The sequence below is a fragment of the Mytilus galloprovincialis genome, chromosome 12 (assembly GCF_965363235.1).
Source record: "Mytilus galloprovincialis chromosome 12, xbMytGall1.hap1.1, whole genome shotgun sequence".
In the NCBI taxonomy this organism is placed as follows: domain Eukaryota; kingdom Metazoa; phylum Mollusca; class Bivalvia; order Mytilida; family Mytilidae; genus Mytilus; species Mytilus galloprovincialis.
The window spans coordinates 34557906-34615813 of record NC_134849.1 but is presented as its reverse complement, the minus strand read 5'-3'; the positions used below and the strand labels follow the sequence as shown (position 1 = coordinate 34615813).

Genomic DNA, 57908 nt, shown 5'->3' with positions numbered 1-57908 from the left:
TTTCAATAGCAATGGCGGTTAAAAGTCCACCGGAAGCCAATGTGACGACATGATTCAGGAATCGGAAGAATTTACAAGCACCGACTGATAAAAAGGTATAGCTTTTCCGGATGTCAACAATCTCAAAAGGCATACAAAACAAACATGCTGTAAGACCAATAGAGGCGAACCACAGGATGAAAAATCGGACGGCTAATTTCGACATAATTGGCGAGAAAAGATAAACTAAGATCGTATGGATATTGCCTAAACTTCCAATTATTGAAAGAAGAATAAGAAAGACTGTGGCGGAGATATCTTTCTTCAGAAATTGCTGATAATCTATGTCATCCAAACTGATTTGAGTATTATTCGTTGAGTTTGATTCCATGCTGAAAATTACAAATTAAGAAGAATATTATAATAATTTAAAAAATTATTACAAATTTTGTTGTGTTCGTTTCGAAGTTTTTTCACAATACACACCACACTTATACAATTCTTATTTTCATATACAGAATGAGATGAGAATTTTGGGATTTAAAATTGGTATGTGACCACAATTTCGATTAAATGTACATATTTATGGATATGTCTTTATATGTAGCAACAACAAACTATTTCATTCCAAAAAATATTGACGCGAACCTTCTTGATCTTAAATCTTCAAATGGTTTCGAGGCTAAGATGGTCTTTATTATTAAGTATTTCTTTTGATGTATATGATTTCGCTTAAGGATGTACTTAGGTGGTCTAAGGTAAAATTAAATAAATCAAGAATTCAAAATTGACACTTTAAGCTGGAAGAGTATTGGAAAAGGATCAAACTAAGCTAAAAATATTGATAGGTCATAGAGCTCCTTTTCAAGATATTTGAATTATAAAATATGGCGGTAAAAGGCTGGTATTATTTGGGTCTAAAATCAAAAGAAAAAAATCAAGAATCTGCTTAAATTTTGTTAAATGACCTTTTATGAATAATAAAGTCTTATGTTAAAAAATAAATAGGTGTTATGGGGCAAAATATTTTACATTGTATCGTATGAAAAACACCGAGGAGTCTGAACATTTGACACTTATTCCAAAACCTCACCTAAGTACATCCTTAATCTGTATTATACTATTTTCGTTAGTTTTGTTTTTTTGTGAGGGCCTGAATGAAGATATAAATGCTAATGAGTAACCTTCTTTAAAAAAAGTCATCAGTTTTGGCATGTTTAGATTTGTAGTTTAGTAGTGCTTTGCATGTTTTTCAATATGCAAGTACATGTGCTGTATCTATGCATGTGAAAATATAATTGCTGCTCATATATCTTGTCTGCATGTTCTGTGTTTAAATATTATGTAAATGTTATTAATTATATACAAAAACAAAAGCTCTCAAGAACTTATATTTGTTTTGTTATATGTGAACTGAATCAAAATTAAACTTTCTTAATTGTATTCATATTATTATTTCTCTATTTATTCGAAAAATTGAAAAAAAAGACTTCACATATGATATAGCTAATGAACAGAAAATTGTTGTTGATTTCTTAGACTGGAAAAGTTGACCTGAAAAGGTTTTGACTGTTCCTCTTGTGACTTCATCAGGTTTATATCATTGGCGTTCGAATCTTTGTTTATATTTCTCGAGAAAACGTTGTAAATATTTTCCGGTATCATTTTCCCAGACCCATGGATGTCAGTAAACTGTTGTTTGTATTCACATGTCGACACCGTTGCTAGGGGTTTATCAGTCACCGAGAATAGTTCTGTTGATACCAAGTAGTATCAGTAATCAGATTCTTCGAACTGTTTTTTTTTCAAATTATACATTCTGTTTCAATATTTCTAGTTTATGAACTAATAAATAATTGTTTTAACAAAGGTTACAACTGTCTTAGGTTAACATTCAGCATGACTATTGAAAATCTGTCTTAGTTAGATATCGGTGAGAACATTTATAAAAAATTACCCCGATTGACAGGTACGAATATATTTACATCCATTCATGTATTTTGATGCAATTCTAATCAAAAGAAATAAAATCTCGATATAATCTTCAATAAAGGTACCAACAGGAAATATTCTAAACGAATAACATGAACATAGCTAAAACAAATGTTCAACCAAATATCGAATATCCTATTTTTTACGGGAACGACACGATGAGTCTGATTTTTAATGTTGTAACTCATATTTTGGAACATAGTCCACAGCCAGACGATATTACTCATAAAAGCGCACATTATTCTGAAACCAAAACAGATAGAATTACAATTACTGTTACTTTAAACAGCTGTGCGCTGCGTAATTATCTATAAAATCTATACATCAGTTCTAAGATTTTTATCTCTGCCGCGGATCAAATCTTAGGCCTCGTGCACTCAGAGGTGATCATGACCACGCTACCAAAAACCATTAATGTGATGAATGTGGAACCACGATATATTTGAAATGAAATTAAAAGCATCATTCCAGCAGCGCTTGCATACGTAGTATATAGGTTACAATCAACCATTAAATATTATGGGCGCAGCCATTTTATGAAGATACCATGGTATTCAGAATTAAGAGTATGGCTAATCCTGATTGGTCGATATGTGCACCCGTATTTCTTATTATTAGAGACTTCGTGCACTCTGCATTATACCAAAGGCAAAATAATATATTTTCCTTAGCCCTAACGGAACTGAGATGTCTTTTCTACGCTAGGATGAGACACGTGTTTTTAAGTGCAAAATTGATAGGCAAAGGAGATAAGTACCAATTACTTTGGACCAAAAAATACTTTCCGAATATTTTTTTTCTTTAATTCTAGCAAGGTTTCGTTAAAAAAAATCAACTTTCTAAAGTCTGTGTCTCGAAAAAGGCTATCATTGTCGCCTATGGGGAAATCAATTGTTTATTGAAATCTATATCTCGCATTTGATACGATATTCCAGGGCTTGTATATTTAAGAAATAACGCTCAGGATAAAATTCGAATATCACGGCTCAGGCCATGTGTAAATTTCCAACAAATCTATGGCTTCCATGAATTATTTCGATTCTAATAGGACAAATACGATCATTAAAAAACTGAAGCGATGATGGGTATACCGTCTGTGTGTCTGTTCGATAAATGTAAAACAAATTTAATAAACCTGCATAAATGATTTCTTAACTAACCGCTAGAAAAAAATGTGATTCCTTTTGTTACTTCTCAGTAAACCCAACATTTGCAATTTCAAATTTACATTTTTTATCGTAAGCTACCGTCAAATTCACTGTTGACATGTTGTTACCAAGGAGCCGCCATGTTGACTTGCTGAAATCAGTAAATGTGCGAATAATGCAATACAACAGAAAACAACCAACACCTACCTCAATAATTTATTTTAACGCAATTGTATCCGAGTTTAGAAGTTAAACGCAATAGAAAAACCTTCAGCTTTGACGTTTTCATACGTATGACGTCATGTTTTGAAATGACGTTAATGCGCCAAAATCATTACTGGAATTTCGCGGAATTTTAATTTATTTTGTTTTTGTCCATTTTTTCCGTTCTCTAATGTGTAAATTCTTTTTGTTATGCGTCAGAATCAGAATAAATGTTCTGTAGGGTTTTATTCAATTGTAATTGTTAACACAGCGAAATCCACAACCGTTTACCATTTGTGTACATCTTGGAGTCTGCGCTAAGTATAGATATATCGAGAATTTTATCACGGTGTTGTTTACAAAGCGAAAGAAGCACGTCATATTAGAAACTATCATCATTTCCTTGATAGAGGGTTGTTGATCACAAAGAAGCTATTAAACCTCATGTTCTAAGTGGTGAAGTTAAAATCGTCCCTTCGTAAATTTTACGGACGCTTCACGAGTTGGTTAACTGGTCACAGATGACAACGGATATGTTCCAATTGTCGTAACTACAATCCCGTCCCCTTTTCTTCGAATATGACCTATCGAATTAGACTTATCATCAGTTTTATACTAACATGAACAACACGACGGGTGCCACATTTGGAGTAGGATCTAATTATCCTTCCGGAGCACACGAGATCATCCCCAAATTTTGATTGATTTCGAGTTGCTCAGTCTTTGGTTTTTTATGTTGTGTTTTGTGTACTGTTGTTTGTCTTTTTGTATTTTCTTTTTTAATCATAGCAGTTTATTTTCGACTTATGAGTTTGAATGGCCTTTTGCATGTTTTTGTAACATTTGCCTCTATTTTAAAATCCAGTCTTAATACCACAAATTTGTGAGTGTTAATATGATTTCCCTGTTCCTGTACTTCGTTAAAACAAAATTGTTTTGACCACTTAATGATCGCTAATTTAAAGTAAAACAAATTGTTTCCCCATTTTCAAATGTATTTCAAGCGCTAGACAATTAAAATAGTTCCAGATCAGATTTAACTACAGGAAAACGTCAATTAAAGATTTGCAAATGAAATAATTCTAATAACTTCCTTATTTTAAGGGTCTTTTTTGTCTGTATTATATCGGATAGAAATTTATTTTATGTTTTTATTCCATGTAATGATACCCAACTTAAAATGGTAGCAATCAACACATGTCTACACATTATGTACAAAATATCCATCCGAAGTCCCATCATATTGGCGTCCATTGGTGTTTAGTCTTGAGATATCAAAATCTAAAAACAAAAATATGCAGTATTAAATTACGCGAAAATTAGCCACGGTGATCGAATATTCATCTGTCACATAATACTAAGTAATGGAAACTTGAAACTCATGGAAAAGGTATGTAGATTTCAAATGTGGTCATGTTTAAGCATTTACGAAAAAAATCAGCCTTTAACGCTTCATTTAAATTCAGTATACACCAGTTGATTGCTACAGAAGTAGACACCTTAGCTTGCCAGGACGACCGATATATATAGAATAATGAAATTGAGAGTGGAAACGGGGAATGTGTCAAAGAGACACCAACCCGACCAAAGAGCAAAAAACAGCCGATGGCCACAAAAATGGGTCTTCAATACAGCGAGAAAATCTCGCACCCGGAGACGGGCTTCAGCTGGCCCCTTAAAAATGTATGCTAGTTCAGCAAACATGGACGTCACACTAAACTCCGAAACATATAAATGAACCAAAATTTAAAAAAAAAAACATACAAGACTAACAAAGGCCAGAGATTTCTTACTTGGGACATGCGCAAAAAAGCGACGGGGTTAAACATGTGTTGTGAGATCTCAACCCTCCCCCTATACCTCTAGCCAATGTGGAATAAAAACTTGATCAGAGAGAATATCAAGCGCGGCCGCTAGGGCGAGCTGATATTCGAGCTGATGAAGTCAGTATAAAAAAATGCTATTATTCTTTTTATCGGCAATTTGTCTCAACTTTTATGTTGTTTTTTTGGCTTGAGAATATGAAGTAAAATGAAATTGTAAGCGAAACAACATTAACGCGTACAAAACATTTGGATAGTTGTTCGGTTGTATGAATGAAGTCGCGTGCATTTCATTAATAAATTGACACGGATGGACTTGAGCAGATGACGTTGCTGCACTGATACATGACATCATTGATCATATTTTCGAGTATCAAGTCCTGTCCATGATCATAAAATTTTTAGGCAGTAAGAGCAAAGAAAAAATGTTCAAATTGCCGATAAATGTGGATATTACATCTCTCTATTGACATTCATCTCTTTTTTTTGTAGGACTATTTGCTAAAAAAAAAAGTTCAATCTCAAATTCTGATGATCGCGGTAATTTCAAATAAAACCCGGATGATTGTATGTTGTGTAACAGTACAGTCTTTTAATCAGACATTTAAGTCATTAACAAATTAACCATGAAGAAACAAGTGAGAGTTATTGTAAATATATCGTTTGACGCTAGAAATTTTTCCTTTTTCATGTCATCGATTAAAATAATGATTATATCTGATGTAAATCGGATAACCATCGACACTTTATTTTGAATTTCGATAGTACATTCAAGTGTAAAAGAATTGCATCAGATAAGTCCACTACAACATCACATATGGCAATGTTTCTGCAAAGTTAAACATTAGGAGAAGCGATATGATTGCCAATGAGACAATAATCCACCACTGATCTAATAAATTGGATGTAAACAACAATGGGTCCCTGTACTATCTTCAACAATGAGAAAATTCGTGTTGCGCAGTTATCTATGAATACAAAAGACAACGACATAATAAAACGTAAAAAAATAAAAGTAAACAAACTTCCTGATTCAGGATTAAATAGTTAACGAAAACTGAGCTGACAGACAACAACTAATGACTGATGAATGAAGAAACTTTGACTATTCCGATCGATACGTAGATACAAACACATCTATCAAGAAGAGACTTTGACTATTCCGATCGATACGTACATACAAACACATCTATCAAGAGGACAGAAGACACAAAGTACCATTCGAAGAGTATTTGTAGTAACTAAAAGCAAGTTAAAAGTAATTACAACTTATAAATATATATACACGACGTATGAAGAAACTTTGACTATTCCGATCGATACGTAGATACAAACACATCTATCAAGAGGACAGAAGACACAAAGTATGAAGAAACTTTGACTATTCCGATCGATACGTAGATACAAACACATCTATCAAGAGGACAGAAGACACAAAGTATGAAGAAACTTTGACTATTCCGATCGATACGTAGATACAAACACATCTATCAAGAGGACAGAAGACACAAAGTATGAAGAAACTTTGACTATTCCGATCGATACGTAGAAACAAACACATCTATCAAGAGGACAGAAGACACAAAGTACCATTCGAACAGTATTTGTAGTTACTAAAAGCAAGTTAAAAGTAATTACAACTAATACAAACATCATGTTTTCCAGACAAATATCAGTCAGTACACATCTAAAGGATTTATTATGAAGTCTTCATGAAACGACTTTTAAAAAGATGACCTTGATACATCGTAGGATTCAATATTTGGACCATTTTTGTGAAAACATACAACATAATTCCTATGTATGAGACAGCGGTTGCCATCATAAGACTTGTGGTTAGCCGAATCGCATGTCTAAGATTATGCAAAGAACGCGTACACTTTTTGTTTGCCCAGTCACAGGTTCCAGTGTGCAGTTTATTTAATTTTACCGCTTCATTTTGAATTGTTGATGTTATTTGAGTGGTCCCCGATGATTATATATCTAAAGTTGAATTAATAGACGAAACTAGTTTCTTTCATATTGATTTTCTCCATTCTTTTCGACTACAAATTGCACGTAGTATTCTACCATATGAAACTATGCACACACGACAACGAAAAAAAAACTTGTATTAATGTTATACTGTATTAAACTCCTATATGACGCATGTTTTGATACTCTGAAAAAGTCTGAATTTTTTGCCGATTAGACCAAATGGTTGTTTTCATTTTCATTCAGTCCATAATATATTAATATCAGGTTTGGTTTAGGTATAAAACATAATAGGTATACTTTGTCTTAGATTTAGAAAAATCAGTTTTAAAATTGAACTGATATTTTATGAAGGATAATGCCCAAGTTGATGGCATCGAGAACTTTTTTGACATAGGAAATTTTACGAAAAGATCAATTTTACAATGCAAATTGATTTTAAAAGTCTATGACTGGTACTATCCGAGATGCGAGACTGTGTTGTTTAATAGTCAATCTTAAATTTTGTGTTATTCTTAACCATATGTCTTGAATGGTAATACAAATTGGCATATCTGCGCGTTTCGTCTACATAAGACTCATCAGTGACGCTCAGATCAAAATGTAAAAAATCACACAAGTACAAAGTTGAAGAGCATTGAGGACCCAAAATTCCAAAAAGTAGTGCCAAATACGGCTAAGGTAATCTACGCCTTAGATAAGAAAATCCTGAGTAGTTCGAAAAAATCATACTTTTGCAATTGGTAAATTTATAAAATAACCATATAACTGATATTCATGTAAACACCGAAGTGCTGACTACTGGGCTGGTGATACCCTCGGGGACCGTTTGACAGAAAAAGACGGATATGTTCTAATTGCCGAAACTATAATCCCGTCCCCTTTTCATTGAATTTGAACTAACATGAGTAACACGACGGGTGTCATATGTGGAGCCGGTTCTGATCACCATGCCGGAGCACCTGAAATCACCCCAATTTTTTGTGGGTTTTATGTAGCTCATTATTTGGTTTCAATGTTGTGTTTTGTGGACTAATGTTTGTCTGTTTGTCTTTTTTTTTTTTAGCCATGGCGTTGACAGTTTACCTTCGACTTATGAGTTTGAATGTTCCTTTCTGCATAAGAAAATGCATGAACCAGGGCAGGAATATGACAGTTTTTATCCATTTGTATGATGTGTTTCAGCTTTTGATTTTGACATTTGATTAGCGACTTTCCGTTTAGAAATTTCCTCGGAGTTCGGTAAATATGTGATTTTACTTTTTTTGGTATCCTTCACCTCTTTTTAAAAAACCACCCAAAATACTTCAATTTGTTAGTGTTTAACTGGTTTCCTTGTTCCTGTACTTTGTTACAAAATTGTTTTGACCAATAAATATCCGCTGATTGAAGGCGTTGCCAACACATTGTTACCCTATTTTCAAATGTATTTTAAGGCTATATAATCAAATCGGAATAGAACAGATCTAAATCAACATTTGCTAGAGCCTAGAAGTAAACTTCAATCACAGATGTGTAAAAAAAAAATAATAACTTCCTTGTTGAATTCTTTTTTTCTTTATCCGAATTATATCTGACAGAATTTTATTTTATGATTTTAACCCATGTAATGGTACCTCAACTTAAAATGGTAACAATCAAAATTATGCACAAAATATCCATCTGAAATCTCTATATATTTCCGTCCATTTGTTTTCAGTTTTTGCCAATTAATAAGTGGAACTATAGTAATTTGACATGATTTATATCTGAAAATTAAAATTAAATCATTATATACAATGTAATAAGTGAATCAGTTGACGTTCTTGTACGTCCTCTATCACAACTTTCTTGTTACTGTTCTATCCTTAATCCGATGAAGTGTTCCCTTTTTTCAGTTGCCGTGCCTTTGTTTTGCTTGTAATGTTTTTCATTCGATTTCCAGATGTATCATAACTCTCTCAAGTAAGTTATAAGTGTAGCAAACTTGCAAATCCATATTTGAATTAAATTGATTTATTTTTACAAATTTTGAAGGGTTTGATAATTCAATCTAACAAAAATAGTTGCCTTATGTCTTTATGTTTAACAATAACGAATTTTTAAATATTGTAATCCGGTGGTCAGCGAGCAGTGTGTTTGTAATCAATACTACATAGTTTTAATTGTTATTAACATGAAGTACAGAAACATTGTATTTAAATCTCTTAAATCCTTAATTTCTAAAACTATTTCGGCCACATTTGTGGAAATGACAATATTTCACAATTCACTGATTTATGTCAACTGAACCTTATCATTACTATGTAATCTGCTTAGAAAAGGCAGTTCTCAAATACAATGCATTTTATTTTGTACGCCAAACACGCATTTCGTCTACTTAGACTCAACAGTGACGCTCGAATCAAAACAGTTAAATGCAAAATAATTAGAAAAGCATTAACTACTTTTGATACCAAGAATATGTTGGCACTTAGTACACCAGGGGAAGTTAGAGAAATTAAAGATAATTTGATTTATTTTCTTAAATAATTGTACCTCACCTATGTAAACAAGTAACACTCACATTTACAAAAACCAATAATTATTTTAAGGAAGAACTACCTATGCAGGAAATTTAGACGGCCTTCATATAACCTTACCTCCTGATAAACCCTGCTAGTAATGAAAAATACTTTTTTTAAATGCCCTATGCAGAGAATCGAACAAATCAAATTAAAATGTTGTTTTTTGTAAATTTCCTGTTTTGTTTAAAATAAGAGAATATTTTTCGTATTTCGTTTTTCTTTTGAAGAGTTAAGAAAAAAAACTCCTATGTCCTTTGTTTGTATGTGTTCAAGCAAAAAGAACCGGAAAAAACATCAAATGAAAACAAATATATACTGACTTTGGACTGACATTTATTAACTCAATTTGTAGATATGTAGATTGTTACCATTCTCATTACATGGATCTAAATTGAAAAAAAAACAATTTGATCTAAATAATAAAACAAAGCCGATATCTTAATAATGAACTCTCTAGCAAATATGTGCCGGCATTTTCCCTCAGATATTTCGAAATGTCGTTTCCGATTTTTAAGCCCTGTACTTCAAATACATTTGAATTATGAAAAAAATGGTATCTTTAAAATCACCGGACATAAATAGGTCATAACACAATTGAAACGAAGCACAGAAACAAGGAAAATATTTTAACAATATATTTCATTCGATTCAACTATTGTGTTGTGTTTCGAAGATGTTAAGGGGGTTCGCGGGTCTAAATCATTTATATAGGATTTCTCTATATTTTTCTATAAATTAACTTTATCTTATAGTTAATAGAAAAATAAAATAAAAAAATGGGGTCACCGTATATTTGCGCTCACAGTCTGCCTTCGAAAGAAGCATACATCTTTGTAAAAGTGTTTTTTTTCTGTTGAACTAGTAGGAGAAATAAAAGTAATATCGAAATAAAAAAAAGAAATTTACTACAGAAAACGCTCAAATTTTACAATAATTTAGTTTAAGTACAGCATATATCAAAATTATATTAAAAACTATAGCTCACCGATGAGTTAAAAGAGATATTTCAATTTTAAAGCCAAAAAATGGCATTTTTCCACCAAAGGGAGATAATTTGGAATTTTTTCAATGATGTTTTCATTTTAAAAGTCATCTGGGACCAACACGAATTAATTGTTTTGAATGTTTTTTGTACCATATGATAAAGTAACAACTACAAAAGGTAATAAATAAAATTTGTAATGAAAAACAAATGTTTAATTTTTTTCTGAAATTTTTATACCCTCGAGCCTCCTTAATGGGTTATATTTTCCCACCTATACATCTACGTCATTCACAATAGGGGAAATATCAGAAATAGTACAAACTCCTAATTCTCTCCTTTGGTACTTACCAAAAAGAACGATAAAATATCCATCGATGTATTAGAGAAATAAACTTCACAAAGTTCCTTAAAAACGATGTATAGCCGGATTGTCCAAAATTTCAACTATACATATAACTATGTACATTCACGATTCTACAATATGTCTTTACCATGTGTATACCTATATTTTGGCATTGCACAAGGCCATGTTTTTCGTTGACCCATAATGAAATCTTAAAATTTTTAGACGCATATTGATTGAAATGTTAACCATAATTCGAATGTTGTCTAACAATTTTTTAAAGAAGCTTAAGCTTTTCCTAGTTCAGATACATATTCATATGCAAAATAAGTTAGCTGTCGATTGTTAACATTCATTTGTGCTCATAAAACTCAACAGAATAAGCAACACATTAAATTTATAAAAAATATTTGTTTGATGTGCTTACAATGGTTATGATCATGGCTGTATACAAAGTTGTAAGCACACTTGTTGTTTGAACGAGGCTCGGATCAACAACTTTAATATGTGCGCATATAAATCAAAATACAACATATTGATATAAAATGTGTAAGTTTAGAGTTTAATTGTTGTACAACAGCTAGAAAGTTACAATACACTTAGAAAACAAGCCTAATCACGTATTACTGTTTTATATTATAAGAATCATACATTTTGTGCTATTAATTGTTTGAATTGTATAACTGTTGATATGTTTTCGTTTAACAGGCCAAACAAACTTCTTGTCTACTGGTGTCATGCGACTCGATAAAAAGATAAGTGGTTACACGATCTCTAGCTAGCATTTTTTATTCATTGGTCACATTACCATTCAAACACACACATATTGTCTGCATTTGACATGAAAAATTTCTCCGCCATAAAATTATTGCAATTGTCACATACACGTTTGTGAATACGCAACCATAATGGACGACTAGTTAATTTGTTGGTGTTAACGCAGTATACTAACACACTATATTTGTAACAGTTTATGATATACCAAAAGTTAATATAGTGTGTGTATTTAAAGCTGGATCACATTACTTACCAAATGTTAACTAAACAGAAAAAGCTTGATAGATAGTTACTTTATCGTTTTCAATAAACAATTCAAAAAGAATTAGGCATACAAATGACTTCTATTGAAATTAGCAATGTTTACAGTATAACATTTGCAGATAGTCTTTATAATCAGTTTTCAATTCATAAATAAGGAGAAATGACATGAATTCGAAGGAAACAACAATCCATCGGGGACCTTACAACTTGGATGTAAGCATATATGAGTTTTTAGTCCCTGTACGGTCTTTACAAAATTAGTTTAAACCATTACGTGTAGTAAGCTGTCGAAGATGACAACATTTATAAATGTTTAACAATTTAAAAGACAAAACCCAAAGTCCTGATTTATGATTAAAACGTTATCGAAAACAGATCTGACAGACAGCAAACAACGACAAACATTAACATAACGTTAGAAGAAACTGATAAAACAGTTGGAAACGGATTAACTGTCCACATGGACACGTAGTACTGAAAACAACTACCAAGAAGATAAAGGAAACAAAGTAAAAGAACTCTCAGTTACTGAAAACTAGTTCAAAGCCAAATACAACTTTTTAATAAATTAATTGTTCAGACAAATTTCAGTCAATACACAACCGGTTACATATAAAGAAGTCATAAATCGGCTTTAAAAGATGACCTTATGAAAAGGCAATATATAAATATATATCATAAGTGTTCATAACTGTATTGCAATACATCTTTAGTTATGATTAGATCTATTAAAACATTGTAGAACAAAATCTATGTTTTCTGAAAAGTTTATAACCTAAACATTCATGCATTTAAACGGTCATTAAGATTATATAAATGGTATCTAAATTCAAGGGCTCTATAAAATTAATCATGGTGAAACGCCGATTTTAATATCCCGCTTGCAACAACTTTTCCATAGCTACAACCAAATTGTCAAAACAAATATTTGTTTCATTGAAAGTATTTAGAATACAGGGTTTCAAGTAATTTGTTATAACGAAATCCCTAATAGGTCATCAGTTATATTCAAATTACGCTTTCTGAACGCTAAAACGTACTGAACCAAGTTGGTTATATGGCGGCTATTTTCAGCCTTCAAATTAGTTGATTCAGTAGAGCGTTTGATTGTTCAGATTTTATGGATTTCCTCTTTTAGAATTTACCTAAGAGTTCGTTATTGTATACACATATTTTACAGACAGGGAAATATACATGAAAGAATTAAGTCAAATCCTTTTATTTATACGAGTATATGTTACAATAATATTTTGTCCATACATTCTGGTTTAATACAGTTATCTGCATGAGTATAAAAGACTCAATTCAAAAAGATATGCGATTGTTAACCATTAAAGACGACATGAGCTAACCTTCCGATGTCGAAATTAGTCAGCGCGATCTGTTTGATTGCACTGTCTTCCAAATATTATATTTTATCGGTCGTCCCACTGTTTATATCACTTTGTTCAGCTCTTAATATTATTCCGTATCATGTCTTTGTGACGTCAAATACGTTGACCCGGTCTTAATAACTTTGACCCGGACATATCAGCGACGTCATAATGTTTGACCCGACGTTAATAACTTTGACCCGAACTTATCAAGTCATCTTTTGTGTCCTGGTGAAACAAAGAAAACTCTCTGAATCACGCAAATATAGCCCGATAAATCGATTATCAGATTATCTGCATATTGATATTGTAAAATATCAGCTGCTTGACATTATATGAAGGCTTTTTGATCTCGTTCGCTACGCTCACTCGACAAAAAGCTTCATATTATGTCTCGCAGCTGATATTTTACGATATCAACATGCAGATAACCTGATAATCGGTACTTATTCGTAACAATATAATGTGGACATGTAACATGCAATAAATATATTATATCAAGATCTAATAGTTACACATACGATATTTTGATAATACTGTTCCCCTTGTGAGATATTCTCATTAAAAATTCATATATTCACGTCTTATTCAGTTGTTTTTGAAAGAAAGTCGAATCAGTCTTATGCCGGCGAGATTTTTTTCTTCACAAATATTTTTCCGTACAATTTCAAGCATTCCTGTCGAAACGTTCTATCAAAGAGACAAAATACAATAGAATTGGCTGCATTGTTAACAAAATATCCGCGCAGTAAGATATTGGATACTTTTTGGATAATGTTTTTATATATCTTAGGATTCATTATGTCAACCATTTTCGTGAAAACATACACCAAATATCCTATTAAAGAAACGGCGGTCGCTATTACGAGGCTAATGGTCAATTGAATCGCATTTCCAAGATTGTGTGATGAATTAGTAGACTTTTTCTTTGTCCTGTCGCCACATCCAGTTTGCAATTCACTTATTTGTAACTCTTCATTTTGAATAGATGAAGTAACCTGAGCAACCTCCGATCTTATATTAGAAGGTGAAATAGAAGACGAATTTGATTTCTCTCTTAGTGATTTTCTCCATTCTTTCTGAGTACAAATTTCATACAGTATTCTTCCATATGAAACTATGCACACGACAACGCAAACTAAACCGATACTTCCTACAATACTGTAATAACCTCCTGCATTATGTATATTTTGATATTCTAATAAAATTCTGCAATCCATGCCGGACAGGCCTAAAATTTTCGTTTTATTTTCATTAAGACCATAAAATACTACGGCGGGAATTGATAATATCACTGATAATACTAACAGAAAAGCAGATATAGCATTCGACCTTTGTGAATTTGTAATTAGTATCGGGGAATTTTTAACAACTATCTTATATCTTTCAATAGCAATTGCAGTCAATAATAGTGTGGAAGCCCCGGTACTAATGTGACTAAGAAATTTAAAGAATTTGCAAGCACCGGCAGATGCAAATGTGTAGCTGTACCGCATAACAAAGTTCTCAAAAGGCATACCAAAAATACAAGCTGTAAGATCAATAGAAGCAATCCAAATGATTAACACTCGAACGGAATAGTTTGACATGATCGGTGATAACATATATACTAATATCGTGTGTATATTGCCAATTGTTCCTACGACCGACAGAAATATGAGGAATATTGTAGCTGGAATGCAGTTGTCCAGAAACTCTTGATATTCTATCTCACTTAAACTTGTCCGAGTTCCATTTGTACCATTTGATGACATTCTGAAAATCATATAGGAAAATATGATATATATATATATTAGACAGCTGTTTCATCTCTTTTCATTTCAACAACATAAAATAAAATATCTTGTATTTTTTTAATTGGATATGATATGTGCTTTAAATCAAAGATACAGTTCATGTAAATTTTATTTTTGAATACGAAACACAAACATGACAAAATGATGATTTTGTGTATAAAGTCAAAAGGGAAAATAGTATCAAATGCTCATCAGGATGATATCATGTAAATGTAAATTAAATAAGTACCCTGATTTGCAAAAGACACCGACACTTCGGTGTTGACATGAATATCAATAATGTGGTCATTTTTTTTTTTTTTTTTTTTATAAATTTCCTGTTAACAAAAGTTTAATTTTTTCGAAAAACTAAGGATTTTCTTATTCCAGGCATAGATTTCCTTAGCCGTATTTGGCACAACTTTTTGGAATTTTGGATCCTCAATGCTCTTCAACTTTGTAATTGTTTGGCTTTATAGATATTTTGATATGAGCGTCACTGATGAGTCTTATGTAGACGAAACGCGCGTCTGGCGTACTAAATTATAATCCTGGTACCTTTGATAACTACTAGCCATATATTTTATGTGTTAGTTCACAACAGTTCTCAGCGAGATATATATTTCATGTAATAGATAGTACTATCGTTTGTTCTCACGTCTATGCTTTTACTCATAATTATCGCATTCCTGGTGTTGTAGCTTATACGAATTTTTAGGGTTGTTGGCTGAGCAACCTAGGATCGAATACACGGTCTCCCAAGCTCGAGGCATGCACGCGGGATTTGACCATTTTCTTACTTAACAGCATGGCAGTACAACTTTGCTGTAGATGAATCGGCCATTTAGACATGTACAACATCATCTTAAAACTATGTGGACCTCGGTGACCGAGTGGTCTTAGTAGTCCAACTACTGTATCATTAGCTTGTCAACCTTATTTTGTGAGTTGGAAACTCCGCACGCTGTAATTGTGTTCGAATCCAATCTTAATTGACTTTAGTTGTCAGTTCTCATGTCGCAAATAGGTGGTTCTCTCCGGACACTCTTGATTCGTCAATAAAAAAAAACTTACCTCCATGAAATACCTTACAGTGCTGAAAATCGAGTTTGACACCGATCAATCAGTCAATCAATTGAAAAAAATCGCATTTAAGGGTTTTTGCCGTCCCCTATTTCAAATGCTTCTGAAACTGTGTCATTTCTATTGCAAAGTACATTTCAAGATGAAGTCAGACTAACAACTTATATTAAACATAAACATGTCAGTATTTAGACGTTTGAAACAATAACGTCAACGACCAATTTGTATGCACCAGATCCGGATTTCGGAAAAAATGTCTGTTCGGTCCTCATCGAGGCTAAATAATTGAAAATCCACAACCTAATAAAAAAACATTGGAACTGCTCACTACAAACAGGATATAATGTAAAGTCAAATCCGAATCAGGAATCAGAGCTTTGCATGAGGGATGTATGAACATTTGTTTATTTAAAATGATTTCAAAAAATGTTAACAGCAAAACTAATTCTAACAATCTCCGTATTTTCATGCACTACCGAAGTACTGCCTACATGGCTGGTGATACCCTAGGGGACTAGCAGTCCAACAACAACCCACAAAGTATGACAGAAATGAGAAATGAATTAATAATTAAAAAAAATATATAGTCATAAATTATTTCAAAGTCATTTCAGCCAATAAGTCTATCCAACATATTGGATCAATGCATAATGTGTTATGTAAAATGAAAACATTATAAGATTACCCTCCCCCTCTTTTCCGTACGCGAATTATATATATCCAGTTTTAATCTTTTGCTAGATGTTTGTAACTGTTTAATTATCTGTAACATATTATAAAACACCAAGAACTCTTATTAGCATTAAATACATACCTGAATAAATCTTTCTAAATTGTTTTGTCGTTGAGTAAATAGTTGTTTGTACTTCTACATATGAAAATAATTATATCCTTATTTGCTATAATTTTGAAGTAAAACATTAAAATTTTCAATTGTCAATCAATTATATCACAACCCACCCTTTAAAATGTTGTATCCAATGAAAAGATGCAAACATGAATATTTCTTAAGTTTTAACAGCGTTCACTGTTATATTTTACAGGAACATTGTATAAAGAATTTTTTAAAGATTCTCCAAATAACTAAAATGCCAAGGTCATTAAAATCTATGTCAACTTTCGGAAATTTTTAGAAGAAGAAAATAACCAATTGGATTAAAAAATCTTTTAACCGCACGATAAAATTAAACAATTGTACAAATGATACTTAAGACAAACTTGGATTCAAAAAGTTAAAAAAAAAATACACCTTTCAAAATTAAAAGTATAATGCAAATATAAAAAAAAACAAAAACAAAAAGTGAGAATAACAAAATGTACACCGATATTTTGCACATATATATCATCACCTTACTTATTTTGCATATGAATATGTATCTGAACTAGGAAAAGCTTAAGGTTCTTTACGGTATCTATTGTAGAACATTGTGAGACAAAATTATAATTATGGTTAACATTTCAATCAGTATGCATATAAAATTTGTAAAGATGTCATTATGGGTCAAGGGGTGGGAAAATATAACCCATTGAATTCTTCGAAACACAACACAATAGTTGAATCGAATAAAACATATTATTAAAAATATTTTCCTTATTTTCTGTGCTTCGTTTCAATAGTGTTATGACCTATTTATGTCCGGTGATTTTAAAGATATCATTTTTTTCATAATTCAAATGTATTTGAAGTACAGGGCTTAAAAATGGGAAAATCACAATTCGAAATATAGGCGTTATCTGTGGGAAATATAGGCGTTATCTGTGGGAAAATTGCTCTCACATATTTGCTATAGAGTTCATTATTCATGTTATTAACCATGTTAAAATATTGGTGTTGTTTTATTATTTATAGCAAATTGGATTTTTTTTTTTCAATTTATATCCATGTAATGAGAAATCAACCTTAAATCGTAACAATCTACATATCTACAAATTGAGTTAATAAATGTCAGTCCAAAGTCAGTGTATATTTGTTTTCATTTGATGTTTTTGTCCGGTTCTTTTTCCTTGAATACAAATGTACATACAAATAAAAGGAGATAGGAGTGTTTTATTTTGTTTTTTTTTCCTTAACTCTTAAAAAGAAAAACGAAATACAAAAATATACTCTCTTTTTTTTAACAAAACAGGAAAGTTACGAAAAAAACAACATTTTAATTTGATTTTTTTCTAAATCTCTGCATAGGGCATTTAAAAAAAAGTAATTTTCATTAATAGCGGGGTTTATCAGGAGGTAAGGTTATATGAAGGCCGTCTCAATTTCCTGTATAGGTAGTTCTTCCTTAAAATAATTATTGGTTTTGGGAAATGTGAGTGTTACTTGTTAACATAGGTGGGGTATAATTATTTAAGAAAATAAATCCAATTATCTTTAATTCCTCTAACTTCCCCTGGTGTACTAAGTGCCAACATATTCTTGGAATCAAAAGTTGTTAGTGATTTTCTAATTATTTTGCATTTAACTGTTTTGATTCGAGCGTCACTGTTGAGTCTTATGTAGACGAAATGCGTGTTTGGCGTACAAAATAACATGCATTGTATATGAGAACTGCTCTTTCTAAGCAGATTACACAGTAATGATAAGGTTCAGTTGAAATAAATCAGTGAATTGTGAAATATTGTCATTTCCACAAATGTGGCCGAAATAGTTTTAAAAATTAAGGATTTAAGAGATTTAAATACAATTTTTCTGTACTTCATGTTAATAACAATTAAAACTAAAACTATGTAGCATTGATAGCAAACACACTGATCGCTGACCGCCGGATTACAATATTTAAAAATTCGTTATTGTTAAACATAAAGACATAAGGCAACTATTTTTGTTAGATTGAATAATCAAACCCTTCAAAATTTGTAAAAATAAATCAATTTAATTCAAATATGGATTTGCAAGTTTGCTACTCTTATAACTTGCTTGAGCGAGTTACGATACATCTGAAAATCGAATGGAAAACATTACAAGCAAAACAAAGGCACGACAGCTAAAAAAGGGAGCTCTTCATCGGATCAAGGATAGAACCGTAACAACTAGCTATAAATATTGATTTCAAAATCTCAGTGTCAGATGCTCAGATCTACATCTTAAATACGTACGAAGACAAAACAAAATGCAAAATATCAAAATGAAAAGTGTACGTTTAGTGTTAACTCGTTGCACGATAGCTAGGAAGGGACAATATACATGATATACTAGGCAAATACGCCTTATCATTTGGTCAATTACGTAACATTGTTTTCTATTCTCCAGAATCATACATTTTGTGCTTTTTTTGTTTCTGTAATCGTTTTGTTGTCTTTTAAATGTTTTCGCTGAACAGGCGAAACACAATTATGGCTACTTGAATTGGAACATGCCATTTGCTGACAAGATAAGTTAGAACATAATCAAAGGCTAGCCTTTTAAAAATTATTGATCACTTAACCATTCCAACAAACACATATTGTCAGCATTTAACAAATATCTTCCACCAGTAAAATTATGGCAATTGTTTCTTTCTCGATGTTAAATACACAAACTTGCAGTCGGCAATCAAAGTGAACGAGTAGTTAATTTCTTGCTATTAACGCAGTACATTAACACACAATTTGCAGCAGTTAATAATATAACAAACCGTTTCTATAGCGTGTGTACTTTAAATGTTAATACCATGCAATACCAAACAGTTGGTTACTCATAAGAAAATGATTGATGGTTCGCTACTTTGTCGTTTTTAATATACATTTAAGAAATATTTTGGCATACATATTAATTCTATAACCCTTGCAGATAGTCAATATAATCAGTTTTCATAGATTTATTATGACTTGGATATAAGCAACTATGGGTCGTATTCCTGGTACGGACTTCAATAATGAGTAAAACCCATAAGGTATAGCAAGCTAGAAAAGGTAACGACATGACAAAATGTTAAACAATTCAAAAGAGAAAACCAACGTTCCAATTTATTATTAAATAGTTAACGAAAACAGATCTGACAGAAAGCGAATTAATTGTCTACATATTTTGTAATCTTATTATCGATGAAGGACTAAAAAGACCTGGGTCAATCAACGTCTACTTGGCCTTGACTACTTTAAAAAAAAGAATTTGTCAACGATCTAAGGTATAATCTGCAAAGCATAGATACAATTACAAGATAGGCGAAAGATATCGGAGGAACATTCAAACCCATAAGTACAAACTCATATAAATGGACATACATAACAGTCCAATCAATGAGAGTCGCACATACGTCATGCTGCAAAAAGCATACCTTTTTCTTTATTCTCTCATAGCAAATGTTTATAAACATGTTTTCTTAAAATGTGTTTGAAGGAAAGTTGACACTGGCGATATATTTTCTACAAAATGTGTTTCCATATAATTTCAAGCATTTCCATTCTCAATTTTATTCCTGTCGAAAAGTCCTATCCAAAAGACAAAATACGATAGGATTGGCTGCATTGTTGACAAAATACCCCCGCACTAGAATGTTGGATACTGGTCGGACAATATTTTGATACATCTTAGGATTGAGCATAATTACCATGAATGTGAAAATATACTACATATACCCTATATAGGAAATAGCGGTTGCTATCATAAGGCTTATTGTTAGTCGAATAGCATTTCAAAGATTGTGTGATGAACGAGTACCCTTTTTCTTTTCACTGTTAGAAAGTTTAATGTGCACTTTATATATTTTGTTATCCCCATTTTAAATAGTATATATTACCCGTGTCTCCGAATGTAAATTGGAAAACGAATCTGGATCCTTTCTTATGATTGGCTCCAATCTTTCTGGGTACAAGTTTTACAACGTATTTTTCCACGGTAAAAGATACATATGACAACACCAGCTGAATCTATCATTACTGATATACTGTAATTAACTCCTACATTAAGTATAATCTGATACTCTGATAAAATTATACAATTTGCCGATAAGGTCAAAAATATCTGTTTCTTTTACGTTCAGACCATAAAATATAACTGCCCAAATTGACAATATCGTGGATAATTTTACCAGACTGGCAGATATGACATTCGACCTTTGGGAATTATCAAAAAGGACGTGCAAGTCTTTTACAATTATCTTATATCTTTCAATAGCAATAGAAGTCAATAAACAGCCGGAGGCCACTGTAACCATGTGACTTAGAAATCTAAAGACTTTGCAAGCAACGACAGATGAAAATGTGTAGTTGTATCTTATAACAAAAATCTATAAAAGGCATACAAAACAAACATGCTGTTAAATCGATAGAGACCAGCCAAATGATGAATACTCGAACGGAATATTTACAGATTATAGAGGTACACATTCACATGTGTTCAATTTGTCTCATTGGCATATTTAGGGTGCGTTTAAATATGTATTTTAGGTTAAAAATGAACAACCAAAGGTATCTTGGGGTAACTTTTGTTGACAATTTGTGACATAAATGTGATCATTGTTGACCTTTCGTATCCATATCTTACACACGCTTTTAATTGATGCAAAGTGAATAGTAAATCAACCATCCTCACGCATAAGTAATCGGTATTGTTTCAAGTGATTCGATATTAACAATGTAAGGTTTAATTATTTTTCGAATAATCGCTGGAATATAGTATTGAAGGGATCGAGCATGCTATATTCTTTCTTGTTTGCCTTAGACTGAATTACTTTTTTAAAACAAATTTTCTACAAAATAAACTAAATTATGCTTATTTCAGTAAGATTAAGAAATTTCAACCATTGTCCTTATACCTTATAAATTTAAATGATATACCAGTTCAAATCATATTTGACATTAAACACAAACCTGAATATTCTTTGTTGTCTATGTACATGTACGTCTACAGATGATAAATAGTGTATCCCTATTTGATATATTGTTAAAGTAGAAAGTTCTTATATACATTTACAACAATAAGCAAGAAGATTGTTCATATTACGTCACGCCCTACAGATCGTGCATCCATTACAATATAGTATTTGAGAGTAACCAGTCAACTTGTAGTTTGAGAGCAAATGGGTATTTATCTGAGTCAGAATTTTTTGAAATTTAACACTTTTAGTTATAGGGAAAATATAGATTCATTTTTTTATTGTCATCTGGGGTTGAACAAAACATGTTTTCATCAAATTCGGGATCACAATATTTTTTTAGGAAAACCATAACCCACCTTTTGTGTTCTGCAAAATGTTAGGTATTTATTTTCGTTCATCCTATTTTTATTAGAACATTTTTTTTTCCAAATAATTCATTTTGATAACAGTAGCTAAAAGGGTAATTTCGTGTTATGCATTTCGGGTACAAAGGACTCTATTATATTTCGTTTGTTAAATAACATATTTTTGGGGCACAATCTTTTTTTCTGTAAAAACAAAAGTATTATTTATATCTGTTGTTTTGTTCACATATCGTTGTCAATATTATGGAATTGTATGCGACTGTCATACAGGTGAGAAGTTGAGCTAGCTATAAAACCAAATTTAATCCACAGTTTTCTTCATGAGAACATTATTGTACCAAGTCAAAAATATGACATTTGTTTGATGTGTTTCAGCTTTAGATTTTGCCATTTGATTAGTAACTTTCCTGTTTGAATTTTCCGTCAGAGTTTAGTATTTTGGGGATTTCACTCTTTTATACATGTATATTGTTATAAAGTAAGTATAAAAATGAACTTGGTTTTTATAGAGCAGAATTTTAAAAACGACTTGAAATTTTCCTACACAGTAAAAATTAAATCTCAATATTTTTAAGGGACATTACTAAGTAGTTAAGCATGTGTTTCCATATGTCGACTTTTCGACTTGCACTATATTTCTTTCGTCAGTAAAATGTAAAGATGTGGGGAAGCTCTAAATTTTGCATGTATATGGAGTAGATCAAATCTTACTCATATGTAGAAAATTCCAAAATGATGTCACTTCAACGTCATAGTTCATTCTTTTCACGAAACATGTGTTTTACGAAGTTCACATATTAGTGAATCATTAAACAGGGTTGATAACTATCAGCACTATTTACAACATTCACGTCATAACAAACATATGTAATAGGTATCAAGTTTCTATGAAAACAACGTTCTGTTACACTACTCAAAAATTCAAACTGACATTGGATGGACAGACGGACGAATGAACAGACGGATATATTAACAGACAAACAGATGAACAACAATACGGTCAATTACGTAACACTGTTTTCTATTCTCCAGAATCATACATTTTGTGCTTTTTTTGTTTCTGTAATCGTTTTGTTGTCTTTTAAATGTTTTCGCTGAACAGGCGAAACACAATTATGGCTACTTGAATTGGAACATGCCATTCGGTGACAAGATAAGTTAGAACATAATCAAAGGCTAGCCTTTTAAAATTCATTGATCACTTTACCATTCCAACAAACACATATTGTCAGCATTTAACAAATATCTTCCACCAGTAAAATTATGGCAATTGTTTCTTTCTCGATGTTAAATACACAAACTTGCAGTCGGCAATCAAAGTGAACGAGTAGTTAATTTCTTGCTATTAACGCAGTACATTAACACATTTGCAGCAGTTAATAATATAACAAACCGTTTCTATAGCGTGTGTACTTTAAATGTGAATACCATGCAATACCAAACAGTTGGTTACTCATAAGAAAATGATTGATGGTTCGCTACTTTGTCGTTTTTAATATACATTTAAGAAATATTTTGGCATACATATAATTCTATAAACCTTGCGTATAGTCAATATAATCAGTGTTCATAGATTTATTATGACTTGAATGTAAGCAACTACGGGTCGTATTCCTGGTACGGACTTCAATAATGAGTAAAACCCATAAGGTATAGCAAGCTAGAAAAGGTAACGACATGACAAAATGTTAAACAATTCAAAAGAGAAAACCAACGTTTCAATTTATTATTAAATAGTTATCGAAAACAGATCTGACAGAAAGCGAATTAATTGTCTAGATATTTTGTAATCTTATTATCGATGAAGGACTAAAAAGACCTGGGTCAATCAACGTCTACTTGGCCTTGACTACTTTACAAAAACAAAAAAAAATTGTCAACGATCTAAGGTATAATCTACAAAGCATAGATACAATTACAAGATAGGCGAAAGATATCGGAGGAACATTCAAACTCATAAGTACAAACTCATATAAATGGACATACATAACAGTCCAATCAATGAGAGTCGCACATACGTCATGATGCAAAAAGCATACCTTTTTCTTTATTCTCTCATTACAAATGTTTATAAACATGTTTTCTTAAAATGTGTTTGAAGGAAAGTTGACACTGGAGATATATTTTACCAAAATATGTTTCCATATAATTTCAAGCATTTCCATTATTAATTTTATTCCTGTCGAAAAGTCCTATCCAAAAGACAAAATACGATAGGATTGGCTGCATTGTTGACAAAATACCCCCGCACTAGAATGTTGGATACTGGTCGGACAATATTTTGATACATCTTAGGATTGAGCATAATTACCATGAATGTGAATATATATTACATATACCCTATATAGGAAATAGCGGTTGCTATCATAAGGCTTATTGTTAGTCGAATAGCATTTCAAAGATTGTGTGATGAACGAGTACCCTTTTTCTTTTCACTGTTAGAAAGTTTAATGTGCACTTTATATATTTTGTTATCCCCATTTTAAATAGTATATATTACCCGTGTCTCCGAATGTAAATTGGAAAACGAATCTGGATTCTTTCCTAATGATTGGCTCCAATCTTTCTGGGTACAAATTTTACAAAGTATTTTTCCACGGGAAAAGATACATATGACAACACCAGCTGAATCTATCATTACTGATATACTGTAATTAACTCCTACATTAAGTATAATCTGATACTCTGATAAAATTATACAATTTGCCGATAAGGTCAAAAATATCTGTTTCTTTTACGTTCAGACCATAAAATATAACTGCCCAAATTGACAATATCGTGGATAATTTTACCAGACTGGCAGATATGACATTCGACCTTTGGGAATTATCAAAAAGGACATGCAAGTTTTTTACAATTATCTTATATCTTTCAATAGCAATAGAAGTCAATAAACAGCCGGAGGCCACTGTAACCATGTGACTTAGAAATCTAAAGACTTTGCAAGCAACGACAGATGAAAATGTGTAGTTGTATCTTATAACAAAATTCTCAAAAGGCATACAAAACAAACATGCTGTTAAATCGATAGAGGCAAGCCAAATGATGAATACTCGAACGGAATATTTACAGATTATAGAGGTACACATTCACATTTGTTCAATTTGTCTCATTGGCATATTTAGGGTGCGTTTAAATATGTATTTTAGGTTACAAATGAACAACCAAAGGTATCTTAGGGTAACTTTTGTTGACAATTTGTGACATAAATGTGATCATTGTTGACCTTTCGTATCCATATCTTACACACGCTTTTAATTGATGCAAGGTGAATAGTAAATCAACCATCCTCACGCATAACTAATCGGTATTGTTTCAAGTGATTCGATATTAACAATGTAATGTTTAATTATTTTTCGAATAATCGCTGGAATATAGTATTGAAGGGATCGAGCATTGTTTCTTTCTTGTTTGTCTTAGACTGAATTACTTTTTTAAAACAAATTTTCTACAAAATAAACTAAATTATGCTTATTTCAGTAAGATTAAGAAATTTCAACCATTGTCCTTATACCTTATAAATTTAAATGATATACCAGTTCAAATCATATTTGACATTAAACACAAACCTGAATATTCTTTGTTGTCTATGTACATGTACGTCTACAGATGATAAATAGTGTATCCCTATTTGATATATTGTTAAAGTAGAAAGTTCTTATATACATTTACAACAATAAGCAATAAGATTGTTCATATTACGTCACGCCCTACAGATCGTGCATCCATTACAATATAGTATTTGAGAGTAACCAGTCAACTTGTAGTTTGAGAGCAAATGGGTATTTATCTGAGTCAGAATTTTTTGAAATTTAACACTTTTAGTTATAGGGAAAATATAGATTCATTTTTTTATTGTCATCTGGGGTTGAACAAAACATGTTTTCATCAAATTCGGGATCACAATATTGTTTTAGGAAAACCATAACCCCCCCCCTCCCATCCCCCCCCCCCTTGTGTTCTGCAAAACGTTAGGTATTTATTTTCGTTCATCCTATTTTTATTAGAACAATTTTTTTTCCAAATAATTCATTTTGATAACAGTAGCTAAAAGGGTAATTTCGTGTTATGCATTTCGGGTACAAAGGACTCTATTATATTTCGTTTGTTAAATAACATATTTTTGGGGCACAATCTTTTTTTTTCTGTAAAAACAACAGTATTATTTATATCTGTTGTTTTGTTCACATATCGTTGTCAATATTATGGAATTGTATGCGGCTGTCATACAGGTGAGAAGTTGAGCTAGCTATAAAACCAAATTTAATCCACAGTTTTCTTCATGAGAACATTATTGTACCAAGTCGAGAATATGACATTTGTTTGATGTGTTTCAGCTTTAGATTTTGCCATTTGATTAGTAACTTTCCTGTTTGAATTTTCCGTCAGAGTTTAGTATTTTGGGGATTTCACTCTTTTATACATGTATATTGTTATAAAGTAAGTATAAAAATGAACTTGGTTTCTATAGAGCAGAATTTTAAAAACGACTTGAAATTTTCCTACAAAATATTTTTAAGGGACATTACTAAGTAGTTAAGCATGTGTTTCCATATGTCGACTTTTCGACTTGCACTATATTTCTTTCGTCATTAAAATGTAAAGATGTGGGGAATCTCTAAATTTTGCATGTATATGGAGTAGATCAAATCTTACTCATTTGTAGAAAATTCCAAAATGATGTCACTTCAACGTCATAGTTCATTCTTTTCACGAAACATGTGTTTTACGAAGTTCACATATTAGTGAATCATTAAATAGGGTTGATAACTATCAGCACTATTTACAACATTCACGTCATAACAAACATATGTAATAGGTACCAAGTTTCTATGAAAACAACGTTCTGTTACACTACTCAAAAATTCAAACTGACATTGGATGGACAGACGGACGAATGAACAGACGGATATATTAACAGACAAACAGATGAACAACAAACCTTGAGTCATAATATCATACTATTAGAGGAAGCAAACAGAACTACTATCACAGACGTTCCCTAAGTAGATTATTTAAAGGTGGTTTTGGACTGTATACTAGTACTACAATTCAAAAGTTTCGGTGTTGAAGATGTATTAATCACAAGGAACGCGATGATAATAATTTCGCATGCCAGACGCGAGTCAAAATCTTATTTCAGTATATACTATCCCATTGTTTGAACACTGTTGAAAACGATTGACATTAATACAACGTGAGAATTACTGTCAGGTACGTTTATTTTATTTTCCAGTAAAATTTCGCCGAAGAAAACAGTTTTATTTCTTTTTCATAATGTAACTTTTCCTGCACCAATATCTATGCCTTTTTCAATAGCAAACATTTCATCAAAGTTTTATTGTGAACTGTATTTGACCATTACAAACGATATGAAAAGTAGAAGGGAGTCGATAGATACCAAAGTGAATTCCCCTAGAGTCTCTAGAAATAATTTTCAATAAAAAAAATCAAATCTTAAACTTGTTTCTAAATTTAAAGCCTTGCAGCTTGCATATCTAACCTCTTGGTCATATCTTTTGCATGTGCTGATGAAGCCTCGTTGTTCTTTTATTTTGGTCTTGTCAAGGATTGTTTTACATCTCTCTAGTATTTAACAAAGAACTAACACGACGGGTTCCGTATACGGTGCAGGAAATGCTTACCCTTCCGGAGCACCTGATTTCACTCCCGATTTTTAGTGGAGTTCGTGTTGTTTCTTATTTATTATTCATGACTGTTGATGTAAATGTCCTTTGGTTTTGTGAGTCTTTGTTTACTCCTTGGTTTTGATTGTTATTGTGTTCTTTACCCCCAGATAATTGACATCTACAATTACATACCACAGGGAACAAAACTTTAAGCACAAACTTCTGTCGTCATTTCTCCGTAGATTCCTTACCATTAACTGGAAAGAGTTTATTCGCACGGTTTGTATCGTTCTTAATTACACATCAACCAATACGTGAGTTAAGCCTCTGTATCATGCAATCATCTATGTCACGAGACACATAAGGCTGGATGCTATTTTCAAAAGGCTTTCATTTTGAATTGATGAAGCCAACACATTGAATACTTCATGCATTTTGTTTGAGAAAATCCTATTTGAACTTTTGTTGGTTCTATATTTAAATGCCTGTCGTTAGATGAGAGCCAAAAATCAATCATATATTGCTGAATGTTGATTACGTCATATGACTTATCGATCTTCAGAAGTAAAAGGACGGTCGTAAATATGTTGCCCATGATCTCTGTACCCTTCCTGAGAACCAAAGATCATCCCGATTGTTTTTGTTTTGAAATTATTCAGATATCGTTACAATTCCTAAATAATGTATACGTATATTCGCATCATTCGGCGGTCTTGTCAAACAGTGTCAACACATGAAATATAAAGTAGTCTTATTTTCTTACGAATGTTGATAAAACAGAGTTAAAATATTGAATTAACATTTTTTAAAGTCATTTGGACTTTAATTAAAATCGATAGTATTTAATGAATGGCTATTATTTATTTTTAATTTATTGAACCATAAAATTAATTTTTGACTCTTCACATTGAACAATCCAAGAAGCGGATTATGTAAAATGTGAAGAGTCAAAAATTAATTTTATGGTTCATTAAATTCAAAATAAATTATTGCCATTCATTATAAATAAATTTATATCAAAAATAAAGCTCAAAGAACTTTTTATATTATTTATATTAACAATTACAACGTACACACATGTTGGCGTATGAATACACAACGTCAGCGGAGTGGGCGTGTCGCCATAAAAATTGACAACATTGAAAATAAAACTAATAATTTTAACCAATCAGAAGACAGTAAATACACCAAATTTATTTATTCCTTGTTAATACATACAAATGCAGTTTATGTCATGATTTTCATTTAAATATATCAATTAAATATGGGTCGCGTTGGTCATTTGGTGTTTCAGGCTGCAAAAAATGAATATTTCAGGTTTAAAAAAGTTGATTCATTAGTTGTGTTGTGCTAAATGCCTAAAGCAGATTTTAAAAAGTTTCTTCCAGAGGCGCATCTAGGGGGGGGGGGGCTTGGGGGCCCGGGCCCCCTCTTTCGTGAGAATTTGGTTGATTATATAGGGAATCATTGAAACATGACTGGAGCCCCCCCCCCCTCCCTTTAGGTCAGCTCCCCCCCCCCCTTAGGAAAAGTTCGCCACTGTCATCTATTACTTTCGTAGTGCTAAATCCCTAACATACCTTTCCTAACCAGCTCATGATTTGTAAGGTTTTTTATACGGAAAGGAAAACTATTGGAATATTGGGAACGAATGAACGTCCGATATAATTATATTTGATTTATATATTACTTAATCGTTTATTTCCTAGATATTACGTATTTCAAATATCATTATTGATAGACGATCACGATCATACGAAAGATAGAAACCATTGAAAAATTGGCGGGAATGATTCTCTCCAGAATTTTTACTAACATAACATTTGTACGTGTTTGGTTTTTTTTAAATATGAATTGATAACATTACAAATGTATTATGTATGTATGTAAGAGTGCATATTGACCCTTTATCGTTCTCGAAAAGTGGAGATTTTGGAAAAATCTGTACTTCTCTATTTTGCCAATAACATTAAAAAGGAACAATAAAGATCTTCCTTCTAAATACTGGATGCCTAAACTTCACAAAAAAACTTATTTAATGATGAGGTATATTCAAGCAATGATGTCATGCAAATGTGGATTCTTAAAAATTTCTAAATATGTACGCCAAAAACTTCAATCACAATCATTTTTGTTCGTAGTAATATCAAAACTCTAGACTTTTCGACGCTTAATGACTACTAGTTAAAAGGTTTTAAATTTAAATTTTACTTAATCATGTAAATTGTTTTGATTATGGGTTAGATGCAGATAAAAACCAGCGGCAAGCTTACCAAATTTTTTTTTTTAGTCTTTTTGGTAAGTTTTTATTCTAATATTAGGCATAATCAATTAACAAATTGACTACATCGACTCATTAAACAGAACGTTTTGAATAATACTGGGAATTGAAGATACAAATCTTGTTATAGGTTTTAAAAAAATCAGAGTTTGTGAAAAAGACGCTTTTTCTTATATCAAATACACCAATTATGACTTTATTAAAATCCTATATTCTTCTCTTGATCAACATAACTTGTTTTTATGCCCCACCTACGATAGTAGAGGGGCATTATGTTTTCTGGTCTGTGCCTCCGTTCGTCCGTGCGTCCGTTTGTCCATCTGTGCGTCCGTTCGTCCGTCTGTGCATCCGTTCGCCCGTCTGTGCGTCCGTTCGCTTCAGGTTAAAGTTTTTGGTCAAGGTAATTTTTGAAGGAGTTGAAGTCTAATCAACTTGATACTTAGTACACATGTTCCCTATGATATGATCTTTCTAATTTTAATTAAAGTTTTGACCCCAATTTCACGGTCCACTGAACAAAGAAAATGATAGTGCGAGGCCGGGCATCCGTGTACTTGGGACACATTCTTGTTATTGGATGATTTGTTTGTATACTCATAGGAAACCTTCTAAAAGTTTTAAGAAAAAAAGACTTGTTCAAGGTTCTTTAATTTTATTTTAAGATATATTGATGATGCAAAGTCACTCAAATAACTTACATTACATTTTATGTTTGGACACAAAATATTTCAGTGAACTTAAAATAAAGGGAACTATTAAACCAAGAAGATCCGATTGATATCTTAATATGTTTTCCAATGTTGACATGAATAGACAACTTCAAATTAGACTAAATGACGAACGTGGTGATTTTAACTTATAAACCAGTAAATCAGCACTATACCCTTTACCCAAATCGTATGGCGTTTACATATATCAATCAATGCGTACAACTCGTCCTTGTTAGGGACGACATCAAAAGTTCAATGAAGGATAAAAAAATCTTAATTTATACAGTTTTTTTACTGACCCCCCTACCCCCCTCTTAACTTAATTAGGGAACAATTGATTGACCAATAAGGATATATGTAAAATCGATGTCAATTTATACAAAACTTGCAGGAATTTGAACCCCAAACCACCCACCCACCCCCAAACAATTTGAATAAAGTTTTTTATCCTTCATTGATTTTTTTATGTCGTCCCTTATCATTATATGGTATTCAGATGTTTGTCAACGATACAAATGCAACTCCAATGTAATTTTTAAGCAGAGCAACTGAAATCAACAATAATGAGTATTTACTTATCAAAACAGCTTTCTATTTCTGATTTTTTGGAATTTTTATAAACAGTTAACTATAATAACGATACTTCATGAAAACACAGAAGTGCTGACTAATATGCTTAAAAGATATGAACGAAGTCAATTGTGCAAAAATTATTAATGAAACTGTAATGCTTCCGACAATTTGTACTTTTATTCCTTAATTTTGATATTATAAAAATCATGAAAAATTATTTATAATGCAATATTTCTGCAACCAAAACGTTCAAATAATCGATTTTTTTTCTGTTTAGTTAACGAAAAAAGATGTGCACCATCTGGATACCAGTGAAAGTTAATATGGGTTTTTTTTTAAAGTTTACATGCAACAAAATCGTTTTATATCAAATGATATTTTTCTGTATTTCCATACAACAATTTCACAGTCTCGTTTGTCGAGGAACATCATTGTCTCAATATGTTACAGAGTTTTATCGTGTTGTCACTTTTGTTCGTCTTAATTTTTTCCTTGGAATCAAAAGACGGAAAAGGTAAGATCATTCAATTTGTTTATCATACGATAAGAAAGTATATAATATGAGAAATGTCACTGGGTCATTATATCATTAGTTTACATTTCACAAATGTGTTTTAATAATTACAGTTGTTATCATGGAAGGTTACAAGACGATGAATAAAAATACGAATTGGAGATATTAAATGAAACAAAAGTTAACAATATGATATCAAATAACATTTTAAAATACTTTGGTTTCGCCATTTTTAGTAATGAGTATCGATTTATCTTGAACAGGCAACATCAATTAACTGCAGTCTTTTAAAACTGTCTGTTCTATTCCTTCATGTTAAAATCCAGCTGGTGTAACTGCTTTTACTACATAAGTTCGAAGACTTGTATTTTTGACATTTGCTTATTTCAATATTTGTCTTAAGGAAATAAAGCATGACCAATTTGGCTTTTGGAAAGAAGTGATGAAATCTTTCTATTCATAGGCATCGAAAGTTAATTGTTTTTGAAATTGTAGGTTTCGGTGTTTCTTAATTGTGAAGAATGAATGAAATCATGTTCTTAGTATAGGATTAACCTTTTGTCTACGCCTTTTTACAGCTCACACCAAATAGTTTATATGAATGATTTACAAATGCCCCAAAGCACATTTATCAGCTTTAAAGAATTCGTGATGAATTCTGACTAAAAGTTCAATTTTGAAAGAATTAAACAATTAAATTAAATCAATATGAAGTTTTAACGTTATTTGAGAATATTAAAAAAAACTTCAAATTAATACTTATACAAAACATTTTTTTTTTAAACAATACAAGACAAAAAAATATATTAATCTTTTTAGCTAAATATACTATTTTAAAATCTCAGATTATTTGAAAAAGGAAATTAGCTAAACTTTGAATATAGTTCAAAAGCATTGGATTCTAATAGTTTCCTGACAAAAAAAGTAATAACTGCAGTAGCGGATCCAATATTTTTTATAAAAGGGGGAGATGCGCTGACTACAAAATGAGGGTGGCCCGCTCCATTTATGCTTCATGGAATCCCTAAATTATCAACCAAAAGTTTCCAATAAAAGAGGGGCGGTGTCTTTTTTCCTTAAATCTTATGCAAAGGATTGTTCTAACAAAGACTTTAAAATAAAATTTAGTTGTAATTCAAATTTTGAATTTATTAATTAAAACTGTACATAAACCAAAAAAATAACTCCTCTCTAAAAAATGTATATGATTTACATTCAACAGGCTATTATTGGAACTTGGAATTATTTTTAATTATGGAATTTGCATAATTTCTTGAACTTGAAATTTTTAATGAATTCCATGTTTATTTGGTATTTAAATGTTTTGAGTGGTTCATAACACTTTCTATAAAATGTATTTCGTATAGATAGTGTTGTGCGCGGCACAGTACATTCTATTGAAAATGTTCTATCTTATTTGTAATAGAAATTGCTGTGCGCAGCAAAAAACATTAAAACACAGAATAAACATGGAATTTATTAAAAATTTCAAGAACAATGCAAATTCCATAATTAAAAATAATTCCAAGTTCAAATAATAGCCTGTTTTTCATCCTTACAATCAAGAAACTTTTCTTGCAAGTTCATTGTACTGTTGTGTCATCTAATGTCTAAATCACAATCTTTAATATTTTCCAAAATTAAAAGAAAGTCCTTACATCACTAAAACTTATCCATAAATGAAATAGCTAATAAAGAAAGTCATGCATTAATTGCAAACATTGCACTGACATTGGAACTGATTTTTAAATGGAACCAATCAAGAGATCATTTTATCCTTGAGCACTTTACTATAGTCTAAGTTTGTAAGATAATGATAATCCCTTTCTTCATTATACTTATTTGCAATTGGATGGGTAATTGAAATAACGTGATATTAACTTTTGTAGATAGGGCTTTAAAAAGTTAACTAAAATGATTAAAAATATCTTATAGGTGCAACAGGTCAATAATAGGTATAAATATGAAGGAAAATAAATATTGACAACAATTTAGATTGAACAGTTACATTGATAATACGAATCTGATTTGGATTGATTAAGAATGTTCCGACACGGCATATGGATGGCACGCAAAAATAACCTTATTTAAAACACCTTATCAAATATTGTAATTTCAGGTTTGAGAACATATCGAGAATCAGAAGAGAAGAATAGAGTTGGTGACATTTTACACGAATTACAAGGTAAAATTACCGTTTTCGGTTCCTTTTGTATATTCATAGCTAGTTGTACATCTTTCAAGAAATCCTCTAATGCTAGTTCAAATGTGAAACTATTGTACAACTTTTGCATCACGGATTTTATCGAAGGCTGAACAAAATTGCTTTAGATTTTTTTTTTCTTAAATGATCCACTGCTTATCAGAGAGGAGGAAGCTACTAAAGAGATATTTCAAGATGAATATCACTTTTCAACAATATTTCAACATAACACATGCAAAAAATCCTTTGCTATACAAATATAACAATATTCTTTTTAAAAATTAATCTTTATTTTTGAACATTTATACGAATGTTTTATCTTCTATCTTAAAACGCGTAACAGAAGTTTTTTTTATTATTTTATGTTATTATTTTCGCTTAATTTATCCATCGTGACATGCATGTAATAAGTTCAGATGTGGGGGTCTATTTCTTCAATTTTGAGTTCCAAGTCGGAGGTATGACAGTTGTTTTCAATTCGTATGATGTGTTTAAGCTTTAAATTTTTCCATCTGATATCCGAGGCTTGCGTTCAAGGTTGCTTCATTAATATATTACACTAAGTATGATAAAAAGCTATTCTTTAAACACATTTGTCACAAATATCATTCCATTAACGGAGGTTGTTTAAACTCAAATACAAAGCATTAAATAAAAAAACATTCAAAATATTTAAATTAAGTTTCCAACATTTTAATTAAAACAAAATAAACGCTATAATTTGATTTCTTACAGAAACATTATAACTACTTTTATTTATAGGAATATGTTTGCATGAAAAAGACAGAGACGTTGCACAACTGAAGAAAGATACACAATCTATACTCAAAAGTAAGTATATGATAATTTTACATGTGTATATGATTTTATTTTTTTTTACTTTTAAAATATCTTGTCGAAAACGCCAAGTTAAAAGATTTTGAAAATGAGAAAGGATCCATAAAATAAAATTTGAGCTACCATCAAAATATAGGCAAAATAATGACAAAAATTAACACATGGCATTTAAAGGAAAACATGCAGTCTTTCTGAATAGACTGGCACCGACAAACAAATGTACATTAAATCAACCGAAAAAAGACAGCGATGGTAGCACCATAATCGCAGGCTAAAACTGTTTACCGCTAATGAAAAAAAATAAAACCAGAGCAGCACAACAATTATTGGACTAGGTACTGATGACCCCCTGGAGCACATGAGTTTGGCCCGATTTGTGGTCAGTTTTGTGTTAATCAGTCGTTAATATCGAACTCATGAAACATACCAGAGTTAAAACTGTATTCACAAGACGTGCGCTTAAGTTACAAATTAACTATAACAAGCACTGTCATACATTATAGTTGTTTGTCTGATGCTTCCTGATTTTCAATTGATCCCTTTGCCATGGTTGCATTGTTGCTTTTTGACATACAACCATACAAAAACTATGGAATACCAAAATCACTCATTCTCACCATTTTCGTGATAAATAACAAGTAGGGAAATGCCTAGATTAAAAATCACGTATGTAAAACAAATTGTATCAGATTAAAAGGGATTACTGTATTTGTGTTATATTTGAATACTGTCTTTTTAACAGATATGGCTGTGTATAAAGATGTAGTAAAGATGAACAAGCAGTTGAAAAATGATATAACATGGATCTTAGAAGGTCAGTATAATTGTGTAAGCGTTACACATACATATAAAATTGATAATGGAAATGGGGAATGTATCAAAGAGACAACAACTCGACCATAGAGGAAACAACAGTAGAAGGTCACCAACAGGTCTTCAATGTAACAAGAAATTCCCGCACCCGGAGGCGTCCTTCAGCTGGCCCCTAAACAAATATATATGCTAGTTCAGTGATAATGAACGCAAAACTAATTTCCAAATTATACACAAGAAACTAAAATTAAAATAATACAAGACTAACAAAGACCAGAGGCTCCTGACTTGGGACAGGCGCAAAAATACGGCGGGGTTAAACATGTTTATGAGATCTCGACCCTTCCCCTATACCTCTAGCCAATGTGGAATAAAAACTTGATCAGAGGTAGAAAAGTAAATATATTTTCCTTAGAAGTTTATACATAGGAAAAGTAAATCAACAAATTGAAATAGTACATCAGAGCAAACGTAAGGAAGTCTCTTGCACTAGAAATAGAAACAGTGTTAGGCTGTGGCTAATGAAAAAAAATGTTATAACTAACACTACTGACTACCCATTAACTGAAATAGTAACAGTTTTTATTATAACCCGAAATGTATCAGAAGTCTTGTAGCAAATCATTCGATACTTTCACAAAAATATTTTTATTATTAAAAACAGTTTGGGATTAGCTCCATCCTACAGCCATGATTTCTTTCATTTTTCTGGTTTTTGCTTAATAAAATGATGACTATTAAACAGTGGTATACTAATGTTGCCTTCTTTATCCCAACTCCATTCCTTATTATGTTTTCTCCTATTTGCTTTATCAGCTCTTCGACGTGTTCATATAATTTCAAGCTAATATCTTATGAAATTATATGCTAGCATCCGGTGTAAACAATCGGTAGTGTTAGTGTTATTCATCAGACACCATATTAATATTTAGTTGCGAATGTAAGTTAGAGAAAATGTTGACGGTTTAAAACAGAGGGGAAAGATACCAAAATATAAAAAGAAGACGATGTGGTATCGTTGACAATGAAACAACTTTCCCGAAGGTTCGAATGACACAAAAGGCTATTTAAGTTCAGAGATAAAACTGGAAATATCACAGTAAGAAAATATAAAACTAACAACACCGCATTCAACTCCAAATGTGTCTCCCGTCGTTGTGAAAAGAGGACGGAATTGTGGTAACAACAATGGGAACAATATAAAAATATTTTAAACATTTCAGTAGACATGACTGAATAAACTCAAGTCGTTGATGTAGAGGCTTTATGTCGGGAATTTGTTCAAAAAAAGGGGCAATGCAATGTGTTTATGTAAATTTACTTCTCAACAAAAGGCATCCACAAGCATGCTTAAATTGAGTAATAATGAATCAACAGATTTGGCTAACATTTTGCATGTTAATTTTATAGAGTCTCGTGGCGAAAAGGAAATTTCAATGATAGTCAGGCTGTTAAAACGTGAAGTCAAAGGTAAATAGAAAACATTGATATGTATTGTGTCAATTATGTCAATTACAGTGCATGTTAAAAAAAAAATAGGAGAACACAGAAAAGGAAAATTTAGATTATTCAATTGCTTATTCTGATACCTTTGATAACTATTTAAATATGAAAAGAAATATTGTTACGTTCAATAGAGATGTTTGTGTCTATCAAATATATAAAACTGTCGTGAATATAAATTGCAGGGATATGTATAGGGTCTGCAAGGGACTGCGCTGAGATTAAGAAATATAAAGCAACCTCTGGTGTCTACAAAATATTCCCTACGAAAACAGAAGGAGTAAAAGCTTATTGTGACATGGATACAGACGGTGGAGGATGGACAGTACGTTCTTTTTTCAAATATAATATAATTACATTAGATGTATGTTTCATAGGTATACGTTATTTTGATTGGCTAGCAGCAATCTCGCGTCATTTTTCATTTTAAAATGAACTGCATGAATTGAAACATATATGATGACACACGTTTCCACAATAAAGTGCATATTCAAATACAAGGAAAACAGGATAGGAATCGTGTTTTCATGATCATAGCGAAAAAAATGTAGTTATAAGTATTGAATGCTTCATTAAGTAATTTCATAGGGTTGTAAAAGCGTTGACCGTGCGTACATTTTTAGAATGATGCGCTTCCGCGCTTATGGAAAATGTATTTCGGTCAACGCTTTAACAAACCCAATGACATAAAGAAGCATTCAATTATCACATCAATTTATATCAAATTTTTCTCATCAGGCTCACTAAGAAGTCTGTTTCTAAACTAAAAATGTGTATTATGCTATGAGTATGAATTATACAATAGAATGCAACCTGAATTAAGTGCGAGCGATATAATGCAAAGGATAATAACCTGCTACTGTCTTTCGATATTGTACGTTTTTAAAATACAACATAAAGAGTAGAAATATACATTGTTTTACAGTGAAGATTCAGTATACTAGTAAACATTGAATAACTGTGTATCATAATTTAAATATTTATATATATGTTACAGTGAATTTGTATAATTAGTGATTATGTAGAATCCCTGAAATTTTCAGGGATTATGTAGATTCACTGGCTAGTTTATGGATTCTATATAATCACTAAAATTTTCAGGGATTATGTATAATCACTAGAAAAAACGTCAGTGCTTAACATAATAACTGAAATGAAGAAATAGTTTTATTTATAAAGAAAATGAATAAAAGTCAAATAATTTTTTTTATAAAATCATAATAAAACATAATTATAAACATTATTTGTAAAATGTTAAGCACAATATATCAAAATGATAACCCCAATTTTTTGAAATTTTAAGCACAATATATTAAAATGTTAAACACAATATATTAAAATAATATGCTTCACATCTGTTTTTACAACAATATCCACATTTTGAAAAACCTTTTCCTTCACATAACGAATCAGATTTTACGACATGCCTAAGAGAAATAAAGTGTTCAGTAAAAACATCTGAAGGGTATTCCCAAAAAAAGGGAATTAGCAACCCCAAACTGGTTTCAGCAAGTTACCATGTTTTGTGGCAAGGCACAGAACAATTGCCATTAAGTTTTTTGGGTTTCCCCTTCCTTTTTTTACTCCATGGAATTGCTATGAGAATATTACACCAAATGTCAGCTTCCTCTAAAATTTTGTTTTATTTGTCAGTTTGAAATTCATGTTCATTTGAACAAAAACCAACAAAAACCTACAAAACAGATGTTCCATAATCTTCTCATAATCTTCTTCAACATTTGTTTTACACGTACCACAAATAACATGCTCTGTAGATTTACAAATATAACATGAATATCCATATGATGCTGGCTTTTAAGAAACAAAAAATACATGTAACGTAATCCCTATAAAGGGAATGCTAATATCATTAATTTTGAAGTCTTCAACTGTATCTCGAAACCCTGTGTTGGTTATTTCTTTTAAATCATCCTCTGTGTTTAAAAGCAAAATTATTTCATCTGGCAAGGAATATGAAAGAAAAAAATCATAACTTGTCTATAATAAAAACAATTATCAAACAAAGGATCCTTAAAGTATTGATAATCCCTGAAATCATATTAGGGAATTTGTAGAATAATTATTACAATGTTCAGTGATTATGTAAAATCACTGTTCATTTTAAGGGATTACATATAATCACTAATGATATTAGTGATTCTTCATATTCCCTGAAAAATCAGTGATTCTACATAATCCCTGATTATACAAATTCACTGTAAAAGAGGGACGAAAGATACCAAAGGGACAGTCAAACTCATAAATATAAAACAAACTGACAACGCCATGGCTAAAAATAAAAAAAAGACAAACAGAAAAACTATAGTACACATGACACAACATAGAAAACTAAAGAATGAACAACACGAACCCCACCAAAAACTAGGGGTGATCTCAGGTGCCCCGGAAGGGTAAGCAGATACAAAGTTAATCTGAAAACATCAATTAACTTTAATAATTGTTTTATTGAGAATATTGATAACAGACAAGTTCAAAACAAAAATTGACAAAGTGTTCTCTTAACATACCAAATATGTCAAAGTTTCATTAACGGCTGCAAATCATATCTATATGTAACAAATCCCATTAAGAATATGAAAAACTCTTATCTACATACATAAAACTTTGATGCGTATGGTTACGTCTTTATACTGCTATATAAGACACACATTAGGCGCGTTAGCACTCGTCTCAGTTTACTGAAAAATTCTTATACAAGTATTAAATCCTTCAAAAAGATAACTCAACAAGATCTTTCGAATGCGACACTCATTTATTGTAATGATATATATATATATATATATAAAAAGAAGATGTGGTATGATTGCCAATGAGACAACTCTCCACAACAGATCAAAATGACACAGAAATTAACAACTATAAGTAGCCATACGGCCTTCAATCATGAGCAAACCCCATACCGCAAAGTCAGCTATAAAAAGCTATAAAGTTATTATCATTAGTCATGTTAGTGGCCAATACATAATAGCTCTCAGTTTACTGATGAGGTGTATACTAGTATCAAAACTTTAAAAAGACAGCATACAATAAGATATTCTAAACGACATACAGATTTTTTTTAAATCTGATTTTCCGATCTGTGATATTTTGTAAATTGCAGTTGTTGGCAAAATATCGATAGGAATGAGTTTCATCACATGGTTGGATATATTGCTTTTGCTTGATATTCTAGTTTCAATGTCATTATCTTATTAATTCATTGAAGATTATCCAGAAAAGGTATGACGATTCTGTTAACTTCCAGAGAACTTGGACAGAATGCGAAAACGGGTTCGGTTACGTCAATGGAGAATATTGGCTTGGTATGTATACTTAAAACATATAACAAATAAGTATTATAACATATGATAGTAGTTCTCTTATTATATTTGATGCATTTCCCTCAGTTTTAATTTGTAACCCGGATTTGTTTGTTTTTTTTCTCAATCGATTTATGAATTTCGAACAACGGTATAAAACTGTTGCCTTTATTTATATGATTACAGCGTCTTTTTTTAATTTATAATAAGCGATTTAAATAATTGGATATATTTCTGGTATAAAAATGTTTTGTTTTAAATAGCAAATGATCTTCCCTAACTTTTATTAGTGTGAAAAATAAATATGCATTCATGTAGCAATCTTGTAACCCCAAACAGGTGACATGTTCTGATTCAATTTTTATTTGAAATGTTGCCATTAAGACTATCATTATCAAATTATTATAAACAATCTATAAAGTTCCTCAATCAATCTAACGTTAGCGTTTGTCATTTACTCAAAACTATGTTTTAATCGTAATATGGAAACACATTGCGTATAAGTTATACGTCTTTATTTAGGCAACAGGCATATTCATCGTTTGACGACCAGTGGTACATACGAGCTAAGAATAGATCTTACTGATAAGAACAACAAAACGAAGTATGCTAAATATAAGACATTTGTTGTTGGAGATGCAACATCTCAGTACAAGCTGACGATTGGTGGTTATAGCGGCGATGCAGGTAAGACAGTTGTTGTTAACAATGCAGCGTCATAACTCAAGCTGAATATAAACAGAATATAATAATTATCTCCTTACAATATTGTTATTTAATAAATACGTTTCTTCCAATTCAATTACGATCATATATATATATAATTTCTTGTCGAGTTTCGCTTTAATTTCAGTTTTTTTTTTATATTATCATTTCTTCATCACTTGTATTGTGTTTGGGATTTTTAAATATTCTGGCCTCGTGCATTATGGCAGAGACTTATATTGTCAACATGCACAATAGTCAGTATATTTTGAATCCTAAGCATACAAATTATATAAAGAAAATTTGCAATAGAATAAATTTTCATCACTGACTGACTCAGCAAAAGCAGCTTCTTGTAGAAGTAAATAAACTACACATAGAACGATGAACTTAAAGATGCAAATACACTAAAGGTAACATACATTTCATACGACAAAATGTGCGCGTATTCAGTGCAAATGATGTCGTTAGCATTTATACAGGTTTTTATGTGTGATTATAACGTATAACATATTTCAATTTCAGGAGACTCGTTGAATTACAACAATGGAATGAAATTCTCTACTGTTGACAGGGATAATGATTTAAACAGTTCCAACTGCGCCAAAAAATCTGGACCATGGTGGTATAAAGACTGCTCTTACAGTGCTTTAAACAGTCCATCTAGAAATAACTGGTATTGGCATAATATAAGTGGTCATTACGTGAAGACGTCGGTGATGATGATACGGAAGATTTAGATATAATAAAATATTTACCTATTCCTTTTATGAATTATTTCGTCATGTTGGTATTTTAAGAAAGATACAGCTTTTGCTATGCAAGCATTTCATCATGTATTAATATAAATCATGAAGGAGTCGATTTAAAAAAACAACCTGATTGAATTATTATTTATTTTAATACTAACAAGAAAACAGTTGTTTTTCATTCGTTTGATGTGTTTTGGCTTCTGATTTTGCCGTTTGATATGTGACTTTCCGGTTTGAGTTTTCCTTGGAGTTCGATGTTTTTTGTTTAACGATTTTCTTCATAACCGTAAATAATTTTACTATTACCTCAACTCAAATTCAGGCAGGATCTCTTAAAAAGGTACACTTTAAAATCGAACAAAAATTCAATGCAACATAATGTGACTATAAACATGAAATCGGGTCAGATTTATTGGCGGTTTCTAAGATTTTGATATTGTTTTGCTTATTTCAATCCAAGTTGTCAAGTGATAAAATACAAATAGTTTTATCTAACATAGAATGGACATCATTGCGTAAGACTCGGGTAATTTTTTTTTATTTCTAAAACTCTATGGTAGGTTTTTGTTTGCTTATATGATGGTTTATAGTTATACTGTTATTGATTTCTGTCATTTTCATTCGCATTTAAAAATAGAAAAACCGCTATAAATCCGAGTTGGTTGACGGGGAAGAAAATTTGGAAATAGATTTATGGATTGATTGAATGATTGGTTAATCATAATAATTGATTATTGGTGTTGTAACGCCTCTTATATTTAGAACCTTTCTTTTCTACCTCAGGAATAGATTAACTAAGCTGTAATTGGCGAAACTTTTAGGATTTTTGTTCCTCAATGCTCTTCAACTTCGTACTTTATTTGGCCTATTAACATTTTTGGATTCGAGCGTCGCTGATGAGTCTTAAGTGGACGAAACGCGAGTCTGGTGCAAAGATAAATGTTCAATCCTTGTATTTATGATGAGTTTATTTATTATACGCACCACTTTTTGGCTATTTTGTTTTATTAGTGGTGGCCCGGTGTTCCCGGAGAAAACAATCGACCATCGAAATTGTAGGTTAACCACACTTAATAAATTCTTAATATTTTAATCGATCTGTAAATTGATGAGTCTTGTGTTTCCAAAGGAGTAGGTTCAGTAAGACCCCTTTTTGGCCCCACAATTAAGCAGTTTTGCAAAATTGTGAAAATGTAATCTTTTAGCTATTTTTTGGAAAGTAGAATGCTTCTGCTATATAAATATGTGCTGTTTTTGACAATACAAGGCACATATATCGTGTACTAGCATCATAAAGTCATGCTAAATTACTGAAATCTTCACAATTATAGCATTTTAGTTAAATTTTAGACGGTTTCCGTCTTAAATGAAAGGGGCCGCATTCGTGTTCATTCATAATATTGAAATGTAAGTTGTATTTGATGATAATACATAACATATATAAAGGTTGAGGATGAACACGGATGCGGCCACTTTTATTTTTGACGAAAACCATCTGAAAAGTGACGTTTTTTGGCATATTTGATAGATTTTTCATATTTAAGCTTCAATCGGAGCGTTTTTAATGACTGAATCAGTCAAAATCTTTAGCATAAACTAATCGAATCAATTAAAATAGACACTTAAGTGTTTAAAAAGTGTCCTAAATATCTCGTTAGATGAAACTGAAATTTGGGGCCAAAATCGGCCCTTACCGGACCTACTCCTTTATTCAAGACAACTAATGCTTTCCGATACTGATTTATAGTTTAACAATTGACACGTACGTCTAAGCGTTTTTGTAAAATATGTATGGGAACAATCATATTACTAATAGAAGGTGTTCGTTATAACGTTGAGGACTGCTGCATGATGGTGAGTTTTTATATATGTTTTTGTTGAATAGTTGCTGTCTTAATGATGAATAATCTTTTTAAAACAAAAAAGTTTTCTTGTTTTAATGTAGATAAGACCGTTGGTTTTCCCGTTTGAATGGTTTTACACTAGTAATTTCTGGGGCCCTTTATAGCTTGATGTACGGTGTGAGCCAAGGCTCCGTGTTGAAGGCCGTACCTTGACTTATAATAGTTTACTTGTATAAATTGTGACTTGGATGGAGAGTTGTGTCATTGGCACTCATACCACATCTTCCTTTATCTATAAACATTATCTGATTTGATGGATGATTACGAATAAAATGTGGTCAGTCAATAGTTTTATCACTCGTTTTACCGGGGGTTTTGGGTGTGTTGTTACACCAATGTTGCAGGTTGTTAAGGAGGCAATAAAGGCAACAGTAGTATACCGCTGTTCGAAATTCATAAATCGATAGAGAAAAAAACAAATCCGGGTTACAAACTAAAACTGAGGGAAACGTATCAAATATAAGAGAACTACGACACAACAGAAACACAACACCAAAATGTAACACACACAGAAACGAACTATAATGTAACAATGGCCATTTTCTTGACTTGGTACAAGGCGAAGCGTATTGAAATCATGTAGAACTCACCACATTCGATAAGTTCCTGTTCAAAGTCAGCAGTCGCAATTCAGTGATAGTGGGGTTTTTTCAAATTTTTATATAAATCAAGCCGTTCATTTTCTTGACTTGAAATGGTTTACATTTCGCTTTGCCCTTTTATGGCCATTTGATAGCGTATGTTGTACGGTGACCTTATTCGACTCTGGTATAAAGTTTTCTCATTGAAACCATATCACACCTTTCTAATTAATATCAAAACATATTGTAATGAAGAAATAGAAGAACATAAGTTGGAGAGAAAAGTAAAATAACAAAAATACCGACCTCCAAGGAAAATTCAAAACGGAAATACCCTTATCAAATGCCAAAATAAAAAGCTCAAACACATCAAACAAATGGATAACAACTATCGTATTCCTAACATGGTACAGATTTTTTTTAACATGTTTTTTTTAAATTCTGAAAAAAGGGCACAATTATATACATGATATATATACATGTATATGAAATGAGTAAAACAAACTGCTTCTGCCGTACACATTACATCATACGTCATAGCACCATACACTTTCTATCATTGCACCATAGGCCACAGATGCACCAAATTGTAAATAAGTCAACTATGCAGATGCAGCATTCAAGAAGTTAAGATCGTTTTATGTATTGTTTATGAGTTTTATTACATTTGGTTGGTGGCAATCTAAAGTTAAAGAACGGAAACGGCAGATTTGACAATTTCAAGCTCAGTCACTGTTGCTGCGAATATAGATGTGTCTTTAAAAGCTTCAATTTGATTTCTCGACAAATATCTAGTTTAAACTTCTACACTCGCGGTTCAAATGCGGTACCCAAATTCTTCAGGTTCAATAATTACCCCTAAGTAGATATAGGAAGATGTTGTATGAGTGCCAATGAGACAACTCTCCATCCAAAGTCACAATTTATAACAGTAAACCATTATAGGTCAAGGGACGGTCCTTAACACTGTGCCTTGGCTCACACCGAACAGTAAGCTATAAAGAGCGTCAAAAAAGTACTTGTGTAAAACCATGCAAACTGGAAACCTAACGGTCTAATCTATATAAAAATTCGAAAAACACTAATGAACCACATCAACAAACGACATATACTGAACATCAGATTCTGGACTTATTAAATTATAATCCTGATACCTTTGATAACTATTAGTACAGGTACAACCAATTGCAGCGGGTTGAAACGTGTTAATGGTACCAAGCCTTCACCCTTAATTGAAACAATAGTGTAACATCACAACATAGAAAGACACACTATGACATATCAATTTGGAGTGACTTAACTCTATCAAAAGAATGAGCTAAGATATTTCGAGGATCAGTTGAGGCACGATAAAACTGAGAAATTGATATACAGACAGTATCCCACACAGTCAGGTCAGATACTTTCTCGTTCGTTTTCTTGATAAGAAATTCGGATTATATCTGTTGACCAGACAACGCACGCTTCATATCACGTATTATTGGTATTTCAACGTCTGCGTCATCCTGATTGTCATTTGGACCAATTTCTATATTTTTATCAGAAAAAAGTCAAATCACAAAAATACTGAACTCCAAGAAAAATTCAAAACGGAAAGCCCTAATCAAATGTCAAAATCAAAAGCTTAAACACATCAAACGAATGGATAACAACTGTCATATTCCTGACTTGGTACGGGCACTTTTTTATGTAGATTGATAAGCAGAAGTATAAAGAAAGGCAACAGTAGTATACCGCTGTTCAAAACTCATAAATCCATGGACAAAAACAAAATCGGGGTAACAAACTAAAACCGAGGGAAACGCATTAAATATAAGAGGAGACCAAGGACACAACACTAAAATGTAACACACACAGAAACGGACCAAGCATCAGACAAAATCCAACGAGAATAACAAATATAACATCAAAACCAAATACATGAATTTGAGATAGACAAGTACCGTGACACGTCTTATCGCAATGTGAAATTACACTCAAAAATAAGAGAAAACAAACGACACAACGTTAAAATGTAACACACACACAGAAACGAACAATAATATAACAATGGCCATATTCCTGACTGGTACAGGACATTTTAAAGGAAAAAATGGTGGGTTGATCCTGGTTTTGTGGCATTTCAAACCTCGCACTTTAATGACAATGTTAAATATAACATTGAAATGACAACATAATATTACAGGACTACAATACAAATAAATAGGAGAACGTATTAGACAAAGAAACACATGATTAATGAATAACAAAAAGCATCAGGTTTAAAATTCAATACGTCAAAAACGCGCATCGTCCACACAAGACTCACCAGTGACGCCCAGATATAAAAGATCGAAAGCGAAAAAAAGTACAAAGTTGTACAGCACTGAAGATCAAAAGTTGAAAAAGGCTGTGTCAAATACGGCTATGTTTTTATGCTTGGGATAAGAACATCCCTATCATTTAGAACAATTAATACTATTGCAAACAGTAAATTTTATCAAATGAATATAAGAGATATACATAATGAAACTGAAGTATTAACTCATTACAGAAAACAAACACGAACACATAATGCAAAGACCAACACAGAATAGACACACCCGACTCAGTCCAGGCCTCAACGCAGTAAATTGTGAAAATGACGTCACATACGATGGTGAAAAGGCATTAAAAATTACGTCACATTTGAATTTATGAAATTTCTGAAAAATCAGAAGAATGACGTCGCATATGAAAAACTATATCTCAAAAGTAAGATAGAATTAGGATTGATTAAAGATTATAATAGAACTAAATACTGATATTGCATTTAAACACAATGCATATTGCAATACTTATTAATAGCAATTAACTATAATATATATATTTCCAGTTTGTTATGAATCCAACTTCAAACGTAAATTATCGTACAGATTACGTTGACCAAAATTAAAACTAATAAATGACGGCGGTGATTAATTTTTCTTTCCATAACACATAAATATAACAGAAAAAAACGTCAACTCATTTGACAAAATCCGATGAGAATTACAAATATAACATTAAACATTTAAACTAAATACATGAATATGGGATAGACAAGTACCGTAACACGTCTTATAGTAATGCGAATTCACACTCAGCAAAACAGTCACAATCGGGAATAAGTCACGTTTGGTAATCAAAAGATTATACGACATAATGACAAACCACAATCTACCATGTGGTAAAAATGTCCTTAGCTAGTTTGGTTAAAGACACATCGTATGGATCCACCAATTCGTGATGGTGTCCATAAAATTTACGGAGTGTCAATTTTAATCTGTCCTCCTCATAACTTTGTTGGAGTAGTTTCTGCGTAAGGAGCACACTCCTGTATATGAAGTCCGTATAGTGTGAACAAGCACGTGAATAGCGTATCAATCGTGATATGTAAACACCATACGAAGGGGCAGATGGTATGTTATTGCTGAGAAATGGGAAATTGATAATTGGGAAGTTGAAATCGTCCCGTTTGTCATAGATTTTCGTGTGATGTCGTCCATCTACGTCAATATTGAGGAAAAGATCAAGGTATGAAGCAGTCCTTCTAGTATCAGTAGTATCCTTAATTTCAAGTTCACTGGGATATATGAGATGTAAGTATTGGCTGAAGTATGGGTTATTCAATGATAGAACATCATCAATATATCGGAAAGTAAAATTAAAGAATTTTGCAAGGTGTTTTTTCTTTTTGTCTTTTAGAAGGTTCTGAATGAATTCTGCTTCATACGAGTACAAAAAAAAATCAGCCAACAGGGGTGCACAATTAGTACCCATTGGAATACCGATTGTCTGTTGAAATATAAATCCTCCAAACTCAACAAATATATTGTCGATCAAAATGTCCAGCATTTTGATAATATCATCTTCAGTATATTTTCTGGAAGATTCAGTGTGATTCTTCACTGGGACCAAATTCTATTGTACTTTCAGAATTTATTGGCATGCATGCATTAATTATATTTTCTGTCTCCATCTGGGTATTTTCGTATTTTGTAAGTAAGGTTTATAATTGTAATACTAACGGGAGAGATTGTACTTGATTTCATATGATAAAGACATAAGCTTCCATCCAGTTTAATTGAGGTCTGGAGCTGGCATGGCAGTAACTGCTAGTAGTCATTTAATAAATGTATCATTGTTATTTTGCTTATTTTTTATTTTTTGTTACTATTTCATCGGACTCGGACTTCTTTAAACGGAGTTTAAATGTGCGTATTGCTGTGCGTTTGCTTGTTCTACTTTGGCTAGAGGTGTAGGGGGCGGGGTTGAGATATAACAAAACAAGTTATGATATAATGTTTTTCTTCGCAAATCAATAAGCTAAAAGGTCTGGATGGTGTCGATTAATTCTTCATTCTTCGATAATTCTACATATTTTCTTTTTTCTTTATTTTTTTGCTCATTATTATTGATTTTGTATTTTAGCACCCCATTATTATGTTTTGTGTGTGCATACTTTTATAAGTAGATATTCTTTAATAAATTTTGTGTACCTTTTTCGGCCCTTTTTGTACATTATTCTCTATTCTGTAAACCCAATCCAGACCCTCATACATTTCTCGTTGACATTTTGTAAGCTATTCTTTGTTGAAAGAATACGAAGAATATAAACACAGGAAAAATCGAGGACAAGTAAAGTGGGTAATATTGTTTATTTTCCAAAATTCACACTGTTTTTCACGTTAAATTATTGACTCTGTTCCGTTTGTCAAAGGAATTATTTATGTTACGTCGTTGTTTGGATGGGGTTTTTGTGTGTGTTTCTTTTGGTTATAACTTTTGTTCAGTGACCATGTTCTCACAAGTTGGTTTTTTTCATCTATTTTTGTTTAATTTAGATACGTTTTGGTGAATTGTTCTGATAATGTGTCGACTTTAAGTGACATCTCTCGTCCAATAAACAATTGCCTTGATAACACAATGTTTGCCCTTAGATTTGTGTTGCTGAGTGACTAATAAAGTCCCTTGTATGAACAGTGTATTATTTACAAACTATTTTGTACATACACCTTCCTAATTTATTTCTGCATTTGTAATGCATAAAATAGCAAATAGGAGTGCAATCACATTGGAAAAATTGTGGCTTGAATTTAAATGAAAAAAAGTAACCTGGTCATGTTAGAAAATGTAAAAATGAGAACACCAGAAGCTGTTACATTGAAGTAAAGTCCTCCACATCATATTATTGTATCAATATTTAGAGTTAGCTCAAGAAGTTTTGTATAATTTTGATATAATTTGTCCTCAACGTAGTACACTAAACTGTAAAAGTATTTTTCTTTTATTCGCAGTGTTCTAAAGAAATGTACTTCAAATCAATTGCGTCATTTATTGGCATTCGTCACAGTTCAGCCAATTCCGTATACAAGGAGAGATCGGAGTCATCCAAAGTTTTCCTATTGGCGTTATGGGAAAACGGTACTATTTTACATTTTCCCAGCTTTAGGTTGGTAGAGGTATTCGAATTAGGAGCGCTGTGATTTATACTGTATTTTTTACTATCTATGAATGTTTTACTATTTATGAATAACAGCAGTGTGTATATTCACAATATAAATTTTGAAACCTATTGAAATATTTTCTAAAGGATTATTCGATAAGACTTCCAAAATTTCATAAATTTGGTGTAAAATGACGGTGGGCATGGATAAAATAAACAAGCTCCGTTGGAAGTTGGTCATAATACTATTGGGTGTCAATTTTTAAAACAGAATAATAAAGTACTATCCCCACACATAACTGTTTTATCCAGGTCTTTATAATAAAAAGGTGGTAAATTTAGAAAATGTTAGTATTGTCGCCGTGATAAAACGAGAAACGGAAGTATCGACATAAATCCTAGTCAGATGACGGGAAGGATATTATGAATCTTTTTCTCTCCAAAACGATTTCCCAGATGCTCCTTGAAACATAACAATTAAACATGACCATGACAAACTACATCGTGTATGGTAGCTTCAGGATATAATTCATGCTGTTCAATTTAGTATCGTATTTGGAGAAGCGAAACACATTTTTTGTTTGGCATAGTTAACATTAGAAGACAATTGTACAGACTATACATTGCTTCACTTAGATATTTTTTAGTGTGATTTTTAATACGAATATCATCTAACATGACTCATATGCTATTTGTTTTGTAGTTTGTGGTACAAAGTCGAATCTGAGTGGTAAGCACTGGCCTTTCCAAGATTTAAGAATCATGGAAAAATAGACGAAATATGGCCGCAGTTTTCCTTTTTATCCAAGCATTAATCTACAATGCGGCATGGCTATTATAAACGGTCAAAGTATTGTATACATTATGTTGTTGCTCATATTGTTACATGTATCATTAATACATTTGGAACAATTTCTTAGCACATATTGTTTTCTTGTATAATTTCAAGCATTCCTTTCGGAAAGTCTTGTCAATGAGACAAAAGACAATAGGATTAGATGCATTGTTGATGAAATACGCACGTAGAAGGATCGCAGTTGCTGGTCGGATACTGTTTTCGTACAATCTAGGATTCGTAATTTTTACCAAAATTGTGAACACATAAATTAAATATCCTGTGTACGAAACTGCAGTTGCCACTATAAGGCTTATAGTAAGTCGTCTCCCTTTCTTGTATTTGCTGGCTGTTTTTGACGACTTATCTTTCGACTTTCCAGTCACCTCTGTTTGTACATTTCTAAGTTCCACCTCACTATTATTAATTGTTGAGATCGCTTGCGTATTAAATGATTTCAGGTCGGACGTGGACTCATTTACATGGTAGTGATTTGGTTTGTCTTTTCGTTTTTTCTCTTTCTTCATTTGAGTACATATCACATACAATATTTTTCCATATATAACCACACATATAATGACACAAATAGTACTCAGAAGAATCACGACGCCGGAGTATGAAACAGCAGTGCGTAAATTTTGATACTCAGATAAAATAGTGCAGTCTCTACCCGTCAAACCAAGAATGCTAGTTTCCTTTTCATTCAAACCATAAAATACAAACGCTGGAATCGATAATACCACAGCAACCCCAATTATTATACCTGATATAATATTTATCCAAGTCTCGGGTTTTCTCGTGTTCCGATGCAATTGTTTGGTGTTAATCCGAAATCTTTCAATTGCAATGGCGGTTAGAAGTCCACCGGAATCCAGAGTGACGACATGATTCAAGAATCGAAAGAATTTACAAGCATACTGACGAAAAGGTATAGCTGTACCGGATGTGAAAAATCTCAAAAGGCATACAAAACAAACATGCTGTAAGGTCAATAGAGGCGATCCATAGGATGAAAAATCGAACCGCTAGTTTCGCCATAATCGGCGAGAAAAGATAAACTAAGATCGTATGGATATTGCCTACACTTCCAATTATTGAAAGAAGAATAAGAAAGACTGTGGCGTGGATATCTTTCTTCAGAAATTGCTGATAATCTATGTCATCCAAACTGATTTGAGTATCGTTCGTTGAGTTTGATTCCATGCTGAAAATTACAAATTAAAAAGAATATTATAATAATTTAAAATATTTTTTTTTTAATTTTGTTGTGTTCGCTTCGAAGTTTTTTTTCTCAATACACACCACACTTATACAATTCTTATTTTCATATACAGAATGAAATAAGAATTTTGGGATTTAAAATTGGTATGTGACCACAATTCCAATTAAATGTACATATTTATGGATATATCTTTATATGTAGCAACAACTAAATATTTCATTCCCAAAAATCTTTACGCGAACCTTCTTGATCTTAAATCTTCAAATGGTTTCGAGGCTAAGATGGTCTTTATTAAGTATTTCTTTTGATGTATATGATTTCGCTTAATCTGTATTATACTATTTTCGTTCTGCCTGAATGTAGATAAAAATGCTAATGAGTAACCTTCTTTAAAAAAAAACAGTTTTGGCATGTTTAGATTTGTAGTTTGGTAGTGCTTTGCATATATTTCAATATGCCAGTACATGTGCTGTATCTATGCATGTGAAAATATAATTGCTGCTCATATATCTTGTCTGCATGTTCTGTGTTTAAAAATCATGTAAATGTTATTAATTATATATAAAAACAAAAGCTCTCAAGAACTTATATTTGTTTTGATATATGTGAACTGAATCCAAAAAAAAACTTTCGTATTTGAATTTATATTATTATTTTTCTATTGATTCAAAAAATAAAAAAAAATACTTCTCATTTGATAAAGCTAATGAACAGAAAATTGATGTTGATTTCTTAGACTCCTTGTGAAGCTTTGGCTAGTTTCTACAGAAACTTAGATTGTTTCTCCGACTGGAAAAGCTGACCTAAAAAGGTTTTGACTGTTCCTCTTGTGACTTCAGAAGGTTTATATCATTGGCGTTCCAATCTTTGTTTATATTTTTCGAGAAAACGTGGTAAATATTTTCCGGTATCATTTTCCCATCGATATCAGTTAACTGTTTTTTTATTCACATGTCGACACCGTTGCTATGGGTTTATTAGTCACGGAGAATAGTTGATACCAAGTAGTATCAGTAATTAGATTGTTCGAACTGGTTTTTTTCAAATTATACATTCTGTTTCAATATTTCTAGTTTATGAACTAATAAATAATTGTTTTAACAAAGGTTGCAACTGTCTTAGGTTAGATATCGGTGAGAACATTTATAAAAAAAATTCCCCGATTGACAGGTACGAATATATTTACATCCATTCATGTATTTTGGTGCAATTATAATCAAAAGAAATAAAATCTCGATATAATCTTCAATAGAGGTACCAACAGGAAATATTCTAAACGAATAACATGAACATAGCTAAAACAAATGTTCAAGCAAATATCGAATATCCGGCTTTTTACGGGACCGACACGATGAGTCTGATTTTTAATGTTGTAACTCATATTTTGGAACATAGTCCACAGCAAGACGATATTACTCATAACAGAGCACATTATTCTGAAACCAAAACAAATAGAATTAGAATTACTGTTAATTTAAACAGCTGTGCGCTGCGTAATTATCTATAAAATCTATAAATCAGTTCTAAGATTTTTATCTCTGCCGCGGATCAAATCTAAGGCCTCGTGCACTCAGAGGTGATCATGACCACGCTACCAAAAACCATTAATGTGATGAATGTGGAACCACGATATATTTAAAATGAAATTAAAAGCATCATTCCAGCAGCGCTTGCATGCGTAGTATATAGGTTACAATCAACCCTTAAATATTATGGGCGCATCCATTTTATGAAGATACCATGGTATTCAGAATTAAGAGTATGGCTAATCCTGATTGGTCGATATGTGCACCAGTATTTCTTATTATTAGAGACTTCGTGCACTCTGCATTATACCAAAGGCAAAATAATATATTTTCCTTAGCCCTAACGGAACTGAGATGTCTTTTCTACGCTAGGATGAGACACGTGTTTTAAGTGCAAAATTGATAGGCAAAAGAGATGAGTACAAATAACTTAGGACCAAAAAATACTTTCCGAATAATTTTTCTTTAATTCTAGCAAGGTTTCGTTAAAAACATCAACTGTCTAAAGTCTGTGTCTCGAAAAAGGCTATCATTGTCGCCTATGGGGAAATTAATTGTTTATTGAAATCTATATCTCACAGTTGCTACGATATTCCAGGGCTTGTATATTCTATCATCATTTCCTTGATAGAGGATTGTTGCTCACAAGGAAGCTATTAAACCTCATGTTCTAAGTGGTGAAGATAAATCGTCCCTTCGTAAATTTTACGGACGCTTTCACGAGTTGGTTAACTGGTCACAGATGACAACGGATATGTTCCAATTGTCGTAACCTCAATCCCGTCCCCTTTTATCCGAATATGACCGATCGAATTAGACATATCATTGGGTTTGTACTAACATAAGCAACACGACGGGTGCCACATTTGGAGTAGGATCTAATTACCCTTCCGGAGCACCTGAGATCACCCCCAAATTTTGATTGATTTTGAGTTGAGTTGCTCAGTCTTTGGTTTTTTATGTTGTGTTTTGTGTACTGTTGTTTGTCTGTTTGTCTTTTTGTCTTTTCTTTTTTTTAATCATAGCAGTTTATTTATGAGTTTAAATGGCCTTTTGCATGTTTTAGTATCATTTGCCTCTATTTTAAAATCCAGTCATAATACCACAAATGTGTGAGTGTTAACATGATTTCCCTGTTCATGTACTTCGTTAAAAAATTTGTTTTGACCACTTAATGATCGCTAATATAAAATAAAACAAATTGGTTCCCCATTTTCAATTGTATTTCAAGCGCTAGACAATCAAATCGGAAAAGCCTAGTTCCAGATCAGATTTAACAACAGGAAAACGTCAATTAAAGATTTGCAAATGAAATAATTATAATAACTTCGTTATTTTAAGGGTCTTTTTTGTCTGTATTATATCGGATAGAAATTTATTTTATGTTTTTATTCCATGTAATGATACCCAACTTAAAATGGTAGCAATCAACACATGTCTACACATTATGTACAAAATATCCATCCGAAGTCCCATCATATTGGCGTCCATTTGGTGTTAAGTCTTGAGATATCAAAATCTAAAAACAAAAATATGCAGTATTAAATTAAGCGAAAATTAGCCACGGTGATCAAATATTCATATGTCACATAATACTAAGAAATGGAAACTTGAAACTCATGGAAAAGGTATTGAGATTTCAAATGTGGTCATGTTTAAGCATTTACGAAAACAAATCAGCCTTTAACGTTTCATTTAAATTCAGTATACACCAGTTGATTGCTACAGAAGTAGACACCTTAGCTTGCCAGGACGGCCGATATATATAGAATAATGGAATTGAGAGTGGAAACGGGGAATGTGTCAAAGAGACACCAACCCGACCAAAGAGCAAAAAAACAGCCGATGGCCACCCATGGGTCTTCAACACAGCGAGAAAATCTCGCACCCGGAGACGGGCTTCAGCTGGCCCCTTAAAAATGTATACTAGTTCAGTAAACAAGGACGTCACACTAAACTCCGAAACATATAAATGAACCAAAATTTAAAAAAAAAACATACAAGACTAACAAAGGCCAGAGGTTTCTGACTTGGGACATGCGCAAAAATGCGGCGGGGTTAAACATGTGTTGTGAGATCTCAACCCTCCCCCTATACCTCTAGCCAATGTGGAATAAAACTTGATCAGAGAGAATATCAAGCGGGCCGCTAGGACGAGCTGATATTCGAGCTGATGAAGTCAGTATAAAAAAATGCTATTATTTTTTTTATCGGCAATTTGTCTCAACTTTTATGTTGTTTTTTGGCTTAAGAATATGAAGTAAAATGAAATTGTAAGCGAAACAACATTAACGCGTACAAAACATTTGGATAGTTGTTCGGTTATATGAATGAAGTCGCGTGCATTTCATTAATAAATTGACACGGATGGACTTGAGCAGATGACATTGCTGCACTGATACATGGCGTCATTGATCATATTTTCGAGTATCAAGTCCTTTCCATGATCATAAAATTTTTAGGCAGTAAGAGCAAAGAAAAAATGTTCAAATTGCCGATAAATGGGGATATTACATCTTTCTATTGACATACATCTCTTTTTTTGTAGGACTATTGCTAAAAAAAAAGTTCCATCTCAAATTCTGATGATCGCGGTAATTTAAAATAAAACCCGGATGATTGTATGTTGTGTAACAGTACAGTCTTTTAATCAGACATTTAAGTCATTAACAAATAAACCATGAAGAAACAAGTGAGAATTATTGTAAATATATCGTTTGACGCTAGAAATTTGTCCTTTTTCATGTCATCGATTAAAATAATGATTATATCTGATCTAAATCGGATAACCATCGACAATTTATTTTGAATTTCGATAGTACATTCAAGTGTAAAAGAATTGCATCAGATAAGTCCACTACAACATCACATATGGCAGTGTTTCTGCAAAGTTAAACATAAGGAGAAGCGATATGATTGCCAATGAGACAATAATCCACCACAGATCTAATGAATTAGGGGTAAGCAACAATGGGTCCCTGTACGATCTTCAACAATGAGAAAACTCGTGGTGTGCAGTAAGCTATAAATACAAATGGCAACGACATAATAAAACGTAAAAAAATAAAAAAGTAAACAAACTTCCTGATTCAGGATTAAATAGTTAACGAAAACCGAGCAGACAGACAACAACTAATGACTGATGAAAGAAGAAACTTTGACTATTTCGATCGATACGTAGATACAAACACATATATCAAGAGGAAACTTTGACTATTCCGATCGATACGTAGATACAAACACATATATCAAGAGGAAACTTTGACTATTCCGATCGATACGTACATACAAACACATATATCAAGAGGACACAACGTATGAAGAAACTTTGACTATTCCGATCGATACGTACATACAAACACATCTATCAAGAGGATAGAAGACACAAAGTATGAAGAAACTTTGACTATTCCGATCGATACGTAGATACAAACACATCTATCAAGAGGACAGAAGACACAAAGTATGAAGAAACTTTGACTATTCCGATCGATACGTACATACAAACACATCTATCAAAGGACAGAAGACACAAAGTACCATTCGAAGAGTATTTGTAGTTACTAAAAGCAAGTTAAAAGTAATTACAACTTATAAATATATATACACGACGTATGAAGAAACTTTGACTATTCCGATCGATACGTACATACAAACACATCTATCAAGAGGACAGAAGACACAAAGTACCATTCTAAGAGTATTTGTAGTTACTAAAAGCAAGTTAAAAGTATATTACAACTAATACATACATCATGTTTTTCAGACAAATATCAGTCAGTACACATCTAAACGATTTATTGTAACGTCTTCATGAAACGACTTTTAAAAAGATGACATTGATACATCGTAGGATTCAATATTTGGACCATTTTTGTGAAAACATACAACATAATTCCTATGTATGAGACAGCGGTTACCATCATAAGACTTGTGGTTAGCAGAATCGCATTTCTAAGATTATGCAAAGAACGCGTACACTTTTTGTTTGCCCAGTCACAGGTTCCAGTGTGCAGTTTATTTTAATTTTACCGCTTCATTTTGAATTGTTGATGTTATTTGAGTGGTCCCCGATGATTATATATCCAAAGTTGAATTAATAGACGAAACTAGTTTCTTTAATATTG

The 57908-nt window shown here is 31.9% G+C and overlaps 2 protein-coding genes across 2 annotated transcripts; one reads left to right on the top strand and one right to left on the bottom strand.

Annotated features, from left to right (window-relative positions):
* Window positions 1–32046: 32046 nt before the first annotated feature.
* LOC143055632 (fibrinogen-like protein A) lies at window positions 32047–42285 on the top strand. The gene is made up of 9 exons (XM_076228801.1): window positions 32047–32134; window positions 34254–34319; window positions 35100–35168; window positions 35917–35988; window positions 37398–37457; window positions 37676–37815; window positions 40717–40813; window positions 41333–41497; window positions 42041–42285. The coding sequence occupies exons 1-9, from the start codon at window positions 32062–32064 to the stop codon at window positions 42253–42255; spliced, it is 957 nt and encodes a 318-aa protein (XP_076084916.1). The 5' UTR covers window positions 32047–32061; the 3' UTR covers window positions 42256–42285.
* An 8550-nt stretch (window positions 42286–50835) lies between these two features.
* Window positions 50836–57704, bottom strand: LOC143053646 (uncharacterized). Its single transcript, XM_076226434.1, has 2 exons — window positions 57670–57704; window positions 50836–51987 (listed from the first exon to the last, which is right to left on the bottom strand). The coding sequence occupies exons 1-2, from the start codon at window positions 57702–57704 to the stop codon at window positions 51093–51095; spliced, it is 930 nt and encodes a 309-aa protein (XP_076082549.1). The 3' UTR covers window positions 50836–51092.
* Window positions 57705–57908: the final 204 nt, after the last annotated feature.

Coding starts and splice junctions, on each gene's coding strand:
- LOC143055632 (XM_076228801.1), top strand. CDS start 32,062: ATGTTACAGAGTTTTATCGTGTTGTCACTTTTGTTCGTCTTAATTTTT. Junction 32,135..34,253: donor GGAATCAAAAGACGGAAAAG/GTAAGATCATTC, acceptor TTGTAATTTCAG/GTTTGAGAACATATCGAGAA. Junction 41,498..42,040: donor TGGTTATAGCGGCGATGCAG/GTAAGACAGTTG, acceptor TTTCAATTTCAG/GAGACTCGTTGAATTACAAC.
- LOC143053646 (XM_076226434.1), bottom strand. CDS start 57,704: ATGGTAACCGCTGTCTCATACATAGGAATTATGTT. Junction 51,988..57,669: donor TCATACATAGGAATTATGTT/GTATGTTTTCAC, acceptor ATGCCTTTTGAG/ATTTTTCACATCCGGTACAG.